This window comes from Erinaceus europaeus, chromosome 16 (assembly GCF_950295315.1).
Source record: "Erinaceus europaeus chromosome 16, mEriEur2.1, whole genome shotgun sequence".
Classification (NCBI taxonomy): Eukaryota; Metazoa; Chordata; class Mammalia; order Eulipotyphla; family Erinaceidae; genus Erinaceus; species Erinaceus europaeus.
In genome coordinates, this window is record NC_080177.1 from 66,155,798 (window position 1) to 66,217,953 (window position 62,156).

A 62,156-nucleotide genomic window follows, 5' to 3' on the forward strand; every position below is an offset into this window, starting at 1 on the left:
TAGAATGAAGTCCACTGTGTGGGAAGGAGTTGCCTGGTCTTTTGCATGTTGTCCTGTGGAAATGGGGACTTTGGAGATGAGTCAAAAAAAAAAAAACACTGTTACTCTAACTATTGCTATTTAGGTGAGTGATTAAATCTTTGTTCCTGACTCAAGATTTTCATATTTCTTGCCAGCACCCATGAAACTATGACAGAATATCTTGCTAACTTGTAGTTCAGATAAAATCTCAGATTTTGAAGCCAGGTGGTAGTGCACCTGGTTGAGTGCATATGCTACAATGCACAAAGACCCAGGTTTGAGCCCCTAGTCCCCACCTGCAGGGGGAAAGCTTTGCAAGCAGTAAAGCAGTGCTGCAGGTATCTCTCTCTGTCTCTCTTCCTCTCTGTCTCCCCTTTCCTCTTGATTTCTGACTATCTATTCAATAAAGATAATAAAAAATTAATAAAAAATAAACCTCAGATCTTTTGCAGTTCCTGACAAATACTTGGGAAATCAAGTTGAATTTGCGATCCTGACTTTACCTAATGGCACTTAGTTACATGGTACCTTCCTGAGATCATGGATAAGGGGAAGAATTCTCAGGGACTTGGAGTTGCTGAGAGCTTCTTCAGAATACTAAAAAAATTATTCCCAGAGTTTATTTTGTAAAAAAAAAAATTATTCATATATTTTTTTTACTTTTGGATAGAGACAGAGAAAAATTGAGATGGAAGGGGAAGAAGGACAAGGAGAGAGACCTCTGTAGCACTGCTTCATTCCTCATAAAGGGCCAGGGGCCAGCCCCGGCCACAGTTATTTATGTCCCAGAAGGAAATATGGAGTGGGTGGAAAGAATGAAGCGAGAGACACATCAGCTGCTTTAGGTGCAGGAGAGAAGTGTCTCTAGCCTCTGTCTGCAGAGCTTTATTTTTAAACAATTTTTACCCAGGTATAGTTGCCATCACGTAAGATTGTTTTCATTAACGTCAAGGATACAGATGACATCATGCACGACTGTTTTTATTAACATCAAGAATAATCTTAAACAACATCAGTATTATTATAGGTATGTTTTCCTTAGAAAGCTCCCTAGATCTGGGGCATCCTAATCTTCCCTTGAAAGTTCCCTTGGTCTGGAGTAGCCTAAATCTTCCCTTGAAAGTTCCCTTGAAATGACCGTCTATGTTTTGACCATCTCTCTGTTCTGTATGAATAAACATTTCTCCCTGGAACTAAATCTAATAGCTTTTCTTCTTAACCCATTCTTGACTGGGTCTAAACCAAGTCTTTTGTAATATCTAGTAAGCTGTAAGCTGTCTACCTAAAGTAATCTTCTGCTGTAAAGTAAGCACACACCATGGGGGCTCTCTTCTGGTTAACCTTTGCATGTATGAAAGTTCACTGACTTCTACCCATTAGCTCTTACATTAGATATTTAACTACACTACCTCTTTATTTATTATAGATACCTGTAAGTGGAAGCAGGGAGTCTGTGGGTAAGAGTAAGTAATAAGGCCTCTCTATATTTAGATGGAGACCACAGTCTGCCACTCATGCTACAAGCCACCCATAGTTCTGGCTTTTGGTCTGAGTCCAGTTAATAAGAGAAGCTGTAGTGGTGACAAGTACCTCTTTTTCTGAAAGCCTTTTAATGGGTACAGCAGCTTTTGCTCTCAGCCATTTTTAGTCTTGTCACACTCACTGCCATAATTGTTGTCACTGTGTACTACCCCTGGGGCTCTCTTTTTTATAGTCCCCAGGTGTATTTGTGTATTTTCAATATAGTCAATAAGTCCTCAAATTATCACTGTAAGGAGAAATAGCTTCAGTTTACTCTTAGGACTTCCCACTTTGCAGTTAGTCCTAGCCTGTTGGGGACTGCCATACAGCAGACTTAACTTTGCCTCTGCCATGGTCCTTATGTAATATTTGTGTATTTTTAATATAGCCAATAAGTTTTCAAATTATCACTGTAATTGGAAACAAGAGGATGAACAGCTTCAGTTTAGTCGAGGACTTTCCACTTTGCAGTCAGTCCTAGCCTTGCAGTCAGTCCTAGCCTACTGAAGACTGTGCTATTCAGCAGGCCTGTCTCCACCAATGAAGCTTCCCCTTTGCAGGTTAAGATCGAAGGCTTGAAACTGGGCCCTTGACCCCTGTTAACATGTGTAGTTCTTGGGGTGCTACCAACAGGTCTTTATCCTAGATTTTCTTAACTCAGGTAGGAACCTGTCTTTCATAAAAAGGCTATAGTATTGGGATAGAATGCTTAAGGTTAGTTCAAGTACAAAGTACACTTACAGTACTGTGAATCCTAGGCCGGATACTATTTTCAGGTTGCTCACAGGGGTAAATAATGAGAAGCTACACAAAGGAGAAATTCACTGTAGAAAAACATTTGGGAGAGAGTGGGAGGGTAGTGACATATCTAGTTAAGTGCACAGAGTAATATGTACAAAGATCCAGGTTCGAGCTCCTGCTTCCCACCTGCAAGGGGTGGCTGCTTCACAAAAGGTGAAGCAGGTCTACAGTCGTCTCTCTTTCTCTCTAATCTCCCCCTCTCCTCCCAAAATTTCTCTGTTGTAACTAATAAAATAGAAAAAAAATGGCATTGTCACATGCAACGACATGAAAATATTCTTAACATCTAACCAGTCCACTTCCAGTTCTATTCTCTGCAGAAAAAAAACAAAAAAAAAATTTTTTTTCACCAGGATTATTGCTGAGGCATGGTGGTAGCACACATACCCACCACTCTCAGCTTCCATTTTCCTTTTTTTTTTTCTTTTCCTTTTTTTATTTGAACAGTGAATTATGTTTGCCACTTGTACAATAGAATTCAAGCCTGGCCCACAACTCCTTGAAAGCAATTTCAGTGCTTTGGCTCCTCTCTTTTGTTCCTTCTTTGCTCCCTTCCTCTGTCTGAAAAAAGTCAACACACAGCAGTAAATCCTTGGAGACTACAATAAATAAATAAATATAAAAATAATATTCACATTAGCACTTTCTGTTATAGTAAAATATTGGAAAGAGGGCTGGGTGGGTGGTGGTGCACCCAACTGAGTGCACACATTCCCACGTGCAAGGACCTGGGTCCAAGTCCCTGATCTTCCTCCTCACTGCAGGAAGGATGCTTCCATCTCTCCTCTCAATTTTTCTCTATCCTACCAAATAAGACAGAAAAAATAAATAGGAGAAAAGGGCTACAGAGAGCTAGGGATTCTTAGTGATGGCACCAAGCCCCACTGATAACCCTGGTGACAATTAAAAAAAAAATGGAAACAACAAAATGACAACTGACAAAAGTAAATGATATTAGAAGCTATATTAGCTTTCCAATCGAATATCATTCTGCAAATATTATAGATTGACAGAGGAATTTTCATTAATTATTATTATTTTTTCTTATCACTCGTCAGCTATTGCTTATGGCGGCATGGAGGATTGAACCTGGGGCTTTGGAGCCTCACCCATGAAAGTCTTTTACATTGCCATTATGCCTTCTTCCCTAGCCATGAAATTTATACCATTAGGAATATATATATGAAAGTGGTCGGGAGTCAGGCTGTAGCGCAGCGGGTTAAGCGCAGGTGGCGCAAAGCACAAGGACCGGCATAAGGATCCCGGTTTGAACCCCGGCTCCCCATCTGCAGGGGAGTTGCTTCACAGGCGGTGAAGCAGGTCTGCAGGTGTCTATCTTTCTCTCCTCCTCTCTGTCTTCCCCTCCTCGCTCCATTTCTTTCTGTCCTATCCAACCACGACAACAACAATAGTAACTACAACAATAAAACAACAAGGGCAACAAAAGGGAATAAATAAATAAAATAAATATTTAAAAAAAAAAAGAAAGTGGTGGAGAGATAGCATAGTGGTTATGCAAAAGGACTTTCATGCCTAACTTCAGAGTCTCAATTCCCAGCACCATCATTTGCCAGAATTGAGCAGTGGTCAAATAAGATAAAATAAAAGGAATTATATTTATTGATTCCAGGGTTATTACTGGGGCTCTGTGCCTGCACTACGAATCCATTGCTCCTGTGGTCATCTTTTTGATTTTTTGGCTAGGACAGAGAGAAATTGAGAGGGGAGGGGAAGATAAAGAGGGAGAGAGAAAGATAGACACCTGCAGACCTGCTTCATTGCTTGTGAAGTGATCCCCATGCAGGTGAGTGGCAGGGGGCTCAAACCTGGATCCTTGCGAGGGTCCTTGTGCTTCATACTATGTGCATTTAACCCGGTGCATCACCGCCTGGCCCCTGAATATATACTTTTCATATAGCTCAAAACAAACAGGAGAAAATAACGCTGTTTAAGATGGTGTTTCAAAAACTACTTGACGACTGACTGGAGAAATGTATTTTTCACTGTGATCTGTGGACTGCTATGAGAAATATGTTCACAAATACACACTGTATTTCACATACTTAAAGAAGGAAACAAACAAAAATTTTAGAAACATTATTTACTCTTACCATCACCAGCGACTTGAACTTTGGTGTTTTCTTTTCATTCTATTCTGTATCATTCAAACCACAATTTGGTAGAATCCTTTAGTACAATTTCTTAGCTGTTACTTGAAGTTGCAGACCATCAATTTCAGAAATCTTATTAATATAGTAAAACTGTAAACAAAAGCAATGGAACAATAAACACAGAATACAAGTTAGTGATGAGTAGCAGAAACTAAGCTTGTATAGGGAGGAACCTGTAGTAATCGTGAGATTGATATATATATATATATATATATTTTTTTTTTTCCCCTACCAGGATTATCACAAAGACTCCATGCCTGCACGACTCCTTTCCCTGGTAGACTTTTTGGATTTTGCTTTTTAGATAGATGGTGAGAGAGTTAAAGAAAGGGAGGAACAGAGAAAGAGAGAGAGAGTAGGGAGATGAGGGAGAGGGAGAGGGAGAGGGGAAGGGAGAGGGAGGAGAAAGGAGGGAGGGAGAGAGAGGGAGGAAAAGAGAAATAAAGAGAGAGAGGAAAGCACTGCTTCACTCCTTGTGAAGCTTCCTCCTTGCATGGAGTTTCCATGTGGTGCCCAGGGGTTTGAACCTGAATCCACAAGTATGGCAATTTATATTCTACTGGGTGACTTACCTCCTGGGCCTTTGGTATTGCTCTAGTTTTAATTATAGTGTTGTGTTCATGAATATTTATTTCATTATTTTCCTTAATTACGTATTTGCACTGCATATATTATGTGCATACATTAATTATAAAATACTTTTTATAAATACAACGGGTAGAGGGAATTGGGAAAGGGAAAAGAAAATGAAAAGACGGGTTCTAGAGGGAGCCAAAGAACCCAGTATATTTGGTGCCTGGGATTCTTTAGATCTAGAAATCTACAAAGCTTTGTGAACTATGCAAACAGCTTTCTGTCCCTGAATGTATGAGGGTTAGAAGTGGACCAGAGATCATCTAGAGCTCAGTATTCCTTGTCAGCCCACTTCTCCCTGCAGTCAATGGGGATCTTTAGTGATTCATTAGATCTCAAGGAGAAAGAAGATTTGCCCTTCTTGGACAGAAGAGCAACAGACCAGGTAAACTATAAGAATCTCTAAAGAGAAAGAACCGCAACTAATGATGTATGTTTCTCCCTTCCAGCCTAGACCTTACAGAGAAAAGGAATTTATATTTCAAAAGAATCACACTTCACTAAGACTATACAAACATGAAAAGGGGGGACCAGGTGGTGGCGCACCTACTTGAGCACACATGTGACAATGTCAAAGGACATGGGTTCGAGTCCCTAGCCCCACCTGCAGTGGGAAAGCTTTGCGAGGAGTGGTGAAGCAGTGATGAAGATGTCTGTCTCTCTCCCTCTTTTTTCTTTCTTTTTTTCTTTCTTTTTTTTTTTTGGCCTACAGGTCATTGATGGGGCTTGGTGCCTGCACTACGAATCCACTGCTCCTGGAGGCCATTTTTCCCATTTTGTTGCCTTTGTTGCAACTCCCTGAATCAAATTCTTTATAACTGCATGCTTCTGAAGCTCTACATGGTTCGGACTTGTCTACTTTCCAATGATGTATTTCTTAAATTATCGCTTTCATTTATATTTTAATTTTTTATTAATGTTACAAGATCATAAGACTACAGTGTACGGTTCCACACCACCAAAGTTCTGCATCCCCATTCTCCTACCTCTGAAAGATAACCACCATGGTTTTCACAAATTTTAGAAGTAGTTTGCTGGCTTCTGTTTTTTTTTTTGCCCCCCAAGTTCATGTCTATTCAATTTCTAGATTCCACATATGAGTGAAACCATCCCCATCAGTAGTCGTCTCTCGATTTTTTACTTATTTCATTAAGCATAATTACTCCCAGTTCTATCCATTTTGGTCATCTACCTTTTAATGGTATAATTGTGATGAAAGTCTTTGTGTACAACAATTATTTGGGGGAAGAAGACATTGGAACATCAGAGAAAATATCAATACATGTATTCTGTGTTGCCCTATATATTTCTTTTTATATATTTTTATTTCAAGGATTTATGTATTTGTTAATGAGAGAAAGAAAGAACAGGCCCTTGCTATTCTCTCCTCCTTCCCCACCCTCTTGTATCCCTGCTTTCTCTCAATAAATAATAATTGCTTGTCTCCCTAAAAACAAAAACAAAAACAAAAAAAAACCCATGAACACCAGGTTACATCTCTGGTGTATGTAGTGCTAGGAATTGGCCTCAAGATCTTATGTGTGCAAGTTTGGTTCTTTATGAGCTGTCCCACCTCCGATGTCATTCATATTTCAAATAGTTTCCATATCTTAGCTTATTGAATAGCAGGAATAACACTAGATGAAGCTAGAAGACTGCAATGTAATTTAATTAATCAATTCATTTAAAAGAATTTTAAAAAATTTATTTATTTTCCCTTTTTTTGCCCTTGTTTTCTATTGTTGTTGTAGTTATTGTTATTGATGTCATCATTGCTACACAGGACAGAGAGAAATGGAGAGAGGAGGGGAAGACAGGGAGGGGAAGAGAAAGATAGACACCTGCAGACCTGCTTCACGCCTGTGAAATGACCCCCCTGCAGGTGGGGAGTGGGGGCTCCAACCGGGATCCTTAAGCAGGTCCTTGTGCTTTGTGCCACGTGTGCTTAACCCGCTGCACTACCGCCTGACTCCCTAGGATTTTTAAATTTTTATTAGTGCTTTAATATTTCTTTACAAAATTACATGTCAACAGGTGTATAATTCCATCCCATTCCCACCACCAGAGTTCTGAATCTCCAATCCCTCTGTTGTAAGCTATGGTAGTTTTTCTAAGGTTGCAGATATGGGTATATATATTGCCTCCAGGGTTATTGCTGGGGCTTGGTACCAGCACTACGAATCCACTGCTCCTGGAGGCTATTTCCCCCCCCCCCCCCATTTTGTTGCCCTTCTTGTAGTTATTGATGTCATTGTTGGATAGGACAGAGAGAAATCGAAAGAGGAGTGGGAGAGAAAGCCAGACACCTGCAGACCTGCTTCACTGCTCTGCTCGTGAAGCAACACCCCCCGCCCCGCAGGTGGAGAGCCGAGGGGGGGGGCTCGAACCCGGGGTCTTGAACCTGGATCCTTAGGTGGGTCCTTGAGCTTGGCGCCCTGGCCATGTGCGCTTAACCCGCTGCGCTACCCCCCAGCCCCCGGTTGGCTAACTATTATTACTCCAACTATCTATATTTGTATATAATCCCCCCCCCCCCACACACACACTTAGGACCCCATTGTAATTTACTTATTACGGGCTCTACTAACCAACACAGTCACTTGGAACAGTTCACAGTATCTCTTTTTTTAAAAATCTGTGCCTGCTTTTACTCGCGTGGCTTCTCCCTGGGGGAAGCCAACCCAGTAAATTCTCTCCGTGTGGTTCTGATGCCACTGACAGGTTAGGTCACTCGTCGGTCCCACTGGGGAATCTCTGTGCGCCGGTGATCTCCTCGCGATATTCCCTGGGGGCGGGAAGTCAGCTTCGCTCCACTTGGAAAACCCAGGTGCCTGGCAGCCCAGATGGCGCCGGCGGACGGCTGCAACCTGGGATCCACTCGAGCTAGTCGGCTGCTCCGAACTTTCCACCCACGGGTGCCCACTGTTCCACAAAGCTGTTTCTTCCAGAAGTCCCAGCGGCAGCCTGAAGTTTGAAGAGGTTTGATAGTTTTGCTGTATTTTCTTGTGGTGAGAAGGAGAAAGGTTTGAAGTTGCATGCCACCCGCCGCTTTTTTTTTTACATTTAATTAATTGATTTTAGTTTCCCTTTTGTTGCCCATGTTTTTTTTTTTTTTATTATCGTTGTAGTTATTATTGTTGTTGTAATTGATGTCGTCGTCGTTGCATAGGACAGAGAGAAATGGAGAGAGGAGGGCGAGACAGAGAGGGGGAGAGAAAGACAGACACCTGCAGACCTGCTTCACCGCCTGTGAAGCGACGCCCCTGCAGCTGGGGAGCCGGGGGCTCGAACCGGGATCCTTAGGCCGGTCCCTGAGCTTCGTGTCACGTGCGCGTAACCTGCTGAGCTACTGCCGACTCCCCATTTTATTTATTTTAATGAGAGACATGGGAAGACACAAATGAGAGAGAGAGAGAGAGAGGCCAGAGCGCTACTAAGCTCTGGTTTACTGTGTCGTGGTGCTGGAGATTGAACCTAGGACCTCAGTATCAGGCATGTTTCTTTCTCTCTCTCTATTTTTTTTTTTTTTTGCCTCCGGGGTTGTTACTGGGGCTGGGTGCTGGCACTACCAAGTCACTGCCCGTGGCGGCCATTTTTTCCATTTTACTGGCTAGGACAGAGACAGATTGAGAGGAGAGGGAGATGGAAAGACAACTGCAGACCGGCTTCACCGCTTGTGAAGTGACCCCCAGCCCTGCAGGTGCGGAGCCGGGTCTCAAACCAGGATTCTTGAGCCGGAGCTTGTGCTTCCTACTGTGTGTGTGTGTGTGTGTGTGTCGGCGAATTTTAGGATGTCGACTATTAAAGTAATGATGCCTACTGAGACTGTTTTTTTCTTAATGAGCTTTTTAACTCTAAAAGTGAGGAGATGCAATCATGGTTTTCACTAAATGTAGACATGCTAAGTGGATGATACATTTACAGTGCAGATCGACATCTGTAGCTATTTTCCTACTTATGATACTAGTTGAAGTCTGGCTTAACTGGACCATCACTGACTGGCCCAACTCTGTTGTATTGAGGTAATCTGGATTGCTAGTGCTAGAGAGCATCTTCTATCAATGGCTATGTTGTTTAGTGATAAACCAATGATTCTTAAAAGGATAGAGTCTAAAATCTCGGTCTTGTTAACTTTCATTCATTTAACAATAGGAGTGCTTATAGACACAGGATAAGTCTTCCAGTGACTTAAAACTTTGAACATATTAAAAAATGTAGTATTAAAATGATATTTTAGTTGCACCTTTAAGGTAACATTTTAGTGTAGTTATACTGCTCTGATTATTCTCAGCTTTATGTCTCCCGAGCAGACAAGGGGTTTGCACTTCCTGGCTCCTTTGTGGCTGTAGGGCCCATGCAACTTGCTCTGGACAATGCATTGCAGAGAGAGAGATGATATATGTCACTTTGGGACAGAGTGTTTATTTGCTTATGTAAGTTTTGGCTCGGCTATCTGGCGCTGTAGTCAGTTATGTTTAGTATAGAAGCTATTTTGTCAGCCTGGGTGTCCAAATGATAATGATATGCAGAGTCTATGTAGTTTGAGCAAGAAACATGCCTTTGTTGTTGATTATGGAGTTGCTTGTTAATTCAGCATAATCAAGCCTGTCATTACTATAATACTTTCAATGGTTGTTTATACACTGGGAATACCACAACTCATCTGTAGTATGGTCATGGTAAACATTTCTGAATGATTCTGCACTCGTTCTTGTCAGCTCAAGTGTCTGCCTCACACACAGCCTTTGCATTATGACAGTCTTTATCAAGACATTTTTCTATTTGAATACAATTAGGGCATTTGTTTACGTGCAGCTTTGAAAATACTTGTCAGGAAAGGGACATATAGGAGAATTCTTAATGGAAAGCTAAAGGGAATGACATTTCTGGGACAGCTACTCTTTTCCTGATAATAACAAAAAGGAAGATATTGATAAGATTGGGACAGTGGTAATGGCAATATATTTCAGCTTGAGACTGGCCTTTTATTTGTATTGTACCCTGTCCCTTGGATACATTCAATAAACTCATAGAGTATTTGCTTTTCCATTTGTCAAATACAAAACAACAACAACAACAACAAAATCCTTGGAGACATACACAAAATAAAAATGTCAAAAGGAGACAATAAACCAAAGAATATTTATTTTCAAATGGTTAACCATTCAGTGAAAGAGAATTTAGGAAAGCAAATTGATCATAGAATTTTAGAGTTAGAAAGAATGTTAGACATCATCCAGGTCACTTTCCTGATTTCACAGATGAGGAAATTGAAGTCCCAAAAGGTTAACTGACTTGCTCAGAGTCCAGACAGTTATTTGATGAGAGAACTTGATTTAAATTGTTGCTACTTCTCTTATATCACACAATTTCAGGGTTTCATAAAGATAAGATTGCTGTCTTGTGATACTGAACCTAGACCAAAAGCTACCCAAACAGAAGTTAAATTACATGTGACACAGAAGGTTTCAAGAAAAAAATAAGTCCTCATACATGATGTAGAATAGAGATAGCAGTCATTTTTGATGAACTTGAGATATATGAAGCAGCTATAATTTAGTTTTTTAATTTTTTTTTACTTCTCCATATTAAAGACCTCATATGCTAGAGACATACTATTTCACAAAGTAGAAACAAAGATGGTCAAAGATAATATTGTGACCACGTATTAGTAGATGCTATAGCTACATAGGTAAGCATTAGATTACTAGATTTTTCAAACACTTATTGTTTATTCATGTGAAGACAAAGAGGGAGGGGTGGAGAGAGGGAGAGAGAGAGAGAGAGAGAGAGAGGGAGAGAGAGAGAGGGAGAGAAACAGAGCATAAATCTGATATATGTGATGCAGGGGATCAAGCTCAGAACCTATTACTTAATAGTCAAATGTTTTAGGGACCAGGTGGTGGTGCACTTGTTACAATGCACAAGGACCCAGGTTCAAGCCTCTGCTTCCTATCTGCAGGGGAAAAGCTTCAGGATTGGTGAAGCAGATCTGCAGGTCTCTCTCTCTCTCTCTCTCTCTCTCTCTCCTCTCTCTCCATTTCTGGCTGTCTATCTAATAAATAAAGATTAAAAAAGGTATCTTTTTTTTTTTTTCCTCCTCCAGGGTTATTGCTGGGCTCGGTGCCTGCACCATGAATCCACCACTCCTGGAGGCCTTTTTTTTTCCCCCTTTTGTTGCCCTTGTTGTAGCTTCGTTGTGGTTATTATTATTGCCCCTGTTGACGCAATTCGTTGTTGGATAGGACAGAGAGAAATGGAGAGAGGAGGGGAAGACAGAGAAGGGGAGAGAAAGACAGACACCTGCAGACCTGCTTCACCGCCTGTGAAGCGACTCCCCTGCAGGTGGGGAGCCGGGGGCTCGAACCGGGATCCTTACGCCGGTCCCTGCGCTTTGCGCCACATGCGCTTAACCCACTGCGCCACCGCCCGACCCCCAAAAAGGCATCTTTTAAAAAGAAAGATTTTTTTAAAAAAAAGTCTAGTATTTTATCCACTACACCACTTTATGGACGGTGATTACTATCTTTTTATCTTTAAATAGAATTAGAAAACCTCCTCAAAAATGGAAAAAAAAAATCCACATCCATTCAGAACACTGATGAGTTGATGATGTATCAAACCTTCAGTCACTGGATGGTATCAGTTCCAGAGTCCTATTGTATTGTTACTCAAAGGCCTCTGTTGTCTTTCCTTTCTTCTCTTTTTGTTAAAGTTCAAGTCCTCAGCTTATTGTTTATGTATTTCCTTATCCCTGCTCTACCATAAATATATTATATGGTCATGTATCATGACATGATTATCAATTTTGTTCAAAATTTCTTTTCTTTCCTTTCTTTTTTTTTTTTTTTCCCCCCATAGGGTTATCACTGGGTCTTGGTGCCTGCACTGCTCCTATAGCCATTTTTTCGATTTTTGGATGAGACAGAGAGAAATTGAGAGGAGAAAGGAAGATAGATGCCTGTAGACCTGCTTTACTGCTTGTGAGGCAACCCCCCTTCAGGTGGGAACAGGGGGCTTGAACCGGGATCGTTGCACCCGTCTTTGCACTTGGTACCATGTGCATTTAACCTGGTGCGCCACCACCTGGCCATCCCCTTGCTCAAAATTTTAGTCTTAAAATAATCTTTTTTAATATCCATAACATCCTTTCAAGTTTTTTTTTTCCTTTCTCTTTTTTGCTTGGTTTAAGAGAGCGGCAGAGAGAGTGCAAGAGCGCGCAAGAGCGCACAGCAGTGAAGATTCCTTTAGTGTAATCAGGGCTGACTCAAACCAGGGTCATACACATGGGGAAAGCAGCTCACTATGCGAGTGTGCTATTTTACCAGCCCCGAACTATTTATTTTATTATTATTATTTTTAATAATTATAATATTGTATTTCATTTTATTTTGATAGGGCAAAGAGAAATTGAGAAGGGAGGGGGAAGATAGAGTGAGAGAAAGAGAAGTAGCTGCAGCACTTCTTCACTACATGTGATCCCCATGGCGGGGATCTGGGCTTGAATCTGGTCCTGATGTATGCACGCTACCTGGTATGCCACCGTCTGCCCCTAATTTTATTTTCTTGTTATCAGGGCTGTTGGTGGGAATTTATACCTGTACTATGTGTCCTCCGCTTCTGGTGGTTTTTCCCCAGCCTTCCCCCCAACCCCTTATTTTTCTTTCTTTTTAATTTTTATTAGTGTTTATGTATTTTCTATATTATTAATATATTAGTGATTAATAATATTAACAAGACTGTAAGACAGCAAGGGTACAGTTTTGTATAGTTCTCACCACCAGAGATCCCATTGCAACCATTGGAAATTTCCCTATTTTTCATCCCTTTGGGAGTATGGACTAAACTTTTTTTTTTCATTTATTTAAGATGATAGAACAAAGAGAAATTGAGAAGGAGCGGGAGATAGCGAGGGGGGAGAAAAAGGCAGAGAGACACCTGCAGCACTGCTTCACTACTCGTGAAACTTTCCCCTTGCAGGTGGTGACTGGGGGTTTGAGCCTAGGTCCTTGTGCATTGTAACAGGTGCACCACCACCTGACCCTGAACCAGAATTCTTTATGGGATGCAGAAAGTGGAAGGTCTGGTTTCTGCTTCTCTGCTGGATATGGACTTTGGCGGGTTGATTCATACCCTCAGCCTGTTTCAGTCTTTCCCTAGTGGGGTAGTTTTTAGTCACTAGCAGGCCACCCCATCATCTGGGGCTCTAGTCAGGGAATCCTTGGATTCCCACATAGATATGATAGGCCTAGTCCTACTAGATCCCTCCCTCCCTTTTTTTTTTTTTTTTTTTTACTTTTTGATAGAGACAGAGAAACTGAGAGTGAAGAGTGAGATAAAGAAAAAGAGAGGGACATCTGTAACATTTTACTGCTTATGAAACTTACCCCTGTGGAGATGGGGACCCGGGATGTGATCCTGGGTCCTTACACATTGTAATGTGTGAGCTCTACGGGGTGTGCCACCACCCACCTCCTAAAATCCTTTTTTAAAATATTTATTTATTACTGGATAGAGCCAGAAAGAAACTGAGGCGGGAGGGAGATCGAGAGGGAGAAAGAAAGCTGCAGACCTGCTTCACCACACATGAAGCTTTTCCCCTACAGGTGGGACTAGGGGCTTGAACCTGGGTCCTTGCACACTAAAATTAACCAGGTGTGCCACCGCCTGGCTCCCCCCAAGACTCTTTCTTTCTTTCTTTCTTTCTTTCTTTCTTTCTTTCTTTCTTTCTTTCTTTCTTTCTTTCTTTTTTTAAATTTTATTTATTTATGAGAAAGACAGGAGGAGAGAGAAAGAACCAGACATCACTCTGGTGCATGTGCTACTGGGGATCAAACTCAGGACCTCATGCTTGAGAGTCCAAAGCTTTATCACTGTGCCACCTCCTGGACCACGCGAGATCTTTTCTAAACCCTACTTTTCCCCTGCTTTCTCACACTGTTCTGGATCACATGAGCACCCTCTGCTTCACTGAGTACCAGTTGCAGTACTGGAAACTTCAATGAGGGTTTCCATTTAGTGTAAATACAAATGCTTGGAACCAGCTCACATCAATTTGATCAGATATCTCTTGCACCATCCTGTTGTAAAAACTCCTCAGATGAGATTCCAAGGAAGAGTCAAAATTGAGAATCACTGCTCTAGAGAACTGATCAACCCTAAAATTTAAGTAGATACTTGGTTTAGTAACACACAGTCTTTTTATAGGTGTATGTTTCTTGTTTTCCTACTGAGGGAAATATCATGTGTTATGATTGTGTGAAATTTAGTCCTGAAATGAATACAACTAAAACACCTGAAAAATAAAGTTCTGTCTTGTACTTAAGAGTTGATTAGTTGGGATTGTTGTTGCTGTTTCTTATAGCTGGGGATTGAACCAAGCACCTTAGCGCCTCAGGCATGAAAGTCTTTTCACATAACCACTGTGCTACCTCCCCCAGTTTTTTTTTTTAATTGCCTTATTAGGGAAGTGATGATTTACAAGACTTTTGTCATCAGTTTGTCTTTTTACATATGTAAATGTTACAACTGAAGAAATGGGTTTCCTTTTTTATGGTCCAGCAAAAACAATTTATTAAAAACTATATCGATTTGACAATGATATTCAATACTATAAAACCTGGGGGTAAGTCTCTGAGGCTTATCATACTCACAACCAAAGTTCCAGTGCTGCTTCACCGGACCACTCTTTTTCTGATTCTCCGCACAATTACCATAGCATCCAGAGCCTAAGAGTTAGTTTTGTTATTTCCTCTTGGTAGTTTTTGCTTGTTTTCCAGTTCATTTGCATTAGTTATTTATATTCTGCATGTGATTGGAACCATCTGGTAATGGTAACTGTCTTTCACTCGCTTTTTTCTTTTTTTTTATTTTATTTTGTTTATAAAAAGAAAACACCGACAAAACCATAGGATCAGAGGGATACGGCTTCACACAATTCCTAGCACTTGCTTTTTTCACTTAAATATAATCAGGAGACAGGTTTCTTTGGGAAAAGGCCTCTTTCATTGGAACTTTTTTTTTAAACTTATACCTGTGGTAACTTATTTAACTACAAGAGTAATTTACTCATTGCTTACTTGGTAACTCAGCTGATCTTGGTTTATATTATACACTTTGTAAAATCCTGTGTAACACATCTATATCAAAGCTTTCCTGCTACTGCTAAGAGGACTTTAATAGATTTACCAGGTCTAGTGCCAAAACAGTTTATACAGGTGTGGCCCTTTTGAAATAGTAAAAAATGTGGAGCTAAACATAAATTATTGACCATTTATATTTGCCTTTATTATTATTAGTTTTTAACCTGGGCACCAGTCTGGCACGTGCAATGCCAAGGATCAAACTTGGGACCTTGAGAGTCTACTCTTTAATTCACTGCACCACCTCCTGGGATGCTTTGTTTGGTTCAGTAAGATAAGATGCACTACATATTCTGGCCCAACCTTTCAAAAGAGCTTGTGGGTCTCATATTAGAAATAAATTAATGACATTATGAGTGTCTTGTCATACTGACAGTTTCTGGTTTCTGAACAATACAGTTGTTCTTTGGGGGGTGATTTGCTGTGCTTTGTGCTGCATGACTCTCATACTAAGAACAGCAGATTAGACCAAGGATTAGTGTCCATTATGGAAGCTTTGCATTGGGATCTCTGCCTGATAGATCAATAGTGCCAGCAAAAACAAAGCACACACATAAAAACAAAACCTGAAATAACTAGATTTTTTTGGGGGGGACAGTTTGACTACAAAAAAAAAGCAAATGGTTTTCAAGAGATAGTGGAAAGAAAATAGAGAATAATTGAAGGGTGGGGAGACAGCATAATGGTTATGCAGAGAGACATTCATGCCTGAGGTTCCAAAGTCCCAGGTTCAATCCCCTGCCTAAACTACTATAAACCAGAGCTGTGCGATGCTCTGTAGCTATTTATGATAAACATGTATCAGCATAAATAAAGGTTGAAACAAAAGATAGAGTGATTGAAGCTAGAGGAGTTGAGTAGTGAGAAAAGGAGACCTTTAGACTCTGTGTTCTGAATGACTATTCAGATTCTTCACAACAAATGCCTGGTTTTCTACAGCTAGATGGCTTGCTGGCTGTATTTATTTATTTATTTTTATATGTTCCTAGAAGATTATCTTCTATTTACTTTGATAGCCTGAGTTAGTTACTACACACTGAAAGAACCGGAGAAGCTCAATTTTCCTTTTTTGAGCTACACTATAATGTTTTTAGTTTTGATGCCACATGCAAACTATTGTTCATGGCAGATGTTCACAGGCTTCCTTTTCCATTAATCCATAATATAACTGGGAAGATAAAATATTGGCACAGGAGAACAAGATGCTATACACAGATATTCTATAATTTGTTACCTTTGCATGTAATTCAGGACTATATGAGCTTCTTAATTAAAATTTTTAGTTGATTTATTTATGATCGACATATCCGTTGGATAAGAGGGGTTTACTTACACACAGTTCCCACTTCCAGAGTTCTGCATCCCATCCCCTCCACTGGAAGCTTTCCTATTTATTCTTTATCCCTGTGGGAGCATGGACCCAGGATCACTATGGGGTGCAGAAGATGGGCGGTCTGGCTTATGTAATTGCTTCTCCACTGGACATGGGCATTGGCAGGTTGATCCAAACTCCCAGCCTGTTTCTATCTGTCCCTAGTGAGGCAGGGTTCTGGAGAGGTAATGTTCCAGGACACATTGATGAGGTCATCTGCCCAGAGAATTAACGTTGGCATCATGGTAGCATCTGCAACTTGGTGGCTGAAAAACATTCAGATATAAAGAACAAATTGTTTAATAATCAGGGACCTAAAGGTAAGAATAGAGCAGATGAGATTTGGGGTCTCCATTTAGGAAAAAGCTAGGAAGTCTATTTTAGGTATATTCCAAGGGGCTCATGACTTTACTAATTCTTGCCTGGGCTCAACAGCTAACATGCAGGTGGGCTAAAGGTATTGTCTGGGGCGATGGTGCCAGAGTTGGAAATAAGACTAGAGAGCTGGATCAGGGCAGAGAGTAGCTCCCAAATATGGGGAAAGTGTATAAAGACCATTAATTGTAAACCCCATTGATATGATCTGGGGCTCATATTCAACACAGTCTCTGTAACATCTGCATTTCTGTAGGTCTGAGATTGCATTCCATGAGGACTATATGAATTTTTAAGCTGAATGACGGGCCTGCTCTTTTTGCTATTGTTGGCTTCTCTAAGGCCTCTTTCTTGTTTCTTTTAAATATTTATTTATCTATTGAATAGAGATAGACAAAACGAGAAGGAATGGGGAGATAGAGAGATACTGAGAGGTACACCACTCACAAAGCATCCTCTCTGCAAGTAGGGATTGAAGGTTTGACCCTGGGTCTTTGCATCCTGTAACGTGCACTTGACTAGGTGCACTACCACCCAGCTCCCTTTAAAGTATCATTTTTGTGATAATTGTTTACACATTTTACATACTATGTTCCAGGCCCTGTTCTAAACACCTGACCTATCCTTGCTTATTTAATCACAATAATAAACTTATGACATCAGTGCTGTTGCTAATACTGCCAGCTTCATAATTGAGAACACTACTGTGATACCTTGCCTAGGTCATATAGCTAGGAAACTGGTACCCAGATTCAAACTCAGGTCTTTTGACTTCAGTGTCCAGCATCAAAATCTATATTGTGTTGATAAAACTTTTTTTTATGCTGCCAGGGTTATTGCTGGGGCTCAGTGACTGCACCATGAATCCACTAATCCTGGAGGCTATTTTTCCCCCTCTTTTGTTGCCCTTGTTGTTTTATTGTTGTTGTGGTTATTGTTGTTATTGTTGTCGTTAGATAAGGACAGAGAAAATGGAGAGAGGAGGGGAAGATAGATATGGGAGAGAAAGATAGACACCTGCAGACCTGCTTCACTGCTTGTGAGGTGACCTCCCTGCAGGTGGGGAGCCTGGGGCTAGAACCAGGATCCTTATGCTGGTCCTTGGAGCTTCACACCATGTGTGCTTAATGCACTGTGCTTTTATTGCCTGTATGCCCTCTGTCTTGCCTACAAAGGAGAAATTATTGAAACCATCTGAAATCACCAATAGTGAATCATAACCTAGCAGGCAAATAGACCTACCAAGCAGGAATTTAAGCACTAAAGCATTGACATCGTTAATACTTTCCACTTACAGAGGTTAGATTAGAATTTCATGTTTGCTGACTAGCTACTTTAGGGCAGAGAAGGGTGGGGGAATATCTCCTGAATTGGTGATAAACAAACTATTTACTGCTTACTTTTAGTTTTTATTAAATGTGTATGTGTGTGTGTGTGTGAGGGGCATCAAGATTAAAACCACTTTTTCCCCCCCTTAAAATTCCATGAATTTGGGCTGGGGCCAAGGTAGCATAAAGATGATACAAATGACTTTCATGCCTGAGTCTCCAGAGTCTTAGGTTCAGTCCTCAGCACTACCATAAACCAGAGCTGAGCAGTGCTCTAGTAATACAGAATAGTACTAATAAAATAAATCAATTCCATGGGTTTATGAACAGCATTATAAACACAGTGTGCCCCGTCCCTCACCCCCTGTGATTGACTGGTGTCTGTAGCATGAAGGCATTGCCTTCGCGAGAGTCCTTCCTTATTTGATTTGACCATGATCCATGGCTCATCTCTGTTGCAGTAACACATACTCAACTTTTTAGCATCCTGCAAACTTCTCTATCCTAGAGTATCAGGTGAATATAAAGTAGCAGGTAGCAGATGGGCAGAAAGTGAAGAGAGTGATTGAGCCTGAAACTGCCGGGTAGCATTACCCACCTGGGCTGTTTTATGTGTATGCAGACTGCCTTTTTTTATAACCCCAGATAAGGGGAAACTAAAAAAAAAAAGGGGAAATAAGGAAAATTCAACCATCCTAGATATTTGTTCATATTTCTTATTTGTAAAGAATAACAAAGGACCTCAGTAGATAAAATCAGTGCTTCCTGGGAAACAGAAATTCAACTTTTGTATAAGTGTTTTTTTTTTTTCTTTTTCCAGAGCCACTAATGTTGTTGTGTTGATGCCCTACATTTCCATTTCTTCCCAGACTCAGGAGGGGAATTTAGAACTTGAATAGACCTTTGAGATCACGTAGTCTAGCCCTCCCTCCTGTCTCTTCCTTCTCCTAATAAGGAAAGTGAAGCCCCAGGAGGTTAACTGACTTGCACAAGGTCAGAGGAGCTCAATTGTCTTCTAAACTCCTAATAGAACTTTTTTCATTTCCAGCTTTAAATTATTTATTCAGGTTTTTTTTTCTCCCCACTTTCACTTCATTGAAATGAACTCTCTCCTCTTGCTATTATATCCTGGAAGCTATTTATCCAACCTGATTTAATTGCATTTTTCTGCAATTGTATTACATTTTGCAATTGCTATTACATTTTATATTCCCTAGCTTTTTTATGCCCTAGTGTCAACTGTTAGCATCCTTCTGTGTCCTGCTTTATTATTAAGTTACTTCAGGTGTTTGTTAGGTTGGATTTATTCATATTATTACATAGAGTTTAATATAGTAGCATGGGCAAAATGTTTCAATTCCATATTTATGGTCCATGAGGAGGGAGAAGTAGAAAGCAAGGGTTATTATTATAACTATTTCAGTATTTGCCACATTAGGAAAACAGCAAATCGTTATCCTTGGTCTCCTAGTTTTCATAGTCACTTCCCAACTTTTTCTTTTTTTAATAGGCCCATTCAATAAAGAAACTCTTCCCAAAGCGCCCAGCCCTCTGAAAATAGCTTTAGAAAGTCATTGCAGATATCATTTACTTTAAGTAAATGAACTCAAATTTAAAACGGATTTACACAAACTAGATAGAAAATCTCTAGGGAGACCAAAGTGATTCTCATAGGTCAAAAAGCTGGAGAAATTTTTCAAAAATTTCTTCATGGATAAATCGGTAAATACAAACAGAGGGAAAGTTTGAGAGATTGTTTGAACAGGGGACTTTAAGATATTAAAAAAAAAAAAAAAGGGAGTCTGGCGGTAGCAGTGGGTTAAGCGCACATGGCGCTAAGCACAAGGACCGGTATAAGGGTCCTAGTTCAAGCTCCGACTCCCTACCTACAGGGGAGTCGCTTCACAGGAGGTGAAACAGGTCTGCAAGTGTCTATCCTTTTCTCCCCCTCTCTGTCTTCCTCTCCTTTCTCCATTTCTCTCTGTCCTATCCAACAACGATGATGACAACAACAGCAATAATAACTACAGCAATAAAAAACAAGGGCAACGAAAGGGAAGAAAAAGATATTTTTAAAAATCCTTCTAAAGTAAAGAGAAACTCATTACAGCAATAGTTGACAAAACATGTAGCAAAGAAAAAAAAACTAATAGCTCGGTAGAATAATAGTGCTTACCAATTATGGGGAAGATATTTTGATGTCTGCTCACGCTTGGACTTTATTTAGATGGACTCCAGTCCAATCCAGTGTCAGCTGAATTATATGTACAGTGGACTTCAAAGGCTTTGTGCTTAACGGCATCGTCCAGGATGGAGTACTGTGAGAAATAAATGATTGTGCTGCAGTGCAGTCTGCCAAGCTGTGGCGATCACTTTTCAGTCACTGGAAAAACGCAGTGTGCAAATGGACGTCATGCAGCGATAAGGGAAGTCGAAAAATATAGTTGCAATACAGGGAGCAAACTTAATGGAGGCAAATCCTTCACTCCCCTTGGACAGCTGTGCTCTGCAGGTGGTTTTACTGATGGATGCAGTTGTGGATTTGGATGTGTGAATATACATGCCTACAACACTCCTTTCTTAAATAGGTATATCAGAGTTAAAGTCACAGCAAAACTTGAAAGAGCTTAAGTAAAAGTACAATCTGGCAGCTCACTGTGACCCCTAAGCAGGATAAGGCTATTCATAAGGCTATATTTACTTGTGATGCTTTGGGGGGTGGTGCACAGGATCCTCCTTTAATATTTTCTTCTGAGAAAAGAGGTTGGTGCAGACTAGAGGCTGAACTATAACCCAGTTCTTAAAATTTAAACTGTCATAGGGTCAGAGAAAAGTTTTATTTTTGGAGCCAGAACGTGACACATGCATGATCTGACCACTCCTGAGTTCCTTTATCATTCAGGTAGAGAATCAGAAAGAGAGACAGAAAGAAAGGGAGACACCACAACACTAGAGCTGCCCCTGGTGCCATGGAGTTGGGATTTGGTTATTTATTTATTTATAGAATAGAAGTATTGACAAGACCTTAGGGTAAGAGGGGTACAGTTCCATATAATTTCCACCATCAGAACTCCATATCCAATTCCCTCCCTTGAAAATTTTCCTATTCTTTGTCCCTCTGGGAGTATGGACCCAGGGTCATTATGGGGTGCAGATGGTGGGAGGTCTGGCTTCTGTAATTGCTTCCCTGCTGAACCTGGGCTGTGAGTATAGTAAAGCATGTACCCTGTGTTTACAGAGAAACTTTTCCTGTACTCTGGATTTTATTTTGACTGGATAAATAATCAAATAAGTAATTAGAAAGATTAGTAGAAGCAAAGAGCAAAGTTAACTACATATGCAGGAGAATCTACATAGATGCAAATTCTAATGTAAATTGGCACAAAATGAGAATATATGTAGATATACACATACATATATCAACAACAACAACAACAACAACAACAACACACACACACACACACACACACACACACACACACACACACACACACACACACACACGCCCTATATACCGTGAACTAAGAAATGGGATTCCTGTGACTTCAAGAGGAGAGAGACTCACACAGAGTACTCATGGGATTAAAAACCAGATGTTCTGAAACTTCATGTTTGTCCTACCATATAGGTTCCTGCAACCAAAAGATTACTGTGTGTGGGGGGGGGAGGTGGGGAGGTGGATAGCATAATGGTTATACAATGGGACTCTTATACCTGAGGCTCTAAAGTCCTGGGTTAATCCTCGGCACCACCATAAAACAGGTGGTAGTGAAAAGGAAGGTAGGAAGGATTGATTATCGCTTGAGCTAATTCTAAATCTGTGTAATAGCCCCAACTTTCATTCTTCTGGGGAGTTACGAGATTGGCCAAAAGTTTCTCTTGAGCCTGCAGAAGAATCTCAATTGACTTTAATTCAAAACAATCCCATGTCCAAAGGACACATCTTAGAATGGTCTGTTCAGTTCCTGTTGGGGAGGCCCAGCCTTCGTTGTTTCAGAGTCACCTGTATAACTCCTTCAGGCTGACTGTTCCAGCTCCCTTTGAATTTCTCATTCCATAGATCTAGAGTGGACTTCCAAAGTTTACATTTCTGTTAAGTTGTCAGGTGATGCTCATACTACTAGTTAAGGGGTCATACTCTGCACACTGATCTGCCACCTACTTCCATCCAGTCTGGAGGCTTTCACATGTGTTACAAAACCAGTTCTAACTTGAACAAAGAAGATGATTTCTCTCCACTAGCCCAACTTTATATGTTTCATTGTGCCAAAAAGCATATGATGAGAAATGGCAGTGGCACACCAGGTTAAACACACATCGTATGAAGCGCAGGAACCCACTTAAGGATTCAGGTTTGATCCCCCAGACCCCCACCTGCAATGGGGATGCTTCACAAGTGTCCAAGCAGGTCTGCAGGCATCTATCTTTCTATCTCCCCCTCGCTCACTCTCTTAATTTCTCTCTGTCTTGACAAATACAATGAAGAGAGAAAAAAAATGGGGAAAATGATCTCCAGAAATGGTGGATTGCAGTTCAGGCACCGACCCCAGCAACTGGAGGCCAAAAACAAACAAAAAAAAAAAAAAGAAAAAGAAACTGTATATTATATTATAGTTGTTATTGCTGAGCTGTTGTGGACTGGAGTTCCCTCATTTCCCAGTTTAGCAGAGGGTTGGAAGGAGATAAAATTATGACACTTGGGAGTCGGGCAGTAGTGCAATGGGTTAAGCACACGTGCTGCAAAGCGCAAGGACTGGCGTAAGGATCCCGTTCGAGCCCCCGGCTCCCCACTTGCAAGGGAGTCACTTCACAGGCAGTGAAGCACGTCTGCAGGTGTCTTTCTCTCCCCCTCTCTGTCTTCCCCTCCTCTCTCCATTTCTCTCTGTCCTATCCAACAGCCATGACATCAATAACTACAGCAATAAAAAAAACTAGGGCAACAAAAAAGGGGAATAAATAAATAAATGTTTTTTTTAAAAAAAAATTATGACACTTGTTCAAGTTTTATGGAAGCGATACCTTGGTGCTACTCTTACCATAGGATCAAATATTTAAGTAAGGGAAGGACCATTTTCCTCCTTTTTCTTAACAAGTATCTAGTAATACAGTTTTTTTTACACATATAAATGGTCCCTGACTGTAAATCAGTGTATTCTTGGTGATGCTGACTTAAAATTACTATTGGGGGGGGGTCATCAGCAAAGAGTTGTGAACTTTTTTGGAGATTTGAGGTATCAATTTTCTTTTTTTTATTTACTTATTTATTTATTCCCTTTTGTTGCCCTTGTTTTTATTGTAGTTATTATTATTATTGATGTCATTATTGTTAGCTAGGACAGAGAGAAATGGAGAGAGGAGGGGAAGACAGAGGGGGAGAGAAAGATAGACACCTGCAGACCTTCTGTTCACTGCCTGTGAAGTGACTCCCCTTCAGGTGGGGAGCTGGGGGCCCGAACCGAGATCCTTAGGCTGGTCCTTGTGCTTTGCGCCATGTGCTCTTAACCCACTGTGCTAACACCGGACTCACCTAGGTATCAGTTTTCAATATGAGTGTGGGTTTCAGGATAGAAATCAACTAAAATGAGCCAGCATTTTATGTAACACATACAATTTCATATTGTAATATAGCAAAGTAGTTAACAGTAAAAGAAGTAAGCCTTTAAGAATGAAGATATCCTTGCCCTGTGTGTGACCAGGGTTCAAGTCTAACTTCCACAGTATTGGAGGTGGCTTTGGTGCTGTGCTGTTTGTGTCTTCCTGTCTCCCTCTTTTTATCTAAGAAGGTCTGTCCAGTGTTATGAAGCCATAGTGATGCCAAAATAAACCAAAAAACATTCAACTTCAGTCTTTAATTTAAGAAGTGGAATTTTGAGGAACAAAACGTCACTCTTCTCTGGCAAAATTGAACACACTTGACACACGGCTGACCATGGTGATGAACTTGGAGCACAAATTTTTAGCACTGCCACCAGTCTGAATATCACCACAAAGTGAGCTGTCTTCTCTGTGTGTTGGGAACTCCCCTCAGAGAGTGAGACTCCAGGGTAGGAGTTACAAGCTACCTGGAAAATAAGCTCCTGAGTGAAATGGCAGAGCCATGTTCTGTTTGGCTTCTCTGACTCCACCATAAATCCAGTGGAGACAGAAATACAATGCTTGGACAACTTTGAGACTGGTGGGTAAATTCTGTGCCTAGAGAAGAAAGCACAAGTACCAAGGAAATAAGCAATTTCTGTCTATGTGTTTTGTGGCCAGTGCTGTGAGGAAGATTTTCCCTGGTCTGTACTGTATACATTTTTGCTTAGGGGAAAGAACTTGAGCTATATAACCAGACTGCTCAGGATTTGAATTTTCATTCTGTCCCATCTGCTCTGGTAAAGGCCAGCTTTTCATTTATAACAAAAAGAAGAAGAAGGAGAAGGAGGAGGAGGGAAAAGAAGAGGAAGAAGAAAAATAATACTGAGTTAATACAGTAGTTATAAAATTTGAAGGTAATAATTTTTTTGAGGGGAAAGTCATATATATCCACTTTGCTGAAGAAATGTTGACTATAGGATTATTCCTGTCCCAGGCACACAGTTCCACATCTTCCCAGGACAAGTGTTAACACATCTCACTCTCCATCCAGTTTAGAAGTAACATAAGTAAGCCCTCAAGCAGAGGGGCTTGAAACATAGTAGGAGCTCAATAAAGACTAGCCTTTATTCCTCGTATTGTCCTCAAGCAAATTTCTAAAATTCTCATCAGATTAATAAGGAGGGATGTTGTCCACTATCCCCATATGGTCAAATAATTTTTCTCTCAGCCCTGCTGTGGAGTGGCAACTTTCTATCAAAACAAACAAACAAATAAACAAAAAAACCTTCTATGGAAAAAATGTATTTCACTTATGTAGTGTTAGTAAAACTGTTACCAAGCCCATAAATAAAATAGCATTTTAAATAATTTGAGTTTCATTCTTCCAACTATCATAATCTTGCAGACTGGTTTGAGGTAGATGACAAAGCATATTTTGTAGCTCCAGATGATACTGTTCCCAGCAAGGGAAATGGCATTGTTCTTATTAAACAGCTATCTTCCTCAGTGGCAATTAATACTGATCAATGTCGAACTATCTAAATATGCCATCCTTAGAATCTATGCAGTAGAATTGGAGTTATATGGTCACATATAACTTGGGAGCCAATTTAGATGATATTAGCTGCAGATTCTAAATAGAGGCTCTGTTGCTGTGGCTTTATGTACTCCGAGTGGTGGCAGAATCCTGTTAGATGGGTGTTAAATAGTTTTCTCAGTTTCATAAGGAGTGTTGTTGCTTTGGGGCTCTAGCATGCAACTGAGTAATTGATATCTCCTTGCAACTTATAAAAAAAGCTTTTCTAACTCTTAAATTGCTTTAAGAATATGTGTCACATGCTCCAGAGCAGCCAGAACCTAGAAAATCCATATTTGCTTCTTAAGATATTGAATATTTCATTTGAAAAAAATTGTATATGTAATATTTTTGCTTGGTGAAATAACAAAAAGTGTGTAAAAAGATACAACATTTAAAATGTCTCCCTCTTTTTCATCTGTCTTCCAGGTCTTTCAATAAGACTTGGAAGGAAACCCCCCCCATTAATAACCACTTTATTTGCATATTTAAAACAAATATACATTCATATTCTTATTGTTCCTTAATTTTAACACAACTAGAAGTACACTTTACATGATTCTTTGTACACTTTACATGAATTTTGATTTTTTTTATCATGTAACCTTATATATTAGAGACTTTCTTACATTACATATTTTCTGTGTTAGTTGGGGTCCTCTGAGAAGCATTTGCCATGACATTTCAGCATGAAACACCTATAAGAAAAAGTGGAAATGTGTTTAGAGAGGTTAGCTGGATTGTCAGACCACAATGCACGCCAGTCTCTCAGTGAAAGAGAAAGAAGGAATGAACAGATGTATCTTAGACTGTGATCCACTATAGCAAGACTGTTGGTGAGCCTTTGGCCAGAAACTTCCAACAAAGAAGTCTCCCATTCCCTTTAAAAGGAAATGAACTCCCAGCACATGGGTCTCTCTCCCAAACAATGGTGCCACTGATCGGCACTCTGGCTTGGTGGGGGAACCCTCAGGTTTCCTGAGGTCCCAGTGTTCTATGTCTGTTCTGTGTCTGTACATGTGCAAGTTTGTAATGATGGCTATTCTCTGTGTTTGTGTGAATAAATACTTCAGCTTCCTCTATTTCTTGTGCTGGCCTCAGTTTGTCTCAGTTTGTAATGGGTACGGTCTGAAGCAAAATACTTAACACTCTAACCCTCTGGGAGTATGGACCCAGGGTCATTATGGGGTGCAGAAGGTGGAAGGTCTGGCTTCTGTAATTGCTTCCCCGATGACCATGGGCATTGACCGGTTCATTTATACTCTTAGCCTGTCTCTCTCTTTCCCTAGTGAGGTAGGGGTCTGGGCAGGCGTGGGGAGGTGAGGCTCCAGGACACATTGGTGGTATTAATTTTTTCATCTTCATTTATTTATTGGATAGAGACAGCCAGAAATTGAGAAGAAGTAGGAGGTAAAGAAACAGAGAGACACCTGCAAACACTGGTTTACCACTCACAAAGCTTTCCCCCTGCAGGTGAGGGACAGGAGCTTGAACCCAGGTCCTTGTGCATTGTAACATGTGTGCTCAGTGAGGTGCATCACCACCCTACACCATATCATTCTCTTCCTACCTCTTGTCTCTCTGCTTAAAAAAAGTCGTTACAGAGCAGTGAAGCCCCCAAGGGCTAATATAATGCAATATAATATAATTCATATTCAACTTGCCTCCAGACACCTTTTATTGACTTTTTTTTTTGGTCCAGAGTTGGGACATACAGTTTTCCTTACCCAGAAAAGATTCTAAGTAGTTGTAGAGCTGAACAAAGTGGTTGGGGAAAAGCACATACTATCTACCTATCTATCCCTCTGTCTCTCTATGAGGGAATATGAGGAATACAAGGTCAGTTGATGTCAGTGAGTGTGTCACATTTAATTAAAGTTTATGGAATGAATTAATGAAGCTTTTCAGGGATTTGGAGGTACACCTCCACAGCACCTTGAATTCTCCTTGAAACAAGGTACCCTGTCACCACTGGAACTACGGGCTGAGTATTTTTTCTAGTGAAAGAGAGATAGACAAGAAGAATAGAAAAAACAACAACAAAAAAACCTTTCACTCAATAGAAACTCAAGAGTAGTAACTTAAAACTAGCTTTTTCAGTCATTGGCAATTAGCTTCTGCATTCTTTAGATTTCCACATTAGACACTTCCCATTATTGTTTGTGGGAATCTGATATTGTGTGCACTGACAAATTTAGATCATAAAATATCTTTATAATTATAATTGTCTAGGAAAGATTTGAATCTTAATTCCCTAGAGCTGCCTCCCCAAACTCTCATGCCTCTCACTTTTCTACTTGATGAATCTGTTCTAGCCACAATTACATCTTGCTGTTATTTATTTTATTTCTTTATTTTTTGGTGGTGGAGGGAATGGAGATGGTGGTGGTGGGGATCTCTTAAACATGATGTTTCCATGGCTAGTACTGGGCTTCACATGCATGCTGGGTGCAGTCTCAGGTGTTGGTATGCTTCTAATGCTGCTTATAAGACCTTCTGTTTTGATCATCATGTTAGGTTTGCTTATATTGCTTAACGCTGTGGCTGTGGTCTGTTGACATAATCATTGTTTTAATCCCCACTGGTTTGGGCTCTTTTTCCTGTCCCCTCTCCTAGTCTCACCCTGTTTTTCACCGTTTAATCTCCATTTTTTGCACTCTCTTTTCGCTCCACCCTCTCTTTGTCACATCCTGTTTTACACCCTACCACTTCCTTCCTGGAGAGTATAAATGCAGATGAATAAAGCCAGCATTGCACTGCTCTGCTTCCCAGCTCAGCCATGAGTTACTAGTTGTTTCTCTCCAGCCTGTATTCAGGTCTTTATATATATATATATATATATATATATATATATATATATATATATATATATATATTTTAATTTAATAAGAGGGAGAGAATCAGAATACTACTTTGTGATACAGGGGATCAAACTCAGGACCCTCATATCAGTGATTACAACTCTTTATCCACTGTGCCAACACTCTGGACTTTACAATCTCCTTTTTTTAAGTCTCTCTCTCTCTCTTTTTTGCCTCCAGGGTTATTGCTGGGCTCGGTGCCTGCACTACAAATCCACTGCTCCTGGAGGCCTTCTTTTTTCCATTGTTGCTTCTGTTGTTGGATAGGACAGAGAGAAACTGAGAGAGGAGGGGAAGACAGAGATGGGGAGAGAAAGAAAGAGGCCTGCAGACCTGCTTCACTGCTTGCAAAGCAACCCACCTGCAGGTGGGGAGTTGGGATCTTTGCACTGGACCAATCGCTACCAATGAGCTACCACCAGGCCACGCCCCTAAGTCTCATTTTTTATGGTCACAGAGAATCAAATGTCACCTTTATACAGATCATTCTAGACCATCTACATTAACAATTGGTATACAGCAATCAGTAGTAATACCTCTCCTATTATTTTATTCGTAGTTTCTTCCAACAACCGGTAATATTTTTTGTTTGGCTTCTCCCTCTTAAATTGTTCTACTTCCTTAACCTCTTTTGTTCACGTATGGACTCCACTAAGTAGCCCAGTGCCTCACACAGACTTAGCAGAATTCTCTTGAAAAAAGAGGAAAGGATAATTATCCTATTTTATGCATGAGCGGACCAAGAATTTGACCCACGTTTTCACAGCTAACTAATGACAAGGTTTTATTAAGCAGGCAGTAGAATATGGTATTAAGAGCAGGAACTTCAAGGTCACACACCCAAGGTTGAATCACTAGCTCTATCCCTTATTCACTGTTAGTGCCTGAGTAAGTTAGTGTCCATCCTTAAGGTGGAAAATAATGACCACATTGCCTCGTTGGATATTGTGATGCTTATTAAGTGAGGATGTTTGGCCGGTTGGTGTTGGTGAGCATTCTGTTTCCGTGGCCACTTCTCTCCAGGATGCCCCAGGCTTCTTCTTTTGGGACTTCAGTGACTTCATGTTCATGGTGTTTCTAGAGCTAGGAATTAAGTGCTAGGTTAGGGAGGAGACGCATGGGTAGTAGTGAGAGCTGACTGGAGCAGGAAAGAATCAGCAGGTATAAATTCACTAATTGCTGGGTTCCATTTGCTGAGAACCTAGCTGCATTCTATTGCAAATCCCAGGTAACAAGACACCCTTTCTTTGTAATCCCTAGCTAGCTACTTGCAGAATGCATTGAATGGGCCTGTTATAACCAGTGAACTCTTTTTAGTCTTGGGCCATTTCTCAGGTGAGAGTGACCTTGTGGAGGCAGTTAATGCTTTCAGATATTCTTGGGAAAGAAAGTTCATCACTTTCTCAAGTTATCATTCGAAACCCCTCGCAAGGTTTCAGCTATTTCTGCCGGGTGTCTCCCGATTTTTTTCATCACCTACCTAGATTTTGCAGACCAGGCTAACCTGCTGGAGATCTCCGTGTGGCTTTTTGTTATGGAGTTCAGATTTAATAGCAGTTTCTAGTCTGGCTGGTGGGTGCCAGCATTGCTGAGAGAAACAGTGCATGTAACTCATCTCCACTGTGGCAGCAATCCTGAGCTGCACCTGTGGGTCGGTGACATTGATTTCTATGAATTGTTTTATTCGTGTCGGAATCGATCCATCAGCCAGTGGCCAACTTAGCCTTGGACGCGACTTCATCATGTTTCTATCTTCTCACTTCTCTTCAGCCCCTCCAGCCTGTCAGGGAGAAACAGGTTGCCTTGGATACAGAACGTTAGGAAAATCTACAAAACCACTATCTCTGATTCAGTTACTATATAACGTATGCAATTCTCTATGCTTTATTTAAAAATGCTTTCAAAAAGGAGGTAATGAAACAAAAAAGGAGGTAATGGATTTTGAAATGAAGGAACTTTTAAACAAAAATACATGTGTCTATCCAAAGAAGTTTAAAAATTATTTTTACCTTCGTCTAAAAAACAATGAAGTAAATAATTGTCTAGGTTGTCCTGAAAATCCATTTTGGTGTGGAAAAGAAAGAAATGGAAGAAAGACCCTCCTAAGGTTCCTTTCATTCCAAAGTGGTCAAAAAAGTGCGTTTGGTCTGAGGCAGAAGCTTATAAAATTATAGATTATTTTGCTCCACTGCTTTGATAAATATTATTTGTGATGATGTTTCTTGTTATGAAGTTAGCTAATAGCATTTTTTAATTAAACACTTTAAGCATTCCTTTTCATCATTGTAGTTTCTCTTTAATGAAACACATATATAGGGCTTTGAAATGAATGTATTAAGCATGTCTGTACACTTATAGGTAGACATCACACTTGCCACCCTTGTAGCTTTCTAAGCTTTGTCCTTTGTCCTTTTTCTTCTTTGAAAGGGTGATCCCCCCCCCCCACCCAACACTGACATTAACAACTGACCAATGATGCTTTTTTCAGAAATAGGGTCTTTTCTGCGTCAAATGCTTATGGAACCATAAATATCAGACAGTGGCTGCTTTCCAAGAATTCCCTGGCATGTTAAAAGGAGGGTCAAGCTTCCCACTACAAAGAGTGTTGTTTAGACAGCCCAGAGAATGCCTAAGTTAACTGTTTCTGCAAGGAGATTGACCCTGCAGGCTATAAACTATTAACCACAATGTTCCTTGAACCACAAGGAATAAGCACAGATCTCATTAGGGAGCTTTTTACTTTAATTCTTGTCATTGAGTCTGCAATTGACCCTACTGTGTGTTCCATTCAGTACTTCAAAGTAAGGTCATTAACAACCAAGGGTAAGGGCCTGTGCCATGATCTCCTTAAATAAGTGACTTGAACTTCAGTGCAGAGCCATGGGAGCTTCCTCACCTGCCATTTTAATGACTACGTTGGTGGAAACTGAAGCCCGACAATTTTCTCTATAGTCTATATCTTTGTTCATGCCAAAGGAATTTAATCTCTTTCCAAAATTACTTTTACTGAGATGAAAGGAGAGAGAGAGGAAAAAAAAAAAAAAAAAAAAAGGCTGTATCAGAAGAAGTAATTCAATTCCTTCTAGTGAGTTAAGGTGGTAGGCTTTCTGCCCAGACTTTATTGCCTTCCCTACTTAAAGGATGAGAAAGAAGGCTGTGCTATTCTTGGATACCTACCTGGTGGGTATTTAACATAGTTCCTCTCTCTTAGTCTGTTAACACTTTCCGTTAAATTTACTTTATCCGTTATAGGTGGGGAGAGAGTCCTAGAATAGGTAGTGTGCCAGTTGAAAGAAGTACACATGTCTACATAAGCCTGTAGCCAAGTTCTACTAAACCGCAACTGGGCTGCTTGACTGTATTCAAAGACCATGTTTGTCTTTCCCTTCCTCTGCCCTACACTCCTACTTCCTTTGCCTTTGTTTTTCTTTCTTTCTTTTTTTGCCTCCAGGGTTATTGCTGAGGCTTGGTGCCTGCACCACGAATCCACTGCTGCCGGAAACCATTTTTCCCCCTTTTGTTGCCCTTATTGTTTTATTGTTGTTGTGGTTATTATTGTTGCTGTTACTGGTGTCATTGTTGTTGGATAGGACAGAGAGGAAGGAAAGACAGAGAGGGGGAGAGAAAGACAGACACCTGCAGACCTGCTTCACCGCCTGTCAAGTGACTTCCCTGCAGGTGGGGATCTGGGGGCTTGAACCAGGATCCTTAAGCCATCTTTGCACTTTGAGCCACTTGGGCTTAACCCACTGCGCTTCCGCCTGACCCCCACCTTTGTTTTTCTTACCAGATATTTTAAACATGGTATAAGATTAGAAAATGATATATTAAAATGTTCTTGCATTGCACCAAGTCAGATTTTATAAGTATCACCATTTTTCTACATTTTTTTTTGTATTTAAGAGTAGAATCATAATATTATAGGTTTACTTAAAGGCGCTCCATCTCATCCCAGGCTGGTTTCCCTAATAGGTGAGCATATCTTGATGTTAGTATGCATTCTTCTAGTAAATTTTTATCGTGAAACCATAGGTACTACATCATTAAAACACAGAACATAGACATATATATGTTTGTAATATTTAGAATTATTTTGTGATACATGGTGATGTATCCTTTACAGTATGCTTTTATTTTTTAACTTATTATTGTCATTATTTTTCTACCAGAGCAATGTACAGCTCTGGCTTGTAGTGGTACAATGGATTGAACCTGGAGCTTCAGAACCTCAGGCATGAAAGTCTTTTTGTATAACCATTAGGTTATCTTCCCTGCCCTACAGTATACTTTTAAAAATCAGCATTACTTAAGGTTTTTTTCCCCATATAACTGGAGTTCTAGTTCATTTGTAAATATGTAGCAATTATGTAAGAGTATAGCATTTAAATATTTATGATGTATCACACAACAGTTTATACAATCCTCTACTGATGGTCATTTATATTGTTTCTAGTATTTTCCTGTTGTAAAAAGTCGACAGTGAATACCTTTAACCTGATTTCTTATGTTCCCACTCAGTGTTCTCTACAACAGGCATTTTAAAATGGACTTGTTTGTTTCCATGGGATATATATATTTAAATATATATATAAATACATATATATATATTTAACCTAGTAATGTTAAATATATATATATTTAACATTACTAGGTATTATCAAATGCCCTTACAAAGTGTTGCACTGATGCCCACAGTATACTCTTGCAATGCATGAACATTTGCATGTACTTATGCTTTAGCAAGTCATTAGTGTTATCAGAATTTTTTTTTACCGGTCCTAGTTTTTAGGGTATGACATAGAATATCATGCATTTAAATGCACATTTTAAAACATAAATAGACTGAGCATCTTGTAAATATGGTAGCTATTCTTTGATATAACTTACCTACTGATATATTCTGAATTTTTTATTTTGGATTATTTATCTTTTTCTTATTGATTTATAGAAGTTCTTTAAATATTCTGGGTATCAATCTTCCACAGGGAATACATAATGCAAATTTCTTCTGTTGCTTGTATTTTTGCTTTGTTCATGATGATGTTTGTCATACAGAAATTTTTTAATTTCAGAGTAGTCATATTTATCAAAACAGTGTTTTGGGTTGTTGTGTGTTTTGCTTAGGAAATAATTTTCGGGAGTCGAGCGCACCGGGTTAAACGCACGTGGCACAAAGCAAGGACCTGCGTAAGGATCCCGGTTCGAGCCCTCAGCTCCCCACCTGCAGGGGTGTCACTTCACAGGCGGTGAAGCAGGTCTGCAGGTGTCTGTCTTTCTCTACCCCTCTCTGTCTTCCCCTCCTCTCTCCATTTCTCTCTGTCCTATCCAGTAACAACGACAGCAATAACAACTACAACAATAAAAATCAACAAGGGCAACAAAAGGGAATAAATAAATAAATATTTTTTAAAAAAGAAATAATTTTCGGGGGTCAGGTGGTAGTGCAGCAGGTTAAGCACACGTGGAGCAAAGCACAAGGACCAGTGTGAGGATCCTGGTTCAAGTCCCTGGCTCCTCACCTGCATGGGAGTCGCTTCACAGGTGGTGAAGCAGGTCTGCAGGTGTCTGTCTTTCTCTCCTCTCTCTGTTTTCCCTCCTCTCTCCATTTCTCTCTGTCCTGTCCAACAATGACAACATCAGTAACAACAACAACTACAACAATGAAACAAGTGCAACAAAAGGAAATAAATAAATATAAAAAAATTTAAAAAAGAAATAGTTTTCAATCACAGTATTATAAGGCTTTTAAAAATATTTTCTTTTAGAATTAGTTTTTTTTTTCTTATCTGGACCTGCCTAGAGTTTTTTTCAATTTTTTTTATAGAGTTTAGAGAGCAGGTACTAACTTGACTTTTCCCCCACGTGACTACACCTCAATTCCAGAACATTTCATTGAAAGGTCATTGCTTTGTACTGTCTCTTCTCTCCTATGTAAAAAAGAAGCTGTTCTGTACACCTCTATGGGACACTAACAACACTGTTTGCTATGTAAAAAGTGAAGCCCGGGGTGCACAGAATATAAGGTAAATGGTATCTTTTGAAATTGTGCAATGTGACATCCCTACATTAATCTCCATTATTTATGTCTGTGAATAAGTTTCCTAGGACTGCCAAAATCAATTACCACAAGTGGTGCAACTTAAACACAGAAACGTATTAACATATTGCCTCACAATTCTGGATGGGAGAAATCTTTCTTTTTTTTTGGGGGGGGTGCTGGGGAGGGTGAGTGGTGGTAGAATGGTGGGTGGAGACTCAGAGAGACACTTGGACACTGGAGTTTTCCCCAGTGTTGTGCTATTTTCATGTAGTGTTGAGGTTTGGACCTAGGCCAGGCATATAGCAAAAAAGCTGAGTCATTCTGTGATTCTGGATGTGCGAGATCTTAATTTAGGGTATTGATAGTGCCGTAATCTCTCTGAAGACTAAGGAAGGATATTTTCTTGCCTTTCTCTAGCTTCTTGTTAGTGCCAACAGTCTTGGTGTTCCGTATTTTGTAGATGCATCATTCAAATGTCTGCCAACTCTGTGACATTGAGCCCTCACACGACCTTCTGACCAGGACACCAGTCACTGTATTAAGAAACAGACTAACCAGTGTTACCTCATTTAAACTATTTACATCTCTGCTAACTGTCCCAAATAAGTTTACATTCTTTTTCTTTTTTTCGATTTACTTGGATAGGGCAGAAAGAAATTGAGATGAGAGGGAGATAGAGAGGAGGAGAGGAAGATAGACCCCCTACAGACGGGGAGCCAGGGGCTCAAACCCCTGCACTATGTGCGCTTACCCCAGTGTGCCACTGCCCAACCCCATAAGTTTACATTCTGAAGTTCTGAGTGGACAATCTAGTACAGTTTGTTTTGGGACAATTTCTGTGTTGGGTGAACTATTTATCTAGTCTGTCAAAATTTCTTTATTTAATTACTGTAGTTGCATTGATAAGTCCTTATAGACCGTGGAATGAGTCCTCAACTATCTCTAATCTTACTCAATCTTTAGACTTTTCCTTTAAATTCTGGGTCCTTCAGGTATGTGAGATTTCTTTTTCTTTCCTGTGGTAAGGGAGAACAAATCCAGAGTTTCAAGCACTTGACCTATCTCCCTCAGTTCACATTTTTTTTAAAAAATATTTTTAGGAGCAAGACAAAGAAAGATATAGAGATAGATAGATAGATAGAAGCACAAACTATTGCTCTTACCTCCCCCAGTATTCTTGTTTCTGTATGGTGATAGGAACTGAACCCAGAACCTTATGCATGTGAAGCAAGTAATCTATTGCTGAGTCACTTTTGTGGCCTGAGGAAACATGGATTTTTTTGGTTGAATTTTGTTATTCCCCTGAGAGTAATTATTATGTTTACTATAGAAAAAGCAAATAGCTTGGAGTCGGGCCATAGCACAGCAGGTTAAGCACAGGTGGTGCAAAGCACTTGGACCAGCATAAGGATCCAGGTTGGAGCCCCTGACCCCCCCACCTTCAGGGGAGTCACTTCACAGGTGGTGAAGCAGGTTTGCAGGTGTCTATCTTTCTCTTCCCCTCTCTGTCTTTCCCTCTTTTCTCCATTTCTCTCTGTCTTATCCAACAACAACGACATCAATAGCAACAATAATAACTACAATAATAAAACAACAAGGGCAACAAAAGGGAATAAAGAAAAAGCAAATAGCTGTATTTATTTTGATCTGTCTTTTTGACCTTTTACACAATTTCCCAAAGTTCTGCATACATATTTTTTACATTTTAATAAAAAAATTCCCTACATAATCTGTTGTTTAAAATTTTTATATTTACTTATTTTTTTAATTAAGATATAGAAATAAGGAGGAAGAAAGAGAGAGAGAGAGAGAGGCAGGCACTATACACTGAACTTTGCTTCAGTGTGATAGGGCTCAGACTTGAACCTGGGTAGTTAGTGCACATGGCAAAGCAATACACTATACATGTGTGCTATTCTGATGGCCCTGGATATGTATATTTTTTCTTTTCTCATGAATGAAATACTTGTTATTATCCTATTTAGTTGCTGCTGGTATTCAGGAACACAGTTGTTCTTTGTGTATTTATCATTTATTTAGTACAATTGTTGAATTCTTTTATTCTGATTTACTTATCTCTATAATGTCTCTAATTTTCTGTGCAGAAAACCACATGGTCTCTAAAGAATAATTTTGTTTTTCCTCTTGAATCCTGATAATTATGCCTATCTGCCTACTCAATTTATACTGACTGAGACCTTCAGGAAAGTTGTGCATAAAATCGGTGACAGCAGACATTCTCTTCTGCCTGGCATATTTTTTTATACTTTATTTTGCTTCTAGTAGGTTTCATGATATCACAGTAGTCATTTATAACCACGTCTTTAAAGAAAATATTATATATATTTTCCATATATATATATATATATAGCAGGGAAATAGAATAGTGGTTATGCAGAAGACATTCATGCCTGAGGCATGGAGATTTCAAGTTCAGTGCCCAGGACCACCATAAAATAGAGCTGAGCAGTGCTCTGGTAAAAGTAAATACATAAACAAACAAACAAATAGAAAAATAAAATTTTTGCACAGTGATAAAGCAGTAGACTTTTAAGCCCAAGTATACCATTTCCATCCCTAGTGTCACATAAGCCAGACTGGTGTGCTAGTTTTCCTTCCTCTTCATTTATCGTCTGTCCATCCATCCATCATCCATCTATCTGTCTGTCTGTCTGTCTTTCTGTCTGTCTATGTAGATATATATTTTTTGCTACCAGGGTTATCACTAGGGCTTGATGCCTGCATTATGAATCCACTGCTCCTGGAAGCTTTTTCTTTTTCTTTTTCATTTTCATTTTACTTGATAGAACAGAGAGAAGTTGAGAGCGGGGGAGATAAATAGGGAGAAAGGAAGAGAGATACCTACAGTCCTGTATCAACATTTGTGACCAACCACCCCCCGGCCCTACATGTATGGATAGGTGATTCAAACCTGGGTCCTTGTGCATAGTGATGTGTGTGCTCAATTATGTTTGCCGCCTCCTGGCCCCAGTAAATAAATTTTAAAAGTATTTGTTTATTCATAGTGGGGGGGGAGACTAGAGCAACACTCCGTGTTGGCAAGTAATGGTGCTGGGGATTGAACCTGTGGTTTCTGGGGTCTCAGATATGTAAACTCTGTGCTCTAAAACTCCTTTGCTCCAGGATTAAGCTTTATCTACAGTTATTTCTATTGAAGTCTCCAATTTTCTAGATTTTCTCAGCTATCTCCAATTTACAGAATCAGGTAGATCTATCTCATTCACAACTGTCAAGTTCAGAAATATGTTACAGGATCCCTTTCTAACATTTGTTGAACTGGGAATTAAATGTTGTACTAAATTTGTGATGAAAGTCTCTGGTCCTCAGTCTTCCTTCTAAAGCCTTTGTTTCTTAAGAATCATACTTTCATAAGCCTTTTCATTCTGGGTCTGGTGCCCTGTTAATCTTTTCCAATTCCTCTTTCTTAGGGGATGGACTAAGCATATAGATCTGCTTCAAGTCAGAATAATTTCCTGCAACCCAGATGCTACTGCCTATATCTGCCTACAGATTCCCATAGTGACTAGACTAGTAATTATCAGCTTTGTGTATTTATTTGTTATTTTACCTCTAACATACCAGAGGGCTAAGAATAGTGAATCACTTTAATAAGTAGCTACTGATGAATAGCTACTGGGAATGAGGTGGGTGTACCCAGATCTCTGCAGAACTGAGAATAGCCTGGCAAAATGCCCCCCAATAGTCCCAGGTGAATCTGATGTGTCATCATCATTTTCTGCCCCCTTTTGAGGGCCACAAAACTTGAGGAACTTACTACTCAAAGTTTTTGAGGAGCAAAAACTATTCAAATGCTGCCCTAGTTCTCTGAATCTCCTTGTACATGCTGTGATTGGGATTTCAGGTCAATTGTCTTCTCTCCTTACAAGTTTATTCCTGACATAGTCCTTGGATCTGTAGAGGAATAGAGATCTTAGGGCCAGGTTTGTGAAGGTATTGGCAACAACTTGACAAATCACTTGAAAACTTTACATTTGAGATAATAACTCCCTTTCCATTTGAGACAAAGATGCTTAAAACTTTACATAGAGAAAGGAAAGACTCTTTAATAAATACTAGAGGGAAATTTGAGTGGCTCCATGAAGACTGAAATAAGACTACCACATATCACCATGTATAAAATGAATAAAATACTTAAATTTTAGACAAGAAGTCATAAAATGCATAGAAGAAAATACTGGTAGAACAGTACATGATATCTGCCTTAGAAATGTCTTCAGAGTCTTGAGTCTGACACCAAGGAAAATAAAAGAAAAATAAACTCCTAGAACTACATCAAACTGAAAAAGTTTTGCACAGCAAAAGGAATCATAACTAAAACAGGAAGACAATTTGCAAAACAGGGAAAGATATTTACCACATGTTATATAAGGGCTAAGAGCTGAGATATATAAAGAACTCACAAAACTCAATAATAACAATAAATAAGTAAATAAGTCGAAAAGAAGGGAGAAAAAGAAACCCAAATAGCCCCATTAAAAAATGAATTGAAGAAATGAAGAGATTTCTCACCAAAGAAGACCATCTTAGTATATGGTCAGTAGGCGTATGAAACATGCTCAGAATCATTGATTGTAAGAGAAATACAGGTTAAGACCACAATGAGATGCCCTATCTCCTTTTGAGAAAGGCCTACTTCAGATATGACAGAAAAACAAATGCTAGTGTGTCATATGCTTTACATTGGTTTGTTCTAGCCCTCCCCCGCCAAGAGAATTGGATGAGTCCAGTTAATTTGGCGGGCCTGCTTGGCCCCGCCCCAAGGAACCCGGAGAGAGGGTTCCTGGGTCCGAGAGTTCCTGAGTTCCTGAGTTCGAGAGTTTCAGGGTTTCAGAGTAAGAGAGAGTGCCAGAGAGACAGAGTTCCTGGGTTCCTGAGTTCAAGAGTAAGAGAGAGTGCTTGTGCCGCCGCAAAGAGACAGCAGAGTTCTGTTTGGTGATTAGTTTGTCTTAGTTTATGAATCGTTGTTCCTGAATAAAGAAATACAGCTTCCCTGCCCAGCCGTTGTCTCCTTGTCTCTGTTACCCGCCGTGAAGCCAGCCCGGCCGGCAAGAGCCTCCGAAATTTTAACAACACTAGTGAGGAGGGAGCCCTTCATTGTTGGTGGGAATGCATATTAGTGCAGTGGAGATTCCTGAAAACTTTAAAAATCAACCTAACACTAGGCTAGGGGTATGGACCTATCTTCCAATGCCCATGTCCAGCAGAGAAGCAGTTACAGAAGCCAGAACTCCTACCTTCTGTACTCCATAAATAATTCTGGTCCATACCCACAGATGGGGAAAAATGTTAGGGGAAGGTGATCAGGGGGCTCTGAACTCCAATTCCATCAGGACCTGGAGAGAAGAGAAAAAAAGTGGAAGGATATTTGGAAATAGTAATAGGTAGAGGTGCGACTTAAAAAGGAAGAGAAAGCAGGACCATTGGTGGGGGGGGGGGAAACACTGGTGGGGAGTCAGGCGGTAGCGCAGCGGGTTAAGCGCATGTGGCACAAAACACATGGACCTATGCAAGGATCCTGGTTTGAGCCCCTGGCTCCCTACCTGCAGGGAAGTCGCTTCACAGGTGGTGAAGCAGGTCTGCAGGTGTCTGTCTTTCTTTCCCCCTCTCTGTCTTCCGTCCTCTCTCCATTTCTCTCTGTCCTATCTAACAACGGCGACATCTATAACAACAGCAACAACAACAAAAGGGTAGCAAAAAGGACAATAAATAAATACAAAAAATTAAAATGCTGGCATATATATGTATATATAAATAATAGCCAACCCACACCTGTGACCTTGGGAAACTAATGCAGTTCCCAGTGGAGGGAGTGGGGACACAGAGGTGGTGGGGACTGTGTGGAATTAACCCCCTATTATCTCATTATTTTGTATATCAATATTAAATCGCCAATAAAAAAGTCATGCAACTACATGACCCAGCAATTTTTCACTTAGAAATTTATCCAAAGAACACAAATCATCTGTGTGAAAACGTCTATGCATAGCTGTGTTCATGGTAGTTCTATTTGTAATAGCCAACATTTAGAAACAACCCGTGTCCAACATCAGAAGAATGCTTAAAGAAGTACCATATATACACAGTGGAATACTACAGGCTGTAAGAAGTGACAACTTATTATCTTTTGCTACAACAGGGCTGGATCTAGAGGGAATAACGCTGAGTACAATGAGTGCCAACGATCTTACTTTGAGATGGGATCTAAGAAGCAAAGCAAAGGACAATGCAGAGTGAATCCTCAATGGACTATAGTCTATTACAGCAGATTCAGGGACTCAGAGGGGGGAAGGGAAGAGCACTAAGGGAAGGTTGAGGACCTAAGTCTTTAAGGCAGAACAAGATGATGGCTTGGTTAAGAGTGAAATGTACCTTTGTAACAACAAAAATCCTGTAAATCAGCATTTCCTCAATAAAGTGATACTGAAGTTGGGGAAAAAAAAATAGAAAAGCTTTCTATTTACAAAGAAGTTCATTAAAAATAATGGTCTGCAATCACAAATGTTATATGATAAATAGTACTAAGTAGTGAAAAATTATTTTGAATAGGAAAATCTTTACTATGCTTAATCTTCCTGTTATTACTGTATTATATATGAAAAGTAGCAGGTACTTTGAAAATAAATTTAGTATCTCATTTCTTTTCACCGTATACATCTTGATTATATAAAATACTTTCTATGGTTTCATAGTTTCAACAATTATAACAAATCCAGTCATCATAACCTAGATATAATATTTTATGTGTTTGGGTAGTTTAAATACATTTACAGCAAGGAAATGTAAAAACACTCCATTTTTTTTTAGTTTGTATCTATTGATTAAAATTTAAAAAATCTCTTTTTATGATTAATTTTTTCCTTTTGTCCAATAGTTTTATTTTACATTCTGAGAGTGATATGTTTCTTTTGGTGACTTTCTGTTTTCTTAGAATGATACCTCTCAATGGAATTTTAGTTAAGGAAACAAAAGACAAAAGTATAGAAAGCGCTAGACAAATAAGACATTTTATGAATGTCATTAAGATATATTTACCTTGACTTATATGTAAGAGAAACTGACTTGGTGACTGTTACTGAAGCAGAAACTCTTTAGCTGAGAATACTCGATTTAATTTTTTTTTCATTAGTGTGCTAGGGAGAGATAACCATAGCATCACTCTGTCATATACAATATTGGGGATTGAACTCAGGACCTCATGCTTGTAATTCCACCACTTTATCTATTTTTCCATCTCCTGGGCCAAAAATCCTCTTGATTTTTAAGAATCATCTAGACCTGCATTTCAGTGTCTGTTCTGTAGTCCACCACCAGAGAAATCCAGGTGAACGTGTTTCCTCACAGTAAATCTTTCCTCAAAAACACATTGGGGAACTACCAAAATCTTATCTTAGGAGACTGTCATAGGCACTACTGATTATTTATAAAATGACCTGGACTCATGAGACAGAATCAGTCAATGATACATATTGTCTTCAAGCTCTTGTCGAAGAAGCACAGTTCACTTCCCATTTCATTTTCCTTAAGAGTGAAATAAAATCTAAATACATCAGACATTTGTTGTCTGATAAATGTCGTATGTCCAGGAAACTAGGCACAAGGACAGTGAATACAGGCATAAAGAATTCTATTTCTTTCCTTATAGTTTATAATCTAGGTGTAGGGGACAAAATCAGACATAACAAAGTAACTGATAATCTAGAAACATAAGTGAATACCCAATAGGTGCTTAGCACATTGTTCTTAATAAATATATACTGAATAAATAATCAATGTGAGAGAGGACAATGCATCTTTAGTTGAACCTGGAATATATTATTATTATTGTTGTTGTTGTTGTTATTATTAAATATGTAGAATAAAACTACATCTTGAAAGACAAGCTTTGGGAAAAATTGATGCTAAATAAAAAAATGTGTTAACCTAGTAAGTTGAGTTTCCCTTAGAATTTTTAGTAAAAACATGTAAAGCTTGACTTGGAAATCTGATTTGGGAGTTACCGATAAGCCAACCTATGGCTCTACAATGACATTATAACAAACTTCTAAAGCCAATTTAACCCCACAGGGATAAAGAACAGGAAAGCTTCCAATGGAGGGGATGGGGTATGGAACTCTGGTGGTGGGAATTGTGTGAAATTGTACCTCTCTTATTCTACAGTCTTATTAATAATTATTAAATCCTTAAAAAAATTCATTTAAAAATCACTTCAAGACCCAAATAGATGTTTCCTGGTCTCAGCTACACCTGCCAGTGAAATTCCCCATTATTTCAGATGAGTTCCCATACTGGCTTCTTAAGTTTGCTTGCAAGTAAATATGCCAGGAGATTTGTTATGCTGTTCTGCTTCTACCAGTGATCTTTTAAAATCAGGAGAAGACACATTATTATTTTTTTTTGCTATTTCCATGCCAAAGATGTCTTATTTTCTTTTTTCTTTTTTTATTTCTTTATTGGGGAATTAATGTTTTACATTCAACAGTAAATACAATAGTTTGTACATGCATAACATTCCCCAGTTTCCCATATAACAATACAACCCCCACTAGGTCCTCTGTCATCCTTCTTGGACCTGTATTCTCCCCACCCACCCACTGCCACCCCAGAGTCTTTTACTTTGGTGTGATACGCCAATTCCAGTTCAGATTCTACTTGTGTTTTTTTTTTTTCTTCTGATCTTGTTTTTCAAACTTCTGCCTGAGAGTAAGATCATCCCATATTCATCCTTCTGTTTCTGACTTATTCTACTTAACATGAATTTTTCAAGGTCCACCCAAGATCGGCTGAAAATGGTGAAGTCATCATTTTTTATAGCTGAGTAGTATTTCATTGTGTATATATACCACAACTTGCTCAGCCATTCTTCTGTTGTTGGACACCTGGGTTGCTTCTAGGTTTTGGCTATTACAAATTGTGCTGCTAAGAACATATGTGTACACAGATCTTTTTGGATGGATATGTTGGGTTCCTTAGGATATATCCCCAGGAGAGGAATTGAAGGATCATAGGGTAGGTCCATTTCTAGCCTTCTGAGAGTTCTCCAGACTGTTCTCCACAGAGGTTGAACCAGTTGACATTCCCACCAGCAGTGCAGGAGGGTTCCTTTGACTCCACAGCCTCTCCAGCATTTGCTGCTGTAAAATTTTTATTTTTATTTTTTTAATTTTTTAAGCAGAGCACTGTTCAGCTCTGGCTTATGGTGGTGCAGGGGATTGAACCTGGGACTTTGAAGCCTCAGGCTCATATGAGAGTCTGTTTGCATAACCATTATGCTATCTCCCCTCCCGATGTCTTATTTTCTTCAAATCAGTCACATTCAATAAGACATAGACTTGTACTTGATATGGTAACTAGAGAATATTCCTCTACCTCTATCTAAGATACAGAGTGATAGACAAATGAAACCAACATAAAACAAGCCACACTTGTTTCATAGAATCAACAATTCAGGCACAGTGCTTTCTCTATCCATATACAGACAAAAAAAAAAAATTATAACTCCTTCCCCCAGAATCCTCTTCTCTTCCTCTACTCATCCTTCAAACTGGTAAAATATCAAGAAGCTTGATCTTCTTAGAGCATCAGTTTTAAAGGTAATTTAATTGTTTTATAGTGAGAGATGTCTTATAATACAATGACTTATCTGTGGGGCTTAAATAATCTCTCCAAATGCAAAGTATGGGGGGGGGGCTGGGTGGTAGTGTAGCAGGTTAAGGGCATATTGCGTGAAGTGCAAGGACTAGTGCAAGGAACCTGCTTCGAGACCCCATCTCCCCACCTGCAGTGGAGTCACTTCAGAAGTGGTGAAGAAGGCCTACAGGTATCTGTCTTTCTGTCTCCCTCTGTCTTCTCCTCCTCTCTCGATTTCTGTTTGTCTAGCCAACAACAATGACAGCAATAACAACAACAATAATAAAAACAATGATAAGCAACAAGGGTAACAAAAGGGAAAAAGTAGCTCCAAGGAGCAGTGGATTCATAGTGCAAGCACTGAGCCCCAGCAATAATCCTGGAGGGAAAAATTGCAAAGTATGCACCTCTAAAGGCAAAAAAGTAAAAATTTAAATTATTTCAGTTTTCCCCCTAACTTCTACCTTCAGAATTTGCCCCAAACTGGAATCTAAGTTTCTACCTCAGTATAGTTAATTAAATCAATTTCTTCCTTGTGTAATATTTAGGTTAGCTCTCCTTTGAGAGCTGGAGCAATAATTAGAGGTGATATTAAGCAGGAAGCAAAAGTTCTAAAGGAGTTAATGTTATATACTGACAAAACCGATTGCTTCTTATCTCCCTAATCTAAGGTTATAGGTGATTTAATATTTAAAACAAAGTTATTATTACAAATGCACTAACAATTTAAGCCCAGTGTTAATACTCAGTAAGCTTATGAATTTGAAACCTTAAGTGCTTAGATTGAAGGAATATAGGAATATGTACTCAGAACTGAAGTCTATGCATTAAAAAGCTTGAGACATTCAATCTATTTTCCCCCCTCTCAGATTGATTAAATAGTGACTTATAAGACTATAAGTTAATAGGAATATATATTAACATCATTCCCACCACCAAAGGCCTATGTCCCTACTCCTACTCCCCTACAGTAGACCTGAAAATCTATCCTTCCCCCCAAGTTTTTTACTTTGGTGCAGTTCTCCAAACTCAGTCCAGTTCTGCTTTGTGTTTCCCTTTCTGTTCTTCTTGCACAATTTTTGTTTATGAGTTTATCATCTTTCTCTCTCCACCATCACTGGTCATCTCCATCAGGAACAACATCATAAACCCTCTTGTGGGCCTCTAAAGGTCTTTGCCCTCAATGTAGAACAACAATGGTAGAAACTGCCCTACTCTCCAAAGGGAGGCTGGATCAACATACTCTGCCACTCAAAGAAAACTGGTCCTGAAATAAATGCAGCCTAGAATGTTCCTAGCTGTGACCATGGAATTTGAGCTCAGACTGACAGGGATGCTGAGGTTTATATGCTAAATATGAATAGACATGGGCCCCAGATCTGATCAGTGGGGTTTACAGTTAGTGGTATTTACATATTTTCCCATATCTGGGAGCTTCTCTCTGCCCTGATCCAGTTTTCTAGTCCTATTCCCAGCTCTGACACTGTCTCCCCAGACAATACTTTTAGCCCACCTGCATATTAGCTGTTGGAGTCAGGCAAAAATTAGCAGTCATGGGCCCCTTGAAATATACTGAAAATAGACTTCCTAAATTTTTCCAACATGAAGACCCCAATTTCATCTGCTCTATTCTTACCTTTAGGTTCTAATTACTAAAAAATTTGTTCTCCTTTATATCTGAATACTTTTCAGCCACCAAGTTGCAGATGTGTCCTGGAACCCCACTTCCCTATGGAATGATAGAAATAGGCTGGGGGTATGTATGCATGGAAATGGCAACACCTATTTCCAGTGGAGAAGCAATTACATAAGCCAGACATCCCATCTTCTGCACCCCATAATGATTCTGGGTCCATACTCCCAGAAGGAAAAAGAATAGGGAATCTTCCAATGGAGGGGACGGGATATAGAACTCTGGTGGTGGGAATTATATGGAATGCCATGAACCCAACCTGACTTCCCTGGGCACGTGACCTCATCAATGTATCCTAGAACTCCACCTCCCCAGAGCCCTTTCCCACTAGGGAAAGATAGAAACAGGCTGGGGGTATGCATCAACCTGTCAATGCCCATGTCCAGTGGAGAAGCAGTTACAGAAACCAGATCTCCCAACTTCTTCACCCCATAAAAATCTTTGCTCCATACTCCCAGAGGGATAAAGACTAAGGGATAAAGACAATGGAGGGGACAGTATATGAAACTCTGGTGGTGGGAATTGTATGGAATTGTACCCTTCTTATTCCAAAATCTTGTTGATCATTATTAAATCTCTAATAAAAAATAAAAAGTAATTTTAAAAAAAAAGAAGTTAATGATGTTTCCAGAACCACAAAAGTCAGATGGGGATTTGTTGTGACACAATTTATTTATAGAATACTACTGGGAATCGGGCGGTGGCACAGTGGGTTAAGCGCATGTGGCGCAAAGCGCAAGGACCGGCATAAGGATCCTGGTTGGAGCCCCCGGCTCCCCACCTGTAGGGGAGTCGCTTCACAGGCGGTGAAGCAGGTCTGCAGGTGTCTAGCGTTCTCTCCCCCTCTCTGTCTTCCCCTCCTCTCTCCATTTTTCTCTGTCCTATCCAACAACGAACAACATCAACAATGGCAATAACAATAACCACAATGAGGCTACAACAACAAGGGCAACAAAAAGGGGGAAAAAATGGCCTCCAGGAGCGGTGGATTCATGGTGCAGGCACCGAGTCCAGCAATAACCCTGGAGGAAAAAAAAAAAAAGGAATACTACCAACCCGCTAAAGTTAGAGAACTGCTTCTGAAAATACCTGTAACAGTCTTTAAAAATATAGAAATGATCTGGAATTCACTATGCTATCTTTAACCAAATCTGCATTAAGAAAAATGTCTGAGTATTGAAACATCTTTTGGAATATTAAACAGGTGATATGTGTTATTTGGTTAAATTGCAAGTATCACGAAGAGAGATCACTAATAAGGCTATGCTCACTGCTCATTGTTCTGGTAACAATAGACTCAAATGAATAATTGCTTGATAGCAGGAGATAGGGTTTCAATTTATCATAGCACTGCTCTTAATTAGAGTTGCTATACCAGTGTATGTCTCATCTGAATTTCCCATCTATACTGATAAATTTTATTGGATTATTTTACATATCATGTACTCATCTTGGTTAGATCAAGCCTCAGTAGTGTTTTGCAAATTTGCTGACTCCAGTTGGTTGACTGGTGCAGTGGAGTTGATCAACCTTCAGTTGTAATTCAGGATGTTGCCGAGGTATGAATAGATTAGGTATTCTGCAGCCCAAAGGTTGATCCTTTATTAGCTCTTCGGTATTTGATAATTATAATGAAGATCACAAAACTGCAAGATCTAATTAAGTTTGGAACTTTCCAAAATTGATTTTCTGTAGAAAATTTCATGCTGAATGAATGTGACAATCCAGAAAATTAAAGAAATAGCCTCTTGCATGACTATATTTCATTTTCCTCTTCATACTTAGGAACATAGAATCCTGGGGCTAAAAACAAGGTTGAACAACTTCCTAAATTAAGAACAATTTTGCACATGGCCGAGATTTTAATGTCTGTTCCCATCCAAGAAAAGTTTGTACAAAATAATGCTCCTCGTGGGTATATGGAAGTTTATCTTCTTGTTTTTATTCTGACATCATCTGATTAGGTAGGAGGGATGTATATCATGTGACCTCAGGTAGCCATGCACTGAACTAGTAAGTTGTGTACTATTAGTCCAATTAGTGGCAAACGCTAGAAGATGAAGAAGTCCAATTAGTATTAAGGTAACTCTTTTAGCCACAGTTTCTTCCTCAATAATAGAGATGATCAAAGGGCCTCAGAAGTTGAAAAATAAGATCAGAAGAGAAAACACAAGTAGAACCTGAACTGGAGTTGTATTGCACCAAAGTAAAAGACTCTGGGTTGGGTATCTCTGTGTGTGTGTGTGTGTGTGTGTGTGTGTGTGTGTGTGTGTGTGTGTGTGTGTGTGTGTGTGTGAATACAGGTCCAAAAAGTATGACAAAGGACCTAGTGGGGGTTGTAATGTTATATGGAAAAACTGGGAAATGTTATGCATATACAAACTATTATATTTACTGTCGAATGTAAAACATTAATTCCCCAATAAAGAAATTAAAAAAAAATTTTAAAAAAGTTTCTATAAGGGTAAGAAATAGTCTCCAGTGAGTCTGACCTTTCCACTTTATGGTTGTGGTGATCCTAATGTCTTCTGGGCCTGATTGCTTTTGCTATAACTTGACAGTCTTCTTGTGTGCAGTAGAATGTGCCTAATTCATTCTGGACTGTGGGGATGGAGCAACATGAGCATCTCAGCAACAATATTTGCTGTTAGGATCAGCAGTTATAGCAAGCAATTTGGCTGTATTTTCTCTCATGAATACAAATGCGAGATTACCAGATCACACATAAGTTTTGTCCAGAAAACTGAAAAATTGGTTCATATCCCCCATCCCTTCACTTTTTTTTTTCCTTCCAAAGGAGGATTCAGCATCTCAGATGGTACATTATATTTCTGATAGATCCACTTTAAACATATGCTTCTACTCTTTGCTCTTCAGCATGCCTCATCAGAACTGCTTTCTAGGTCATATTCTGACTGCTCAGTCTCATTTTCCTTCTTTTCTTCTGACCTGATTACACTGAGAAGCAGGCTGGTATAAATTAAGAACACTGGACTATTGCCAACTCAGTATGCTCGGAGAGTCCAGGAAAGATCCCTTAACATGGAAGGCCTCCTTTTTGTTCACCCTTCATTCCTACTTTTTCAGTATTCATGTGAGCCAAGGCAGCAGAGACTGATTCCTTAGTACCATGTATGTCCTTTTTATGTTGGATAGTCTGTCAGAGTCTCTGAACGGGGCAGAAAACTGAGGAAAATCCAAATGTAATAAGCCACAGAGCAGGGAGATTTTCACTGTACAGAGTTATAAAGCACTGGAGGGATTTGAGTTCACCAAAGAGAATGTTCCTCAGGGCTTGGGGAGCCTGGATTCTGGTGGATATTTCAGAGGAAAACTAGGACAACACCAACATATTGACACATATCCTACCTTGCAGGAACCCAGGAGTCCTTTCTGATTATCCTCTTACTTTATGTGTTGACTCTGCTCTGACTGAGCTGACTGCCAGTGCTTATTTTAGTTTCTTGGCAAGAACAGCTTTAGGCTCACCATGTAGGAAGTTATTTTCTGTTCTGGCTTTTTTTTTTTTTTTTTCGGTCTTTCTAATTCCTAGTGTCCCAAGGCATTTGCTTTATTGTCTGTCTGAGAGAATTGAGGAGAGAGTTTTCAGTTCTTCGTTTTAGCTTTCGTTCTCTCCTTTCTGCTCTTTTTTTTCCCCCTTGGGGACCCACAACTATCACACTGAAGCAGCCATGAGCACAGCACTCATGTGGATCTAAAGGAAGGACCCCAAAGTCCATACATTAGATAAATATGTCCAAATATATAATTTCACTACTTTGCCATTCATTTATTCAGCAAATATTTATTAAACTCAATCTATGCCGGAAATGTTGGTTTATATTGGGTCTACATCAGTGAAAGAACAAAGTGTCCATATGGCTCATGCATTCTCTTCTACTGGCTGACATTTACACAGTACTGACTACATAATAGGTATTTTCCACAGCTCTTTACATGCCAAAGGAAGGACTATAAGAGTTAATTGTTTTCTATATTTTGGACGTTTGATGCTAATCAAGATTTAATTTAATTCTACTAGTTTTTCAGAGCAGATATAGAAACTAGTTTTTTCTTACTTTTCTCTGTCACATATGTATGGCAGATGAGTGAATTATTAGCACTGATGTAACATTTTTAAAGATTTTATTGAGCTGCTTAATGCTTTAGAACATAGTAATTGACATATGTATACAATTTCATTACATACTGGGTCCCCAAAGTTTTCTTCATCTCTTCCCTCCACCTCCCTCCCCAGAATCCTATGTTTTGGTGCAATACACTAGGTCCAGTCCTTATTTTCCTTTGTGCTCTTTCTCCCTGTCCCCTACTTTATTAAGTGAGATCTTTTGCTATTCGTCCTTCTCTTTTTGGTTTATTTCACTCAACATGACGTCCTCAAGTTTCATCCAGGAAGATGCAAACAAGACAACTTTATCATGTTTAATAACTGAATAGATTTCCATTGTGTATATATACCACTTTTTTTTTTTTGCCACTCATCTGATTTTGGACATCTGGGTTACTTTCAGTTTCTGGCAATTACAAACTGTGCTGCTATGAACATAGGTATATACAGATTTCTTCTGATAGGCATTTCTGTTTCCTTTGGATAAATCCCCAGGAGAGGAATTTCTGGGTTGTAGGGTATATTCATTTCTAGTGTCCTGATAAGTCTCTAGATTGCTTTCCACAATGGTTGGGCCGTTTTACACTCTCGTCAGCAGTGAAGAAGTGTTCTTTTTTTTTCTTCACATTCTCTCCAACATTTGTCTTTTCTGTTCTTTCTGATGTATGACATTCTCAGAGGTGTAAAGTGAGAATTTCATTGTTGTCTTTATACTTTGAACACTTTCTCATATATCTGGATCTTTTCCTTGGTGAAATTTCTGTCCATGTCTTGGCCCCATTTTCTAATGGGGTTGCTTGTTTTTTTGTCTTTTGGTGTTTAGTTTACTGAGTTCTTTATGTGTTTTGGTTATTAGTCCTTCGTCTGATGTGTTTTGTGTAAAGATCTTCTCCCATGCCATAATATGTCTTTCTGTTGGAGTGGTGGTACCCTTTGCTATGCAGAAACTTTTCAGTTTGATATAGTCCCATTGGTTTATTTTCACTTTTGTTTTCTTTGCTGTTGGATTTGAATCCTCAAAGGCTTTTTGAAGCATAGGTTGTGAAATGTTCCGCCAGTGATTCCTTCTATGTATTTGATAGTTTCTGGCCTAATGTCCATGTCCTTGACTCACTTGGAGTTGACTTTTGAATATGGTGATAAATGATGGTTCACCTTCATCCACTTGCATGTTTCAATCCAATTTTCTCAGTACCATTTGTTGAAGAGACTCTCCATTTGACATTAAATGGTGTATGCCCCCCCCCCTTGTCAAAAATTAGTTGGCTGCAGATAAGGAGGCTTATTTCTGGATCTTCCATGTTATTCAACTGGTCTCTATGTATATTTTGGTTCCAGTACCAGGCAGTTTTGATTATAGAAGTTTTGTAATATAGCTTGAGGTCAGATAGTATAATGCCTCCAGTCTTGTTGCTTTTTAAAAAAATATTTATTCCCTTTTGTTGCCCTTTTTTATTGTTGTAGTTATTATTGTTGTTGTTATTGATGCAGTCATTGTTGGATAGGACAGAGAGAAATGGAGAGAGGAGGGGAAGACAGAGAGGGAGAGAGAAGACCTAAAAAAAAAAAAGAAGTTTATTAGTATTTTGATGGGGATGGCATTAAATCTGTATATGGCTTTGGGCAGAATTGTCATTTTGATGATGTTAATCCTTTCATTTCCTTGAAGAGTGATTCATAGTTTTCAGTGTGTAAGTCCTTCACTTCCTTTATTAAATTTATTCCCAAATATTTGATTGTTTTTATTGATATGGTGAAGGGAGTTGATTTCTCTATCATTTCTTCTTCTGACTTGGTGTTTGCATAGAGGAATGCCATTTCTTTTTGTACATTGATTTTGTACACTTCCATGATATCCAGGAGTTTTCTACTGGACCCTTTATATATATATACACACAATTATGTTATCTGCAAGTAGGGATAGTTTAACGTTTTCTTTTCCAATCTGTATCCCTTTGACTTCTTTCTTTCCCAGAGTCTCTTGCTTCAGTTGCTGCTGGCACTACTACACGTCTCTCTCTCTCATCCTCTGCCTTTCACAAGAATAAATACATCTTTACAATGAAGGGCATTATTTTAAACTATATTTTGAAACCTTAGTGTTTTTTTTTTTTTGTGTGTGTGTGTGTGCTTCTGCTCTACTACTGTACAATGGTTGCTCAAGAGATGCTTATTTACGGCTCTGTTGAGTTCCGCTCCTATTCTCAAAATCAACAATCTCAGTTCAAATAATACCTCAATCTTACAGTGGATTAAAAATAAACATTCATTTAGTTTTTGCCATGCTTATATCATTGGAATTCATTTTCCCTCCTTGTTAGAACAAATATACAAATAACCTAGACTCTGAAACTTACCATTTCAGTTTTCACCCTTTTTCACTGCCCCCCCCTAGTTATTTTTCCTAATATTATTTTTCCTTCAACAGCCACGGCAATACTGAATAATAGTGGTGATAATGGGCAGCCCCGTCTTATACATGACTGGAAAGGAAATACTTTCAATTTTTCACATTTCAGTATGATGTTGGCTTTTGGTTTCCTGTATATAGATTCAACTAGTTTGAGGAATTTCACATATATCCCTATTTTTAAGTATGTTTTGATCATGATGCTTTGTTAGATGTTGGGCTTTGTTGAAGGCCTTTGTGTATCTATTGAGATGATCATATAATTGGTTTCACATACATGCACTTGACAGAACATTGTCTGCTTTCTTCCTCCTGCCCCACTCCAAGTAGGATGTATGAAGATGAGGCTTTTTTTTCTGGTCAGTGCTGTGGATATATGTCTAAGCAATTTATGACATGACAAATGTTCGATCACCATTTGTTGATTCAATAGCTATGAAACTTCAAAAAATTGAAAGAAACAATGTGTAAATCTTAATAGAGCTCCCGACTGACATGCTTCTGAGCACCTAAGGAAGATTCCTGTTCATGATTAAGACAATTGTAACACTGAATTTTCTTTAATGGCTATTATATTTATCACAGGACTTTTAACTCAGCAACACAAGTGGCATTATTTGTCTATGTCATCACTATAGAATAAGTAATAAATGAACTGACAGACAAAAGCAGGATAAACAAAAGTGAGTTAGGTAGTACGTAGGAGATACTGCATTATTATTATTATATAAAATACCATTCTATGATAGAGATAAACTATTTTTTATATTTATTTACTTGCCCTTTTGTTGCCCCTTTTTTAAATTTTTGTGGTAGTTATTCTTGTTATTGATGTCATTATTGTTAGATAGGACAGAGAGAAATGGAGAGTGGGAGAGAAAGATAGACACCTGCAGACCTGATTCACCACCTGTGAAGTGACTCCCCTGAAGGTGGGGAGCAGCAGGTTGGAAAACCCGGATCCTTATATAGGTCCTTGTGCTTCACGCCACGTGTGCTTAACCCACTGCGCTACTGCCAGACTCCCTGAGACAAACTATTTTATTTGAAGAATAGGAAATAAATGGGGAATTGCTGAAAGAAAAGTGCATTCTCTTAGGGCAAACGAGATAGCTTAAAGAGCACAGAACTTGCAGGTATCAGGTCCCAGAGGCTCTTGCTTCACTTGTGGGCACTACCATATGTCTCTCTCTCTGTCTCTCTCTCCCTCTCCCTCTCCCTCTCTCTCTCTCTCTCTCTCTCTCTCTCTCTCTCTCTCTCTCATCCTCTGCCTTTCACGAGAATAAATGAATCTTTACATTTAAGGGTATTATTTTAAACTATATTTTGAAACCTTAGTTTGTGTGTGTGTGTGTGTGTGTGTGTGTGTGTGTGTGTGCGTGCTTCTGTTCTACTTCTGTACAATGGTTGCTCAAGAGATGCTTATTTACGGCTCTGTTGAGTTCCATTCCCATTCTCAGAATCAACAATCTCAGTTCAAATAATACCTCAATCTTACAGTAGATTAAAAATAAACATTCATTTAATTTTTGCCATGCTTATAGCATTAGAATTCATTTTTCCTCATTGTTAAAACAAATATACAAATAACCTACACTCTGAAACTTAATCACTTCAGTTTTCACCCTTCTTCCCGGTCCCATTGATTTAGTCTTTCGTGCAACAAATGTTTGTTGACTGACAGTCATCACGAATGCTTGGTATATAGTGGGGCTTCAACAGACAATTATTTTGATTAGAGAAGGTGATGTAGACATATGGAAGGTGGTATGGTAAGAAATAAGGTGGGAGGACCAGTTAAGCAAAATTGTCTTTAAAATCTTTTTGCCATGGGCCTGAGAGACAGAGTAATGGATATGCAAAAAAAAAAAACTTTTATGCTTGAGACTCTGAGGTAGCCGATTCAGTCCTTTCTACCACATAAGCCAGAACTGAGTAGTTTGCTGAGGCTTTTTTTCCCTTTTTTTTTTTAAAATCGTTGTTGTGGTTATCGTTGCTATTGCTGTCGTTGTTGTTGGATAGGACAGAAAGAAATTGAGAGAGGAGGGGAAGACAAAGGGGGAGAGAAGATAGACACCTGCAGACCTGCTTCACCATTATGAAGCGACCCCCACTGCAGGTGAGGAGCTGGGGGCTTGAACCGGGATCCTTGAGCTGGTCTTTGTGCTTCACACCATGCTTGCTTAACCCACTGCGCTACCGCCCGACCCCCGTAAATAAAATTTTAAAAATCTTTTGATCATACAGCATCAGAATATACTTTTGATTCCATACATCCCCAAAGCATAGTTATTTATTTATAATTTATGAATGAATGCCGGGTACTGTACACATATACTATTTATGTCACAATCCTTGCACAATAACATTAACTGAAAAAATCACAAAGTTTAAAAAACTTTATTTTTCTCTCACCCTACCTTTAACTATAATAAACTTTGGGAAGATATAGAAACAATTTCATATTTAAGATACTCTTTGGTTTCTTTTCAGGCTTAAGTATATGTTCATTGATTATATGTGTTCATTGAGTTTGTTCTGGAAACGGGGAACTGTGTGTTTGAGGTTTACTTTTTCTTGGAATTTTAGGGTTATTGTTGCTGTTACTCATTTTTAAAAATAACCCTATGTCATGGGTGAGAGCTGATTTTGTTCAGTAAAATATGTGATACACAAACTCATTGGCTAGACACTGTGATGCCCGGAAAAAGTTGAAAGATAATAAAATTGTTAGCAGAAGAGTGTCAACTCTGTTTATGCTATAGTACTCTTCTTGTTTTGCAGTTTTCCTTTGCCAGTTTGACATACTTGAACATTTAATGTGCAGACCAAGAAAGGGTACAGAATAAATTTGTGTGTTACATAAAAGTCAGGCAAGGGCTATGTGGTGGTGCCCTTGCTTAAGTGCACACATTACAGTGTGCAAGGACCCAGGTTCAAACCTCAGGTCCCTACTTGCAGGGGGAAGGCTTCACAAGTGGTGAAGTAAGGTTGTAAGTGTCTCTCTGTCTTTTTCCTTATCTTTTCCATCCCCTCTAAATTTGTCTCAGTTTCTATCCAATAATAAGTTAATTAATTAATTGAATTAAAAAAATAAAATTTAAAAAGAAGTTTTAGAGGACCTAGTGGGGGTTGTATTGTTATATGGGAATCTGGGGAATGTTATGCATGTACAAACTATTGTACTTACTGTTGAATGTAAAACATTAATTTCCCAATAAAAAATTTAAATAAAAACATAACACCCTACTATCTTATTCTCACACCTCAGGAAATCATAGTAATCCTGGGGGTTCACTTGTCTGCTTTTGATGTGTCAATTTGATTTCTTTCTCCCTCCTTATCTTTCTTTGTCTCTCTTTCTTTTCACCGTCTTTCCTTCTTCCATCCCTCCCTCCCTCCCTCTCTCTCTCTCTCTCTCTCTCTCTCCCTTTCTTCCTTCCTTCCTTCCTTCCTTCCTTCCTTCCTTCCTTCCTTCCTTCCTTCCTTCCTTCCTTCCTTCCTTCCTTCCTTCCTTTCTTTCTTTCTTTCTTTCTTTCTTTCTTTCTCTTTCTTGCCATAAAGGGTTTTGGTGCCTGAATGAGAATTCCACTGTGGGTGAAGCAGATATACAGAGAGACACCTACAGCTTTATTCTACTGTTCATGAAGCTCCTCCTCTCACACTAGTGGGGACCTGGTGCTTGGACCGTGGTCCTGGCACATGGTAATGTAATGTGAGCACTTAAGAAGGTGTGCCACCACCTAGCCCCAACACATGGTAATGTATGTGTACTCTACCAGGTGTGCCACTACCTGGACCCTCAATTCTGTTTGAAAAGTTCTACTATTATACTCTTTAGAGAAAGTTTATAAGTGATTCGATTTGGGGGTATAGTTTTATACCGATCTATGTTGTGTGTAACTCACCACACCCACCAACCAAATCTTGTCATTCTATCCCCACCCCCAATAACCACCTTAGTTCTCACAAAGTTAAAGAGACAGTTATTTTGTTTTTATTAATTTTTATTGCTACTAGGCTTATTGTTGGGGTTAGGAGGCAGCACTACAAATCCACCACTCCATTTCCCCCATTTTTTTCCCTTTTTTTTTCCCTCTTTTTGATAGGACAGAGAGAAATTGTGAGGTGAGGGGAAGATGAAGAGGGACAGAGAAATAGCTGTTTCAGTGCTTGTGAAGTGTTCCCCTGCAGGTGGGAAGCAGGGGCTTGAACCTGGGTCCTTGGCTCAACCTGGTGCACTACCGCCCTGCACTTTGCACCCTAAAGAAACCATTTAATTGTTATTATTTTGTTTTTTTTTTTTTGCGCTTTTATTAACTATATTCCACATATGACCAGAACCACCTTGTAGCTGTTTTTTTAACCTATTTTTATGTCACTTAGCATAATCATTTCTACTTCTATTCATTTTGTTCCAAATGATATGATGTCATCTTTTAAAATTGTATAGTTATATTTTGTTGACTATATATCCCATTATTTCTTTATCTAGTCACACACTGTTGGGCATTTTGGTTGCTTCCATATTTTGACTATTGTGACTACAGTACCTAGGAATATAGTGGTTCACATATTCTTTTGTATTACTGTTTTCATGTCCTATAGTTATATGAGTAGGAGTGATATTGTTGGATCACAAAGTATTTTCGTTTTCATGGACTTTCCATACTGTTTCCATATGGGTGCACTAGTTTGCATTCTCACCAACTGTACCAGAGTTGCTTTTTCTCCACATCTTGACAACTCTTGTAGTTTTCTGTCTTGCCGATGTAGGTCATTCTCACAAGTGTGAAGTATGTTACTATTTAGGTGTGTATTTTATATTTGAGGGACTGCAAGGTCAACTTATAATTTCAGGTTATTTTTCTTATTTGTGGTTTTGCTTATATTTTCAAAATGTCATATCACAGCACACACTATGAAGTATAAACAACAAAAATTAATCAACAAAAATTCTGAACATAACTTTTGCAATACTACTTTAACAATATAAATACTCTAAGCACAGGAAATATTGTTTTTTTAAGTGTCAAAGATTCCCAAATATCTGTGAAAGTAAATATTACTTCTTTTATATAATCTACATATTGAAGAATGTTTGGCAGTTTATACAGGTTAGCTTGAGAAGATCTAAATCCTCTCTGAATTTAAAAAGTAACATAGGGACTTCTAGAAGTATGGCTATGGAGTAATAGTGGTTGTACTTCGTTCTCCCTGATAAACTAGAAAAAGCAACAAAATTATTTGAAAACTCAACAAAATATAATCAGGATGTCTTCAGAAACTCTCTGAGCTACAAGTGAGTGCTGATACATATGGTTAGTGAATGGAAACGGGATAAGAGAGAGATTCTCAGGACTCAAAAAGCTGGCGCCAAATAGGGAGTTACACAGTAGAGCATATACCAGTAGCAGAAAAGTAGATTTGGGTACTTAACTTGTGAATTCAGGGGCAACACAATATTGAACTGCCCACAAAGACCCCCTCATATTTAAGGGGAAAAAACATGGCTGAAATTAAAGCCTTCTAATCAACTCAAACTTCTTTCTACAGCGAGCTAGAAATAAATCCCAGCCAACTTCTGGTGGTATGGCAAAGGGGATTGAACTAAGCAACAACTGTTTGCACTTATGCACATGTAATTTTTGACAAGGGGGCCCAAATTATTGAATGAAGAAAGAAGAGTCTCTTCAACAACTGGTGTTTGGAAAATTGGGTTGAAACTGAAGGATTTTGACTCTACCAATCTTACCTTGCAAGAATTATTGATAGGAGTCTCACATGAAAAAGAGAAACAAAAGAAATCAAACTTTAAATGAGATGATTAGTAGTAGAACATAACCATGAACACAACAACAACAGGGAAAAACAGACACGGGAAAGGGGAGAGAAAAAAGTAGAATGATAAAGGCCAATGTTGGTGAACCAAGGCCAACCTAAAAAAGACTGTAGTAGATATTTTTAAGCTAGACACAATATTCACAGTAATTACAAAATAAAACATAGCACAAAAACATATGTACAGTGGGCAAGATCATTATAGAAAACCGTGCACATAAAATAAACAGGAAAAGAATCAATAAAAACATAAAACAACATTGAAACAAATACCAGAATGAGTATAAACAAGAAGCATTTATCAATAATTACCCTAAATGTGAATGGCTTAAATTCACCAGTCAAAAGATTCAGAGTGATTACTGAATTAATAAAAAAACAAGACTCTTCTGCTTTCAAGAATCACACACTCAAAAGAAAAACAGAAGTTCTGGGTGACAGGCTGGAACAAGATATTCCAAGCCAGTAAAGCAAATAAAAGAAAAGAACAGCTATTCTTTCTTTCTTTTTTCTTTTTTTGCATCCAGGGTTATCTCTGGGGCTCGGTGCCTGCAGTATGAATCCACTGCTCCTGTAGCCATTTTTTTGATAGGACAGAGAGAAATTGAGCAGGAAGGGGAAGATAGAGAGGGAGAGAGAAAGGTTAACACCTGCAGACCTGTGTCACTGCTTGTGAAGCTACCCCCCTGCAGGTGGGGAGCCAGGGGCTTGAACTGGTATCCTCATGCAGGTCCTTGTGCATCGTACTGTGTGTGTGCTTAACCTGGTGCACCACCTCCTGGCTAAGATAGACTTTCTGGTGAAGAAGATGAAAAGAGACAGAAATGGAGTCTACATATTGGTAAGAGGGTGAATCTAACAGGAAGACATAACCATCATCAATATATACATTCCCAATACATATTGCTAAAATATATTGCTTCCAAATATAATTTAAAATTAATTACTGACCTCAAGACATTGATAGCAACACAGTATTGGTAGGAGTCCTAACAACACCACTCACACCAAGAGAGATCATCAGGGAAAAAAATTAATAAGGATATAGATGCTTTATATGAAGTCATAATTGAGATGAACTTAGCAGATACAATCAGAACTCTTCATCTCCTCCAATAAATAATATACAATCTTTTTTAAAATTTTATTTATTTATTTATTCCCTTTTTGTTGCCCTTGTTGTTTTATTGTTGTAGTTATTATCGATGTCATTGTTGTTGGATAGGACAGAGAGAAATGGAGAGAGGAGGGGAAGACAGAGAAGAGGAGATAAAGACAGACACCTGTAGACCTGCTTCACCTTCTGTGAAGCGACTCCCCTGCAGGTGGGGAGCTGGGGGCTCAAACCTGGATCCTTTTGCCAGTCCTTGAGTTTGGCGCCACCTGCGCTTAACCCACTGCGCTACCGCCCGACTCCCCAATAATATACATTCTTAAACAAAATTATTAGTGATTTAATACTGATTTACAAAATTACAAGATAACAGGGTAAAACTCTGCACCATTCCCACCACCAGAGAATATATATTCTTTTCAAGTGCTCATGGAATATTCTCAAGGATTGATCATGTGTTAGGACACAAAGACAGCCTTAATAAATACGTGAATATTGAAATCATAAACACTATCTTTTCTGACCACGAGGCAGTGTCATTAGACATCAACTACAAAAAGAAACAAACTCAAAACAACCAAACTCTGGAGAACAAACAATACACTTTTGAATAACACTTGGGACACTGAAGAAATCAAGAGTACTTAAAAATCACTTGGAAAGCTTTGGGTCCATGATTGCTCAACAACTTGTTTGGCTTCGTATGTTAACTCTCTTTTCAGTCACCAGGTTCCAGATGTCATCAGGATGCCGGCCAGGCTTCCGTGGACTGAAGACCCCACCAATGTGTCCTGGAGCTCAGCTTCCCCAGAGACCCATCCTACTAGGGAAAGAGAGAGGCAGACTGGGAGTATGGACCGACCAGTCAACGCCCATGTTCAGCGGGGAAACAATTACAGAAGCCAGACCTTCCACCTTCTGCAACCCTCAATGACCCTGGGTCCATGCTCCCAGAGGGATAGAGAATGGGAAAGCTATCATGGGAGGGGGTGGGTTATGGAGATTGGGTGGTGGGAATTGTGTGGAGTTGTACCCCTCCTACCCTATGGTTTTGTTAATTAATCCTTTCTTAAATTAAAAAAAAAATCACTTGGAAAATAATGAAAATGAAGAGACCAACTACCAGACCCTGTGTGATGTGGCAAAAGCTAAGAGGGAAGTTTATAGCAATACAGTCCCACATTAACAAATAGCAGAGATCTCACGGAAGCTACAGAACATCACAATTGAGTCACCTAGAAAAATAGCTACAGAAAGACCCAAAAGTCAGCGCGAGGAAGGAAATATTCAAAATTAGGGCAGAAATTAATGAAATAGAATCCAGAAAGACTATCCAAGAGGTTAATGAAACCAAGAACTGTTTCTTTGAAGGATAAATAAAATAGATAAACCACTGGTTAGACTCACACAAAGGGAAAAGCTATGATAAAAAGTATCAGGAATGAGAGTTATGAAATTACAACTGAAGATGGCGAGATACAAAGAATCATGTGTGAATAGTGTATAGAACATCTCTATGCAATAAATTGGAAAGCTTTGAAGATACAAATATATTTTTAGAATCATAACATCTGCTAAGCCTAAACCAAGAGGAAGTAGATAGCTTAAGCAAGCCAATCACTAGTATAGAAATAGAATCAATAATAAAAAACTTTAATAATTTTTTTCCTTCTACTATTTTTGATAGGACAGAGAGAAATTGAGAGGGAGGGGAGCTAGAGAAGGAGAGAGAAAGACGCCTGAAAACCTGCTTCACCACTTGTGAAGTGCTCCCCTGCAGGTGGGGAGCAGGGGCTTGAACACCGGTCTTTGTACATAGTAATCTGTGCTTAACTGGGTGCACCGGTACCTGGCACCCAGTAATCAAAAATCTTCCTAAGAATAAAAGCTGAGGCCCAGATTGCTTTACTAACAAATTCTATAAGCCTTTCAAAGAGAAATTAATACCAATTTTCTTCAAACTATTCCAAAAATTTGGGGAGGGGGCAAGCACTCTCAAACATGTTCTATGAGGCTAACATCACTTTTATTCCCAAAGTAGGAAAGATCTCTACCAGAAAAAAGAAAAGAAAAGAAAAGAAAAGAAAAGAAAAGAAAAGAAAAGAAAAGAAAAGAAAAGAAAAAAACTATAGACCTATATCCCTGATGCAAAGATTTTGAATAAGATTTTGGCAAGTGGTCGGGGAGGTTGTGTTGTGGATAAAGCACTGAACTCTCATGAGTAAAGTCCTGACCACAGCACATATACCAGAGCAATGTCTGGTTCATTCTTTCTCTCTCTTCCTATCATTCTTTATGAATAAGTAAATTAAAATATTTTTACAAAAAGATCATGGCAAATTAAATCTAACAACAGATCAAGAGAATAGTTCACTTAGACCAAGTGGGATTCATTCCTGGGAATCAGGGATAGTTATAGCTTCGACAAGCTCATTAATTTAACTCATCATTGGTTCTAGCCCCTGACTTCCTACCTGGGGGGGGGGGGTTGCTTCACAAGTGGTGTAGCAGGTCTGCAGGTGTTTATCTTTCTCTCCCCGCTCTGTCTTCCCCTCCTCTTTCCATTTCTCTCTGTCCTATCCAACAATAACAAGGCAACATAAATGGCCTCCAGGAGCAGTGGATTCATAGTGTAGGCACTGAGCCCCAGTGATAACCCTGGAGGCAAAAAAAAAAAAAGAAAGAAAGAACAGAAAATAAATAAATAAATAAATAAAAAGAAAGTGATATTGTGCCCTTTGGGACAAAATGTATGGAATTGGAAGTGATTATACTTAGTGAAATAATAATAAGATAAAAGACAACTACCAGATGGTTTCATTTATATGTAGACTCTAGAGAACTGAGATACTTGAAAACAAAAGTAACAGAAGAAAGTAAAC

The 62,156-nt window shown here is 39.1% G+C and overlaps 1 long non-coding RNA gene across 1 annotated transcript; it reads right to left on the reverse strand.

Moving 5' to 3' along the window:
- Nucleotides 1-16,559: 16,559 nt before the first annotated feature.
- On the reverse strand, nt 16,560-49,823 carry LOC132533357 (uncharacterized). Its single transcript, XR_009545233.1, has 4 exons — nt 49,150-49,823; nt 26,147-26,215; nt 20,541-20,682; nt 16,560-16,927 (listed from the first exon to the last, which is right to left on the reverse strand). It is a non-coding gene; the product is annotated as an uncharacterized LOC132533357 (long non-coding RNA).
- Between the last annotated feature and the right edge of the window lie 12,333 nt (nt 49,824-62,156).